Genomic DNA, 72089 nt, shown 5'->3' with positions numbered 1-72089 from the left:
ACGTCTCTGAGCACTGTATAGAAAGCTGTGCACTGTTCATCAGGTTTCATTTTCAATAGCTGAACTGAAAAAATTGAGTTAGATACTGCAAGTATTCACATCTAAGTTGGAAGGTTTCCTTGTGGTACACTGCTTCTGCTCTGTCCAAGAATCCCTTGTAATACATCAAAAATGGCTCTGAGTACTATGGGACTTAACATCTGAGGTAATCAGTCCCCTAGAACTTAGAACTACTTAAACCTAACTAACCTAAGGACATCACACACATCCATGCCCGAGGCAGGATTCGAACCTGCGACCGTAGCGGTCACGCGGTTCTAGACTGAAGCGCCTAGAACCAGTCGGCTTGCAATACCTCAGATCTCTTTGTAAAGTGCTATTTTTCATATACTGTCTCACAATTGTTTTCGTGTTTTTTAATTCTTTCGTTTATAAACTTTCTAAGAAGTAGTCTGTAAACGCAGTGGTAACTCCTTCCACGACTAAGTAGCTGTGGCTCGCATGGTTCCACGGAACCTGACAGACTAATAAATAAAATAAGTGCAAGTCCACCGTTTGATTTTGTATTATTTTTGTCACGTTTTTATACGTTTCCATATCTCCGAAAGCACCCTCCAACGCGTTCGACAAATATTGCTATAGTTTTTGACACTTAGGAGCTCCTAAAAGAAAGGTGTGTTGACAGGGTGGTATCTAAAAGACAGTAGCAGTTGTCTCTCGTTTCAAGAAGATAGCCCAAGACTGCACTTTCACATCCTGTCCTGACGTAACTCGATACAGAGCGTATTCAACTGCTGCCATGACCAGCACGTTCGACATATATCTGAATCACGAGAAAATGGTTCAAATGTATCTGAGCACTATGGGACTTAACTTCTGAGGTCATCAGTCCCCTAGAACTACTTAAACCTAATTAACCTAAGGACATCACACACATCCATGCCCGAGGCAGGATTCGAAGCTGCGGCCGTAGCGGTCGCGCGGTTCCAGACTGTAGCGCCTTGAACCGCTCAGCAAGACTCACGAGAAACAACCGGTAAAGGGCTCCAGAGAGATTAGCTCTCTAGCACATGTCACAGGCTAAAATTGATTTGAAGGAACATGAAATGATATATGTATCATTTAAATTCTGTTTGACTGGATGCCCAGCCACGTTAGAGGCGTTGTTGCTGCAAGAGGTTGCAGGTTTATGAACTAAATTTTGCAAAATGTGTATCTCCAAATCGCCTACAAATATAATCATGTGTTTTCCTACCTACGTGCATGTCTGACAGAATAGACACTGTTGATGATCCACAGCTGTATGAAATACTTCGAAATTAATTCGCTGATGCGAATTCCTTAACATAAGCCGTAGTAGGTATAGAACTACTACCCAAGAGTGATATATGCCAATTTGTGCCGGACCTGGACACGAACCCCAATTTCCCCCTTACCACGAGCGGTCACCTTAACCACTTCGGCTATCAGTGCTCGCTCCCCGGATCAGCATAAATTATTATTTGGCACTATTGTGTAGTAGCCGGCCCATGTGGCCGTGCGGTTAAAGGCGCTTCAGTCTGGAACCGCGTGACCGCTACGGTCGCAGGTTCGAATCCTGCCTCGGGCATGGATGTGTGTGATGTCCTTAGGTTAGTTAGGTTTAATTAGTTCTAAGTTCTAGGCGACTGATGACCTCAGAAGTTAAGTCGCATAGTGCTCAGAGCCATTTGAACCATTTGAACTATTGTGTAGTACATTTATACCTAATCCTGCTGAACTAAAGGAATTCGCAGTCAGCAAATTAATTTCGAAGTATTATGTACAACAGGTGTTCTTTAAGACATGTATAGAAGTATTACACGCAATGGTGGGCACACAACGATATCAACACTGGTATCGATTCATCTTTGTCTCATTCTTCCTGTTTGCGGGAATTCACATAATGTTGTGAGCGTTAGGTGATGAACTTAGTGGAGTACGGTATAAGGATGTAGACAGTGTGACACATGGAAGTTTGGCTATGTCCGGGAAGCGTGCACTGATAGCGGAAATGACGAAAGTTTGCTTCGAGGAGCCGTGTGGAGCGGACGTGCTGTTAACGTCCCGGCCGCGGAGCGCGCGCTCGATGTTTGTCTACTTGCTCCGGCCGTTTCGCGCATCCTAGCGTTTTCATTGATTCTGGTGGCCAACTCTTACAGAAAGTCGAAGCTGAAATTCAGTTTCTGGAGTGAATTTGCTCGACCAAACGCTCTGGAAGAATAAAGTTTTCTCATAGACGAAGTAAAGATCCCGAGTGACGAACTAGTTGGTATATAACTTTTCACAGTTATCAGTGTGGTATATGTCAAATTTCTCAATGACGCAAACTGCGACGGTATTCCTCGAGACTAAAAACGAGCTAAAATTCTGACTCTCGGATGGTAATGTGGGTGCTGTGGAGATCGACCATGCTGGGCTGGGATTGCGGACGATACGCATTAGTGAATTCCCTTTCGAAATTCCCGCGGACGAGGTGGTGTCTGCGCTTCGCCCTTACTGGATGGTGCATGGACACGTTGCAGGGAAGTGGGATCAATTCAGCACATACTCCGTCTGTAATGGCGTGCGTCAGGTCCTCATTACTTTAAATAAACACGTCCCGTCCTATTTATACGCTGGAGGATGCAGAGTCCTCATCATTTACGACGGACAGACGCAGACGCGTTCGGAATGCGGCGAAGAAGGCCACGTTCGGTCCGAATGCTTGCAGAGGACGATAGGCAACAGCCACCTGCAGACCGATCCCTTTCCGTTGCCGACATCCCTACCTGTGACACGTGTGGCAGCGCTAGACAACGATGTCGCCACTTTGCCGCGTCCGATGGGCCCGAGCGACTCTCCGCAGATGAAACACTACAGAGGAAGGAAGTGACTTCCACTACACTTTCCACTCCTGCCTCGATAGCTATGTCGACGGATGATGAAAATTCCGATGGAAGGATAAATGTTGACACTGTGGCAGTGTCACGGCAGTGTTTGTGCCAGACCGTCGGGACTCTTTGCCACCGTCTGACTTGGAAGCCCATTACGTAAACAACGATCGCTGAAGAAGTGCAAGAGGAGACGGAGGACGCTATCTGATGACCGCATGAAACAGTCGCAGGCAAATAGTGTTTCACTTCGCCCAAATCTAACGTGCTGACAGAATCCGTGGAGACACGCAACCCATCCCCTCACAGTGGACCGGTCACTGACGCCTCCGGCCGACCGTAGTGGCCGAGCGGTTCTAGGCGCTACAGTATTGAACCGCGTGACCTCTACGGTCACAGGTTCGAATCCTGCCTCGGGCATGGATGTGTTTAATGTCCTTAGGTTAGTTAGGTTTAAGTAGTTCTAGGGGACTGATGACCTCAGAAGTGCTCAGAGCCATTTGAACCATTCTGAATTGATGCCTCCCTGTCGAAAAGATTCAAATGGCTCTGAGCATTATGGGACTTAACATCTGTGGTCATCCGTCCCCTAGAACTTAGAACTACTTACACCTAACTAACCTCAGGACATCACAAACATCCGTGCCCGAGGCAGGATTCGAACCTGCGACCGGAGCGGTCGCGCGGTTCCGGACTGTAGCGCTTAGAACCGCTCGGCCACCCCGGCCGGCTGCCTCCCTGTCGAAAGTGACACAATCTGTCGTTCGCCGGGTTCATCAATGCTCCCCTGCCACTGCATCGTCAATGCCGAAGTTGAGCCCCTCAGAGGTGGTAACAGGTGATGCTGCCCGCCGCCTACCTCTGTGGGCGGATGAGAACGACGAAGATCCTGAGTCTGAAATTGTACCGGCACTTGAGGACCAGACGGCCCATAATTAATCCATTTCTGGTGAAGTGGAGGAAGACGCGCTCATGTACATCGAAAAAGATGTCGAATCACCACATCCGTTTGTTACAATGAGTGTCGCTGCGCTTGCCAACCTGCAGCACGCCTACCCGATTGGTTCCATCAACCTCAACACCATCGATTCGAAAGTGAAGCTCCAATTGCTGCGTGATATACTACGAGTGTCAGATGTGAACATTGCACTCCTGCAAGAACTTCTTTTGGGGACCTTTCTGGATTCTCAAGTTTATGCTTAGTTCATTACACCTGCTGATGATGCCGGTAGCGGTACAGCCATACTGATCATAGATGGCTTAGATGCTGACGAGGTGAGATATTTGCAGTCGGCCAGATGGCTGGCGATAAGGCGCACGGATTGTAAACATCTAAGCGTCTATGCACCTCTGGCGACTGGTCGCGTTTCTATTTGAGGTAGGCGTGCTTCTCTTCCTGCAAAACTACGATAACTGCATTCGTGGTATGGACTTAAACATCGTGCTTCATCCGAATGATCAATATCCCAGTTACACCGCATATCGTTAACTCCGACTCTTGGTGCAAGAATTACGTCTTCTCGTCACTTAGGAAAGAGAGCATTGCTTCTAACCACGATACACATACGTCACTAGTCACTCTGCGAATCGCCTCGATGTCATTTATATCTACCCTAATCTAGCGCCAGCAACGATGCTTGCAGAAAGATGGCTGTTTGCCTTTTCTGATCAGAGCGCATACATCTGAACCGCAGCACTGCCTCCCTCCATCAAAGAAATGGCTCTGAGCACTATGGGGCTTAACATCTGAGGTCATCAGCCCCCTAGAACTTAGAACAATTTAAACCTAACTAACCTAAGGACATCACACACGTCCATGTCCGAGGCAGGATTCGAACCTGCGACTGTAGCAGTCGCGTGGTTCCGGACTGAAGCGCCTAGAACCGCTCGGCCACCGTGGCCGGTCCTCCCTTCATCGTCAGAAGGTATGGGGCAGTAGTGGATGCTGTAATATGAATGTGGCGCACCTTCAGAAGCCGAGATATCGTCGACTCATAGTAGACACATGGACTACCTGCGATGATTGACTCCTGAGATATCTTTCTACTCTAAAATGGTTGCTCTAATGCGCGAAACCAGGACTACGGCACACGATGATGGAGTATAGTAGAGAACAGTTCCTTTGGTGTCGCCACACCACGGAATGTTATTTTACGCTTCACCGAGAGCTCGTGGCAAGCCCACTGTCCCCTGACCGACAGGCAGAGATTCGTCGCATCAAGGCGAGGATCATCTTACATACACGACGTCTACTAGAAGGTGTCGTGGTGCGAGCACTGTGTCAAGATCAGGTTAGCGGTGAACCTCTGTCTCTGCACCATATTCTTAGCGAACAGCAACGACGAACGATGATCCACGCTCTTGACATGCCAGATGGTCGCCATTTGACTGCACATGTAGACACTGTGAATACATTCGTTGACCGCTACCGACTGTTTAACCATGAGAAGCATTACGATTGTGCTGCTTTTGCTGGAATGTCATTGCCGACATCAGGTTCCCTCGACAGCCCGATAGTAGAATCTCTTATGGTGCCATTTACCCGAGCAGACACCGAGGAACCCATAGCAAAGGGTGCAAACAACAAGTCTTGTTCCGACGGTATCCCCTTGGAGTTCTTCTGGGCCTTTCAAGATTTTATGATTCTTAGACGGACGTCGATGTATCAGGAACTGATGACACCAGCTGTACCACTGCCTCCGTCCTTTGTTGAAGGCCTGATTATTCCGATCCCCAAGCCAAGAGGGGGACGAGGGATTGAGCATTACAGCACACTGAAGTTGTCCAACAGCAACTTTAACATCTTCACAAGGCTTCTGGCAGCGCGCCTTAAGGATGTTTTACTCCAAGTCCTTTCTACAGAACAAACGTCCATGCGAGGAGCTACTAATATTCAACGGCGCTTAGTGACTATCAGGAAGTGTTAACCCTCGCACTGGCTTGTCGCTTTCGATGTGCCCTGATCACGGTGGACTCTGACCATGCTGTTGACGGGGTGGACGACGATTTTCTTGCGGTGGTGATGGTCCACATAGCTTTCTACCTGGCCTTTATCAGTATCGTTCGGCAACTTCTCCTTGGAACATCATCCAAAGTGCTGTTTAATGGACATGTGGCCGGCCCCCTGTCGATTTCGTGATCGCTCCATCAGGGTTGTCCATTCTCTACCTTATACGCAGTTGCTCTCGAACCACTCATCAATGGATTATGGATTGAAACGTTGTCTGCTATGGATAAACATGCGGGGCCACGCATTTCATTGTAGGACATATTCAGAGGGTCTGGTCTTTCTGGCCTAATCGGCCAGTGAGATGAAGTCGACAGACGAATGAATCGCGCGATACAGGATGGGGGAGGATAGTTGTATAAACATGGATAGCTCTGGCGCAATGAACATTGGTTGAGGCTTCCGGGAGGGCACTGCAGCACCCCTGCCATCGACGGACATGCTTAAATGCCTGGGCATTCTCTTTACTCTCGATGGCCTTTCCGGTCAAATACTGGCAGCGAAAATTTCATCGACCACCAGGGTTCGAACGCGCTTACCTCCGCATCGGCAACAGAGGCCGATTAGAGTTTAATAAACCTTACTTAAATTCACTAAATGAGACTGACGCATGGTTAGTTTCGGTCGTTATATATTTAAAAAAAAACAGCGGCAAACACCCTTAGACGCTGTCCTACACATATGCACTACTGGCCATTAAAATTGCTACACCAAGAAGAAATGCAGATGATAAACGGGTATTCACTGGACAAATATATTATACTAGAACTGACATGTGATTACATTTTCACGCAATTTGGGTGCATAGATCCTCAGAAATCAGTACCCAGAACAACCACCTCTGCCCACAATAACGGCCTTGATACGCCTGGGCACTGAATCAAACAGAACTTGGGTGGCGTGTACGGGTACACCTGGCCATGCAGCTTCAAAACGAGACCACAGTTCATCAAGAGTAGTGACTGGCGTAGTGTGACGAGCCAGTTGCTCGACCACCATTGACCAGACATTTTCAATTCGTGAGAGATCGGGGGAATGTGCTGGCCATGGCAGCAGTCAAACATTTTCTGTATCCAGAAAGGCCCGTACAGGACCTGCAACATGCGGTCGTGCATTATCCTGCTGAAATGTAGGGTTTCGCAGGGATCGAATGAAGGGTAAAGCCACGGGTCGTAACACATCTGAAATGTAACGTCCACTGTTCAAAGTGCCGTCACTGCGAACAAGAGGTGACCGAGACGTGTAACCAATGGCACCCCATACCATCACGCCGGGTGATACGCCAGTATGGCGATGACGAATACACGCTTCCAATGTGCGTTCACCGCGATGTCGCCAAACACGGATGCGACCATCATGATGCTGTAAACAGAACCTGGATTCGTCCGAAAAAAATGACGTTTTGCCATTCGTGCACCCAGGTTCGACGTTGATTGCACCATCGCAGGTTCTCCTGTCTATGATGCAGCGTCAAGGGTAACCGCAGCCATGGTCTCCGAGCTGATACTCCATGGTACTGCAAACGTCGTTGAAGTGCTCGTGCAGATGGTTGTTGTCTTGCAAACGTCCCCATCTGTTGACTCAGGGATCGAGACGTGGCTGCATGACCCGTTACAGCCATGCGGATAAGATGCCTGTCATCTCGACTGCTAGTGATACAACGCCGTTGGGATCCAGCGCGGCGTTCCGTATTACCCTCCTTGAACCCACCGATTCCATATTTTGCTAACAGTCATTGGATCTCGACCAACGCGAGCAGCAATGTCGCGATACGATAAATCGCAATCGCGATAGGCTACAATCGGACCTTTATCGAAGTCGGAAACGTGATGGTAAGCATTTCTCCTGCTTACACGAGGCATAACAACTACGTTTCACCAGGCAACGCCGGTCAACTGCTGTTTGTGTATGAGAAATCGGTTGGAAACTTTCCCCATGTCAGCACGTTGTAGGTGTCGCCACCGGTGCCAACCTTGTGTGAATGCTCTGAAAAGCTAATCATTTGCATATCACAGCATCTTCTTCGTCGGTTAAATTTCGCGTCTGTAGCACGTCATCTTCGTGGTGTAGCAATTTTAATGGCCAGTAGTGTAGTTTCCATACTTCTTTATGTAGAGAAAGAAGAAGCCGCAGACAACCGACGATCACAGGCACTGCGCCGCCGCCCTGTTTGCCAGGCAGTTTCGTACAGGCACGTCAATTGAGACCCCGCCACACAGTTTCCTGCGGCATATCAATTGTGAGACAGAAACTTGAATGGGAACATGAGATACCATTTTAAATGTTTAACAAACGGGTTAAATTTTTATTTGTCTTCTGCTCATAGAGTGGTACTAGGCTAAGCGCAAATTGAGACGCGTGTAGCACGTGTGACGTGACACGACACCTACAGCGCGACACGCACGTTCCGCGCGTGTCCAACGCATATTGAGACGCGTACACAAACGATAACACGCGCCGGTTGGCGACGCTCTGCGCTGACAGGAACGAAGTGCGCGCAGACTGTAATCTTTCTCAAACGATTTTACAGAAACTATTCAGTAAAAATATTTCATTTTTACCTTGCTTGTAGCGTTATATGTCAGCTTCGTGGCGAAGTGCCCATAATCTCGCTAATGGTTATACTTACAGTGGTATACACATTTTAGTAAGACGCTAGGCAAAATTCGAAAAGTTTGCAATGAAAAATAGGGGTCTCTATGACTTTGCACTTGGTACGTATTACACCATATGTTGTTGCGTATGAAATTTAGCTAACGTTGAATTTTCCTTTAGACTTGGGAGGAAGTTTCCATCTGCCTCCCATCTCGAGAAAATGGATCCTATGTAGCGCGCTCACTCCCGATCTGACGCCCGCGAGAATGAAATATTCACAACATCTCTCATATCTCCTAAACCGCTCGAGACATCGAAACGAGAGTTTGGCGTATGATATTACACAAGGAGGAGAGTATTTTACCAGTTCGTAAACACACGGAACTTTCTTATCTATGGCGATATACCAGTAGTTATACTTTCCTTTTTTTTCACTCCAGTCACTGTAATTTTTAAGTGTTATCGACAGCTAATGAAACAAGAATTTCCTAGTGCGAAAATAAACATGAAATTTCTTCTCTTATGTTACTAGAAACCGACAGTATGAGGTTTTTTGTAAGCTATTGAGCTCTTTGATTGCCAATTACTTGTTTAATGAGGCACTGGATTTCGGAATTCTGTCGCAATAGTTGCTGTGAGATGAGTTTGTGCAAATTACGCTGTGTTTTGGCAAAGGAAATACAATTACATCTGTCAACAAGAGAAATGTGGCCGTTACCCATAAATGGTAATGTTTCTTCGCATGAAAAAAGGTTAACAATTCACCAAAAAAGAAATTCCTAATTCTGTTGGAATTTTGGTTGAATCCCCGTAAGCCATCGTATTTTTAACACTGAACGACTGTAATGGAAACTTACCAAAGGATTTTATTCCTTCTCCTGATCTCAGCAGTATTAAAATAATGACGACCATTCCCTTCAGGTGGAATGATAGGCACATGCCAGATGCTGGTTACTCACCTACGGCTTGCCAAACTGACAATATGTTATTTGCGAATAAAATAGTTGTTACTGAGAGAAATAAATAATTGATCTGTCACACAACACGATAGCCAGTGCATTGTGAGCAGCTGAGAATATTGAGCGCCAAATGAATGCTGAAGCTAGCAATGTGTGCCTTGTGAGGGGGAATTCGGGAAAGACTGTCATTTAAGTAGATCTGTCTTTGTCAGCAATACATTTCAACAAATTAAATATATCTAATCACTACAATCTTTGAGGATACTGCTACTTTCGTAATAATGAAGACCATTTTTTTTCATTTGTTTAGCCTGATGTATAATTAGTTTATTAATGTTGATAATGTGTATGCAACAATTGAAATCCTTTTTCTCAACACGGCGAACCAATTAGAACATTGTTATTTGTGACTGCTTTTCGACTGTTTCTAGCTTGCAATGGAAATGTGATGTCCACATGTACAGTCGTCGACAAAACGCATATTATTTTGCTAATTCGTAATGATCTGGGGTACTTTGTATTACTAAAACAGTTCTGTTATCTCGATAAGCTGAAATTCATTTTTATTAGTACAGTTCATACAAATTAGCGTTTGTTCTTTCATTTATATCTTATATTTACGTGTTGTGTTTAACACACTAACGCTACGGTCGCAGGTTCGAATCCTGCCTCGGACATGGATATGTGTGATGTCCTTATGTTAGTTAGGTTTAAGTAGTTCTAAGTTCTAGGGGACTGATGACCTCAGATGTTAAGTCCCATAGTGCTCAGAGCCATTTGAACCATTTTAACACACTAATCAGCTTTAATATAGTCTTACACATGATTGAAAACAGTCTGACATAGTTCGGATGGTTTTTCAAATTCACACCTGTTCATAGTATGTTGGTAGCACTTCGTCTCCTTGCCTGTTATGCTGTGTAGCAGACTTTAAAGCTGTGCGGATCAGCATAACGAAAAGGCGAGGGGTCTCGCTCGTTTTGTCCACGTCTGTACATAGTATAATGTCTCTTATTACATCCATATCCAAGTAACGATAGTGGAACTTCTGTACTTCATTCCTTGGACGCTTTTCACCAGATGCACAAACTGGTCATATCTGTGGAAATTACGCCTTTTCAATGGCTCTGAGCACTATGGAACTTAACTGCTGTGGTCATGAGTCCCCTAGAACTTAGAACTACTTAAACCTAACTAACCTAAGGACATCACACACATCCATGCCCGAGGCAAGATTCGAACCTGCGACCGTAGCGGTCGCGTGGTTCCAGACTGTAGCGCCTAGAACCGCTCGGCCACTCCGGCCGGCTCTACGCCTTTTCGACTATTTGCAACAGATCGTAGAGATACGTCAGCATAACAGGCAACAAGTAGATAACCTTGTTTTACTTTCCTGCCTTGCTTCTAAATCAAGTGATTTTATAATATTCCTTACTTCCTTATTCACTACCTTGACGATGAATCGTCTGTCCCTTTTTACGATCTGAACACATTGTGGAGATAATCCCATTGGCTAATGGCTCACCAGTTACTGAACTGTGTATTGTTCTTAACAAAAGAATGAAGAAAACAAAAAAAACTGTACAGATATATGCAACTCAAAACTATTATGTACTAATGAAAAGAGGTGGAGCGCTTAGGCGGCGAAAAACGAAACACTACTCAGTGATAATAAAATTCAGCCGGCCGGAGTGGCCGTGTGGTTCTAGGCGCTACAGTCTGGAGCCGAGCGACCGCTACGGTCGCAGGTTCGAATCCTGCCTTGGGCATGGATGTGTATGATGTCCTTAGGTTAGTTAGGTTTAATTAGTTCTAAGTTCTAGGCGACTGATGACCTCAGAAATTAAGTCGCATAGTGCTCAGAGCCATTTGAACCAATAAAATTCAGTACACAGTAAGGCCGTAGTTTTCGGATGGGCAATACTTCCGCTGCCCATATGCGCCATGCCGAAGTGAACATACAGCAGGACTGCTTTCCCGCTCCCCGCCTCACCCCTCCCGCAGTACTCGTGTGGTGTACGGCGCGAGAAACTGTGCCACAACCACAACGCCGCGCGACGTGGCGCAGGGCCGTGTCGCGTCCCAGTCGCGTCGCGTCGCAATTTGTTGCGGTACCATTTGAACCTGTGAAGTTACAAAAATGCATGCTGCGCTTTGTCGCTCTATACGCGTCTCAATGTGAGCCTAGCCTAACAGATGACTATACTTAAGCTCATATTCGATGTTACAAGTAGACATTTGAACAAGATTGTCTTTATAATGCGCTTCCACAAATCGTTAGTTTGGTGTGTAATTTGTATCATAGCTGCTGATAGGTACGAGGCGCGCACACGGTGGCGTTGTCAGCACTGAAAGAAGAACCAGAAAACATTTCCCCTTCCCATGCCCCCACTCACCGAGCGACATTGTGGCCATCGGCCAACGTCTCGTCGACAGACTTTGTGTGTCTGGGAAAATAATCCGATTTGATCCATTTGACCAGGGTTTTCTAAGTCGTCCCGAGTCGGCAAGTTAAACAAGTTAAGTGATGGCTGGGTGCCTGGAACCTGTAGCGCCGAGACACCTGGATCGGCGCTTATATTTTCGGTAGACTTGGACAGCCAGCAGTATTGTTGCTAGTGTGGCGTTTGACTCATTAATGAGTTCACTTGGAGGTCGATTGTCAATAACGCTGGTCACAACACTTTCGCATTGATTCGTGCACGAGTTGTCATTGCATTAATTGTCAATTGTCGTGGGTGCGAGTGTTGGCTGTCATTCTTTTTAAAAAAAGTAGTCTGTTCGACGCGATGAACAGTGTGAAGGAGCTGCGTGGTGCACAAAATTGAAAACATACTATCGAATGAAAACAGAAAGATGCAGTTCATAGATCACTTATTTCATTTCTGTAAGAAAAGTATGTTCTCATTGGTTTCGTTGTTGTTGTTCTAAGATGAAAACGGCTATTGTGTTTCCTTAACACGTACCCGCTTCCCATCCGAAACGCTACATCACGTTTTCCTTTCTACAACAGAAACATAGCAGCAAACAGAAAGATGACATTTGTGTGTGTTGTCCTTGATGAGTTTCTTTTAAATGCTTCCATTACTGATTACCTTTTATGTGATATGTAACCTTTATTTTGTAGGGCAACAAAAAATGTTGAAAACTTAAAACGTCCTAAGTTGAAAACAAACGACTAGAAAGGAAATGGAGTGGTGGAAAACTCACTTGCCCAAGGCGCTGCTATCTGCAATTTTGGGTCTGGTAACAAGTCATACTCCTCTCGATCGTAAGAAAAAAATCATTCACATCTTTTACGCAAAAGTGATGTGTACTAGAATTGATATTTCATGCCTAATGTCATAACTAAACAACGTGTGCAGTATTGAAAATCTTTAGTTTTGAATGTTTAGTTTTGAAGACGCAGATGATGACATAATAAGCCGAAATCTGGTTAGTAATGGTTCAAATGGCTCTAAGCACTATGGGTCTTAACATCTGAGGTCATCAGTCCCCTAGCGTAGAACTACTTAAACCTAACTAACCTAAGGACATCACACACATCCATGCCCGAGGCAGAATTCGCACCTGCGACCGTAGCAGCAGCGCAGTTCCGGACTGAAGCGCCTAGAACACCTCGGCCACAGCGGCCGGCTGGTTAGTAATACACAGGATTATCAGAAACAGTCGTAAAAGCTTCTAAGGGTGCTACAGCGTAGGTTATGATGAGAAATAGTTGTTAAGAAATAACCCAATACGTTTAGCTGTTTCCGAGTAAATTAGTATTGAAGTTTGCCGACAAGACGGTTCAGTGCGTAAATTTAAGCAGCCCGCCAGAGAAGGTGTCACCAAACGTGTTCTCCGTTTGGTTTCCTAAAATCGAGAAAGAGAGCAAAACAAAAATTGCATATGTGGCGACAGTGAAGCTCGAACCAGAGCCAGAGAATGAGTAGTATAGTGCGTTATCACTTACGCTATGTGAACAACTGACACCAATTGTATATGGCGGTCCGCTTGAATTTGTGCGTTCAGCGGCCTGATTGGCTAATTTCAGTGCTAATCAACTCTGAAACAGCGGACCATAATGATTTTTTTTCTCTGAATACTTGTTTATCTGCGAAACCTACTCTGTATCACCCCGACAAGCTTTCCAGTCTGTTTGTGACCACCCTGTATGAATATTAACCGAACAAAATGTAGTTTCTGTGCTCTACGCTTTTAAATATAAAACTAATTTAGCGAAAAGCACAGGAAAAACTACAAACATGCAAAGATGATGAAGACCTTGAAACAATTTGTTACCCAAAATTCTAGATACTAAAGACTAGAAAATCGAGTTTCCCAGTCCAAATATTTAGGAATAACTATCCGAGTGGCCTGCAAAGAGTGGTTAAGAGATTAGTTGTCACAAAATGGAAATAACCTTCAGACATCGAAAGACATCTCCAACAAAAAATGCATCTCAAAATAGAAGCCGCGTGGTGTAGCCACGCGGTCTAGGGCGCCTTGTCACGGTCCGCGGGGCTCCTTCCGCCGGAGATTCTAGTGCTCCTTCGGGCATGGGTGTGTGTTTTGTCCATAGCGTAAGTTAGTTATGTTAGATTAGTAAGTGTGTAAGCTTAGAGACTGATGACCTCAGCAGTTTGGTCCCCTAAGATCTTACCAGAAATTTACAATTCAAAATACAAAACGCTTGAGCTTAAAATAACACACTGATTATACCGAGTTAATTTACGGGGCTGAGACACTATTTAAACAAGAAGAAATACACTGAAGAAACCCAAAACAGAACAAAAAGTAATTAGGAAAATTTTAGGCCCCAGTTATACTGAAGAAGAAACATACAGACTAAGAGCAAATAAGGAAACAGAAAAGTATACCAACATTTATTCGGTGATGAAAAACGCAGGCAAAAATTCTATGAGCATATCGAAAGAGTGGAAGCCAATCAGATTAACTTGACAAGTTGTGAAATTCTACGAAACTCTGAGTATAGCTCTACAACTGAAACAATAAAACCGATCAGAGAAGTGAAGCAAGACCTGAAGGAAGAACAACATTTGATATACCACATAGAAAATGTTCTAGGCAGGAAATTCACTACTGAACATTAAGCCCACTAGAAAAACATAAGAATACCGGAAGAACTCTCCCCTGAATAGTGATAAAGAATCAGTTCTGAGAGCCGGTCGCTGTGGCCGAGCGGTTCTAGGCGCTTCAGGCCGGAACCGCACTGCTGCTACGGTCGCTGGTTCGAATTCTGCCTGGATGGATGTGTGTGATATCCTTAGGTTAGTCAGGTTTACGTAGTTCTAAGTCTAGGGGCCTGATGACCTCAGATGTTAAGTCCCATAGTGCTTAGAGTCATTTGAACCATTTTTCAGTTCTGAGAGAGTGAAAGTAATATGGGCATAAAGAAAACTAAAACGAAATTCTGAAAATGCTCTTTTTTGTTCATGATGTAGTAAGGCCCAAATGCGAATAATAATAATAATAAATTGAAATCGATAGGGCACAAATAATGAATCTGTTTCCCTGTCGTTAGTACTACTGTCGTTGACAAAATATGTGCTGAGCCTAAGCACCGAAGGTCTAAGAATCCTTGGTAAGGCCACTGCGGCTAACTCGCCTTTGGCTGGAAATGGGGTAATGTGAAGCCCCATGCTCGCCACGTCTGACTCGTGCCGAATGAAGCCATTTCGCGGCTCACTAGAGGAACTAATCACCGCGACGAGCCGTAACCTGAGCAGCTCCATCAAGTGCCAGCTCAAAGGATATTCACTCAATTACGAAGTGGAGTAATTTCATGGCGACAAATATGTCGACGCTTCAGATCAAAAGTCCTTGATTTCTACAGTAAGAATCTCCGCATTACGCTCCAAAATATGCCGTTCTTGAGAGATGAGACTGAAGCACCTCCCGACGAGATCCTGGTATAAAACATTTGCGGTTTTATTTGCCGATTAGTGTATGGTCACGACGTATCAACGAAATCCTCCAATGTCTTCGTCAGTAGCAACTGACTGTCGTCGTTGCTGCTGTGTTGACCATTTATAGACCGTAGATGCCTTGTGTCTGGCTGGAGTACGTCATTCTTACGTCATGCTGCCAGAGACTGTGTAAATGGCAACCCCCGGCGGCGCTAGCGCTATGATAGGAACGTTAACAATTCAGCGCATTCCTCTATGTCTTCTCAGTGGCGTAGCTCGCTTCCACGCAACACCAAGATTATAGCCGCTGTCCCGGTTGAAGTTGTTCTCCCATATTCTGATTTCTACTTCTTCTTTTATGACAGAATCTCAGTATCTAAAACCGTATAAGGAGGAAGGGGAATTGAGATTAAGACGTGAGTGATTGCAGACAAATGAAAAGCGTTTCAGCCCTCACGGCCTTTATAGTTGTTACCAATCACTCCTGACCCGCACAGACAAATGCACGTGTTAGCACACCGCTTCCAGGATTCTGCCAGGGGCGCCAGCCCCGGATGGAACCTGACCATCGGATTAACGATGTGAGACGGAATGCTGGTCAACATGGATGTGGTTTTTAGGTGGTTTCCCGCATCCGACTGGGTGAATACTGGGTTGTTAACCACTTGAGTTACACGGTTCGCAAAAATTTCGAAAACGCTCGCACAATTTCTCGGATAACACTAGACCCCGACAGTTGTGTTATGGGAAACAGTTGGCGACACCGTCTACCATTAACACTGTCATATCTAATGCCTAAGGTGCTGTGCCAACTCCGTGAAAGTATCCGATAAGAGAAAAAAAATTACCGATCACTACTATAATGTTGCGTTAATCTACGACAATAGTGTAGACCACAGTCAAACAACCTTGTGGTTGTTACAGTGGGGCCATAGTAGACCTACATCTACTGTTGTCGACTGATTTTAGAAGAAAAAATTAGTCATTTAGTATTGCTGGCTGGGAGACGTCGAGGGGCTACTTGGCCGTCTCAGCGGAAAGACTTTTCGTGCTTTAAGCGTAATAACCCCTTCCACGTGATGCAAAACAGATGTGTCGTAAGCAGATCTGTTGAGTCTAGGTGAACAGCAGAACCTAGTGTGGGACAATGTTTGTGTGGCGTGATGATGAGGGAAGGGAATGGGTGAAATCCGGTGCTGCACTTCTTCCGAGTACCATCAAGCGGGCCATCGAACCTAATGTCACCATCTGACTGTAGGGTCATCAACAACAGTGAAACATGCCCTCACTTCATGAGATATTGTGGAGATGTACATAATCCGGACACCGGTGTGGATCCTAGTGTTCAATATCTTACAGCCACCAATGTTCTCACATTGATGGCCAAATACTAGTGGTGGAAATTTTTTCCACTAGGATTCGAACTGACTATCTGGAGGCCAAACACCATGCGCAGGCTACGGAAGTCTGATGTTTAAGTGAGAAGCATCTGTATGGCCGTGGATGAGAGTCTCTACCGTTCAGGACAGTGATCAAGACTCGGTCGCATATACACTGACGGAAAAAGAATCTCAACACCAACAAGGAGTTGGGAGAAGCTTGGTAGGCGTGTTTCAACCACTGCAAGTTGCTATCTATTCAAATTACGCGCCAGTAGTGTAAGAGATGACACAGCTGAACGACGGCTGCAGAGATGTGTACGGGCGAATAGACGTGCAAATGTTGAGCAACCTTGTTATGTCTGCCATAGACGGCCACTGCCAGGCAGACTACACTCACAACACCCTTGTATACCATGTAACATACACAAGCACTTGGAGGCGCAACCAAGAGGAAAATAATTCTTCAAAGCAAACAGAACTTGCTAGAGACTAATGTGAACCTTTTTCACTGGTGAATACTCAGTACTGTAGAACACTCAGTATAATGTCGTTTATTGCAACTAAACTACACTTCTCGAACGATCACTATATACACACAAAAACAAATAACTTGTAAACGACCATTCATCAAGAGTGTCGGTCAGGTCCGTCGGTTGGGCCTAGCTCGGCGAGGAACTGGCTGTACTGCTGCTGCGCTGGCCTTATAAAGCCGGCAGAGTACTACAACTTTCCCTGTATCTGTGAGGCGACCTCTGCAGAAAAAGGTTCGCATTAGTCTCTACCAAGTTCTGTTTGTTTTGAAGAATTGTTTTCCTTTTGGTTGCGCCTGCAAGTGCCTGTGTATGTTATATGGTACACAGGAGTGTCGTGAGTGTAGTCGGCCTGGCAGGGGCCGTCTGTGGCAGACGTAACAAACCTGACTGCTGTTCATCGGCGACAAAGGCTAGAATTTGTACACCAGTACTGCAACTGAACGTCCACTGAATACTGTAACTGGACAGGGGGCCTTTTCAGATAAATCACGTTTTATGTTCCATGAGACAGATGGCTGTTGGCGCGAACAGCGTGAAACAGCTGATAGCAGAGCGTCCAGGAGGGAGGAGGGAGCGTTGAAGTCTGGTGTGCCGATTTTCGGCACGATTGTGTTCCGGCCGCGATTGTCAAGGTCGATATTGGCCTCGCCAGAGATACTGGGGCGCCCAGTTGGCAGCGAGTGGACCTCTGGCGATGAGGAGTGGATGATTGGACAGTAGCGAGCGAGAAGGACAGAACGGCAGAGTGTCGGGGCCCGGATGGTTCGAATTGTGCATTTAATAATTTTGGCACTCTGTGGTTGTGGACTAATGGTGAAACCGAGACGCTTGGTCATTCAACGCTGCTGTGGAATGATAAGCCGTGGGCTCTGCAATTGTATGGACGCAATTACGGAGAGCTGTGGTCGATGTCGTTTATGGGTGTTTTGCCACGGCAGATAAACAAGACAGCGTGGGCCCAACCTGAAGACACTGTGCTGTAGCATGTTCGCCCACAATAAGGATGTCATGATATTGGAGAAGAAAATAGTGCAATACGGCACATGTATTAACCTTCAGTGACTTCTGAGGCGTTAGTTTGCTTAACTGTGTGGAGATTGAGCAGTAACTGCCACTTTTCAAAGGAATTGAAGAGAGTGTAAAAGTGTGGCCAATGCCAGATGGGCGTTGTCATAAAGTTATTATATTTCTTATTTTTGAACACAATTTTGTTATCAGGATTAATCGTTGGATAGATTTGAAATTCAGTTCTGCGCTGTAGTTTAGATGGTTATACATCCTGGAATTTAATACAACTGCTAACAGTGAGTTTTTACACGTTTTTATATCTGCCTGTTAAATGAAAGTTAATTTTGAGGTTTGAAAGGTACCTTTCTACCATTACGATTCTGTAAGTTTTAATTTGGAAGTGATATTGTTTGCTACTGTTATTGCTTGAGAATTTATTACCCAAAGGTATAGTTATTTAATCAGTCTTTTGTGAAGTGTTTTAAAACTTGTAGTTTTTGGTGAACTATTACTAATAAATTATGTAAATTAGTAATGTTGTGTAAGCAATTAAAGACACCCATCTCCATTAGCCAATCAAACATGGCCCGTTGGGAACGGGCTTTGATGTAACATTAGGGAACTAGAGGTTATTTGATAAGTTGTGGCAACGCTAATTCTGTTTGTAGTTATTGTTGAAGTGTCTAGTCGCCCTTAAATTAAATAATAATTCTGCACACTGGGGAATGTTTTCGTGGCAGTGGCATTCCCTGGGTGATCTCGTTATTCCTGAAGGCACCCTGGATCAATGCAAGTCTGCATCCATCCTTGCGAATCATGTCCACCCCCACGCACAGTTTTTTTCCTCAGTACGACAGCATCAATCAGCAGGACAATGCAACGCGTCACTCAGCTCGCAGTGTATGTGCGTGGTTTGAAGAGCACCAGGATGAGTTTACCATACTCCCCTGACCATCAGATACCCCGAATTTAAACCCATTCGAGAATCTGTCGGACGACCTCGCTCGGGCCGAATGCGACATGGGTCTTCAAGCGAGGACACTACCACAGCTGTCCACAGCACTGGAGTCAGCATGGCTCCACATTCCTGCCGCTACCTTGCAGAACCTTACTTAATCTCTTCCAGCAAGTCTCACAGTGCTTCACTCTGCAAATGTGGTTATTCAAGCTTTCGGGACTGGACAGAGTGTTTTTTAAGGAAATCGGCCTCGGATATGACCCTGCTACAGTCAACAATATTATTATAAATTGTCTTTCGCTGAAGTACTGACTCTTCAAACGACATCTTAAAAATTATCCTTCATCATCAGGTTACACGTCATGGAACATCTCCAATAGAAATCTCTGTGTTGAAAATTCGCCATCAAAACTGCAAATTCTGTTACGATACAACACCCACTCTCTCGACTGTTACCTACTTGCTTTCCCGCGCTCAACTCAATGATCCACCCTACGGAAACCAGAGGGTGAGAGGGTGTGTTTCGGTTATGTGTTCAGCATGCAAAGATGTTTAAAATGGCAACGTTCGAATAAACTGATAATTTTCATTTTATTTGCGTTGAAAGGTGCCCCAAGTGCTAACATATCAAACAAACTGCGATTGACTACTGTTACGCCTTCGCCAAGGTAGCCCCTGCGGGCCGGCAACACATCTAACACCACACAGGATCGAAGTTGTCTATGCCCAAGGCGCAAGCAATGGTAAACATCGGCTGTTTTGGAAACAAACATTTTGCGTACTACTTCCTGCAGAGAGAGTTCGAGATGGCCTGCAGGAATTACTACTACACCAACATCTGATTGACTGGCCAATACTATTTAAAGGCTAGAACCAGCACCGGACGTCAGTTCACGCCGAATACCGAACTCAAGAACGTCTCCACCGTAGATTACGTTTTCGCCATCGGAATAGGGCTTGGAATTTAGTGTATGTGTGTTACTACGGACTCATGTGGGAAACTTAGAAGTCATCTTTTGTTGCCTCAAGTAGGAAATTCTTACTCGCTTTGTGATTGTGACTTTTCGTTGTTATACAGCCATTCCCGTGTAGACTCACATAAATAAAAGTTGCGTTGTAAAAACTTTCAACTTGTCAGTTACAACACCTACCATTCTCCTTAATGTATAAATCTTTCACTGCAGGTCTTTGTCTTTCATGTGCTGAACCACCAGAATTTGTACAGATGGAATTTCAATTTCAAAAGTGACATTTTTCCCGTGGACTCTGTAGTGAAACAAGCGCTGTATCGTCTGAGAGAGACAGAGGCAAGCGAGTGTACTGGGACATACCCTGTTCACCGTTAGTAGCGCCACGTCACCACAACGCTTCTGTGTGTAGCACACATGTATTGCACCATAAATTAAGAATGGAATTAAAAGTTAAGGTTGATTTTCCAAACTTTGTCAGTATGTCCAGTAGTATATAAATGTTTGAACTGTCAAATCCCAGATTGATCAGATGAATATTTTTCTCTAAATACTTCGTTTTAAGAAAAAAACAAGTTGCGCTTAATAATAAAGGTAGGAACCCAAAAACTGGTCATAATGTGCAGATGTTTGTCAAAATTAGCTGGTACAAGTCCCAACGCGATTAAAGCAATATTTTGGTCACAATCTAAGTTTTTAATAAAAATTGAAGGCGCTAAATATTAGACTTCAAAATATGAAAATGTCACCATGTCCTCATTGGGTTCTTATCATATGTGAGCAGTGACACCAAAGGAATGAATTTGGAGTTGACTGGTCAGAAGAAGAGCAATAAATAACGGGGTAGATTTAGCAGATGAGATGAAAGGAATAAAATATAAGTAGATAGAGATGAGAAAAGCATAGATGTGAGAGAAATATTGGATCCCTCTTGGATAAAAGGAAAATTGATAGGATAAACCGAGACGGAAGCTATGCTGAGGATAAAAAATAAGGCTTTGAACTCCTCCTGATGGCAAAGCTTTTAAATGAAATGTAGATTACGGGGTAGTTTGTTCCACAAGTGTTTGGCTGGAATGGGGAAAGACGTCGAGAAAGATTTAATGTTATACAACGGTGCAACCAAGATGCTGAGCGTATCCAACCTGCTATTGCAGGTATTGACTGATAACAGCTATTTAATATGAGAGCAGGGGTATTGAGGACGCCAGTGAAATAAATGTATCTAATCAGAAATTTTTAGTCTAACTAGTCCATAAACCATCCAAAATCTGTGCTTTGCCATCCTTGCAATCAGCCTTGTCCTCGCTACTGACACAGTATGAGCACGTTATCTTTATGGGATATACAAATACAGACCTAAAATTAATACCTCACTCCATAGAGGATTTACGAAAACTATTTCATTCTAACGATACGAGTAATTTTACCACTGGATTCAGTACATCACACAGTCACAGCAATATGTAACTGCAACGAAGAGAACAACCATACGTCATCAGAAAAAAATACTTTTAGACACCAAGTTCTCCATCATACACAGACTGAAAAGTCAGTTGCGCCTCTGTCGTCAAGAAACAGCATGTTCCAGTTTGCGTTTGTATACAGCTCTGTGACCAAACGCTACTGACACGCCTATCTAAATGCTAAATGGCGCACAGAACTTCACAGTGTTCTTTGCAAGGCCGCAAAGAACTCGCATAATTAATATTCATGGCGAATACGGTACGACACCTGCCACAGTGTCCGTGGAGCAGGCTAGAAAGTACGTGACGCTTCCAGTCTGATTACAGTTGTAACTTCTTTTCACACACTGGAACCGGGGGCACCCAGTACCCTTATCAGCTTACGATAAGGCTATACACGGCGCGCAGAATAAAACTGACCCGGAAAATTTTCCATGCGCCTTAAGAGAGGCAATCCAACTCACCTCTGATGTAAGTTAGGTTGTCTATCTTAAGGAGCATGAAATAGCATAGCAAAAAAATCGAAGCAGTCAGAAGAGGAGCAGGAAACGAAATGAAACTTCCGATTTGAGAGAGTATATCGTGTTATTTTAATGATTACAAAATCGAATAAGATTTAGGAAGAACTTGGGCATACGAGCTGACTTATCACTATGGCCGGCCGCTGTAGCTGAGCAGTTCTAGGCGCTTCAGTCCGGAACCGCGATGCTGCTACGGTAGCAGTTTCGAATCCTGCCACGGGCGTGGATGTGTGTGATGTCCTTAAGTTAGTTAGGTTTAAGTAGTTCAAAGTATAGTGGAATGATGACCTCAGATTTTAAGTCCCATAGTGCTTAGAACCATTTGAACCATTTTTTATGAGCATGACGTTGCACTCCCTTCTGGCTTAGATGCGTGTACTGATTCATTTGGGAAGCCGTTGCATCCTTTCCTGACGCACGTTAGACCACAACTGTTGTAACTGGTCCTTATATCCTACATACTAGCACTGGGAAGGAGTTTACGACCGCGTTGGTCCCACATATGTTCCATTGGGCACATATCTCAAGACCTTTACGGCCACGGAAGTATCTCAGTATCACGCAGGCAATTTATAAAGAACATACCATGTGTGGACGACCATTGTCCTCATGAAATATGGCTTTGCAGCTCTGGAGAATGAGATATAATAAATGAAGATGTAGGATGTGCGTGACGTATAGTAATGCCGTCACAGTTCCCTGAATCAGTACCAGCCGTGTCCTGGAGTCGTACTCAATGCCTCCCCATACCATGACGCCAACATTGGCACGGCTGTACCTTTCCAAAACGTTGGAAGAATAGCTGCAATAGTCGTTGACGATGGTCATCCATGCTATTGCAGACTCGAGATTCATTGCTGAACACAATGCGAGGCATTTCATCAGCAGTTCGTGCTTCCGAGGCACGGCACACTTCAGACGCAGCCGTTTGTGTTATGGTGTTAACGTCAGTCTTCTAAAAGAGTGGTTATTGTTTAGTGCGGCTGCTGCTTGCCTGAGAACAATGGTGCTGAATGGCACAGAATGTTGCAGTAAGTTTATTACGCGTTCTCGGATGGCAGACGCAGACTTTAAGGGGTTACTATGTGCTTGGTGCACAATACGAAGGCCCTTCTTAGTGGCGGTCAACCGGAATCTTGACAAGTATGCCTGCCCTCAGGTTCCCATACAGCCAAATGTTAGGCCAATGTCTCATACGAAAGCCCTACAAGTCTGGATACTGCACGATTCGACTAGTCGGTCAAGTGGAGACCCACAATGAGGCTCCCTTAAAACTCTGTCAGGTGCTAATAACGCTGTCTCATAAGAGCAAACGGCATCTCCGTTTCTTCAAGTGGTTAGCCAACATCTGACGGGGTACACGCCCCCTTATACGGTGATGTGACAAAAGTCATGGGATATCTCCTCATATCGTGCCAGGCTTCCTTTTGCCTTGCGTGGTGTAGCATCTCGACGTGGCATAGACTGAACAAGTCGTTGGAAGTCGCCTGCAGAAATCTTGAGCCATGCTGCCTCTCTAGCCATCCACGATTACAAAAGCGTTGCTGGTGCAGGAGTTTATGCACGAACTGACATTTAGATTATGTCCTATTAATGCTCGAAGTCTGGGTGGCCAAATTATTCGTTCTAACTGTCCAGGATGTTCTTCAAACAAATCACTAACACTTATGGCCTGGTGACATAGCACACTGCCATCCATAAAAGTTTCATCATCCTTTGGGATCATGAAACCCATCAAATTTTGCAAATGGTTTCCAAGTAGCCGAACATAACCAGAGGACCCGGCCCATTCCACGTAAACACAGCCCACACTCTTATGGAGCCACCATCAGTTTGCATAGTGTCTCGTCGACAACTTGGCTCCATGGCTTCGTGGGGTCTGTGCCACACTCGAACCTTACCATCCTCTCTTACCGATTTAAATCGAAGCTCATCTGACAAGGACATGGTTTTCGAGTCATCTGGGGTCCAACCGATACGGTCACGACCCCAGGGGAGACCCTGCAGATGATATGCTGTTAGCAAGGGCACTCGGGTCGGTAGTTTACTGCCATAGCCAATTAAAGCCACATTTCGCCGTAACGGCTACTTCCATCGTACGTCCCACATTTATTTCTGCGGTTATTTCACGCAATATTGCCTGTCTGTTATCTCTCACAACTCTACGCGAACTCTGCTGCTCTCGGTCGTTTAGTGAAAACTGTCGGCCACTGCGATTTCCGTGTTGAGAGGTTATGATTGAAATTTGGTAATCTTGGCACACTCTTGGCACTGTAGATATCAGAATACTGAATTCCATAACGATTTCCAAAATGAAATGTCCCATGCGTCTAGCTCGAACTATCATTCCGTTCTGAAAGTACGTTAATTTCCGTCGAGCGGCCACAATCGTGTAAGAAACTTTTTTACATGAATATAAATAACAACTCCGCCAATGCATTGCCCTTATATTGCGTAAGCGATACTACCGCCATCTGTATATGTGCAAATCGCTATGACTTGTCGTCTTAGTGTATATGGTCATAGTGAAGATAATATTAAGTGACGGACCTTCGGCTGTAAATGGTTTCATTATCCAGAGAGACCGTTGAAACTATAAAAAATTGAGAGCACGTAAATTAGAACAATGTATTTTTATATTATCACTCGATATGGAAAACAATTATACGACAAGAAATTAATCTGAGAGTGTCTCCTTAAACAGAAGATTTCATACTCCCGTGAAGGGTAACTTTTCGGCATTGATCTTCATTCCAGAACGTACAAAGTTACAATTTCGATTTGCAAAAGTCTGTTGTGTAGGTGTTTCTGCTTGTCTACATCAAGCAGTAAGAAGTGTATGGTACGTAATTGCAAGAATATCTTGATAACAAATCGGATAAGTATTTGGGGGTGATAGTGAGAGATTACTTGAAATGGATCACTAATAATCGGTTTTAGGTAAGGTGAATGGAAGAGTAAGGTTTCTTGGAAGAGTTCTGCGAAAGTTCAATACATCTATAAATGAATGTGTAACTGAAATACTCTGGTAAATTAAATGGAAATTCTTGAAAAAAACACATCGTTGTTATTCGTTGCACCTGTAACGAATAACAACGTAACTTAAATACTCTGGTAAATTAAATGGGAATTCTTGAAAGAAACACAACGTTGTTATTCGTTGCACCTGTAAAAGAATGTGAAACTGAAACACTCTGGGAAATTAAATGGGAATCATTGGGAGAAACACAGTGTAGTTGTTCGTAAAACCCTGTTGGGCAAATTGAAAGAAACTTTATTCGGAATTGGTTGTGCGACCATTATGTTGCAGCTAGCGTATATCTCGCGTAGGAATCTGAGAGTAAGATAAGAGATGAGGGCGCGTACACAGCTACATAATACACGAACTGAATAGGAAATAAAATCGATAATTTGGGAACGGTGTAACCATCGCCATCCACTGTACAGTGATTGCGGAGTATCTGTTCCTAGTAAGTGCACGAACTTAGGTCTGGAGTGTTGTGCGTTGTTTACAAGAAAATACTATAACAATTTTGTTGTATCTCTAGATACAAATGATATTGTTCCCTGTGTAGTAGGCTGTGACAACATTGAGCCCAAGTAATAACAATGGGAATTCCAAAGTATCACAGTGATATATTTCGTATCTGTCGGACAAAGCGATGGCGTAAAAATTTCAATGTTCACGTTTTTTCTGCAAAAGATAAAGATGGTGATGTCAAGATATAAATGGGATGAAAACAACATGAAGGAAGCTGTAGGAAGAGTCAGATTTCTTGAAATGACAGCCAGGGAAGTAAGTAAGAAATATTTAGTTCCAAAAAGTACATTAACTTTGCTGGAAAACAAAGAGGTGGGCACTGAACCTCATACAGCAAATAACAAATTCCTACCGAAAACGTTCAGTGACGAGCAGGAATGAATACTGTGCCATCATGTTAAAAATTTAGATAGCCCGTTTATGCCTTTCAGTAAATGTGAATACTAAAATGTATGGTATTAATGTGCAGAGCAACTAAAAATAGAGCATCGGTTCAATAAAACAAAAAAGAAAGCACGTAATGTGATATTTTGAGAAGAAATATAGATTTAAGCGTGAGGACAGCTGACTCCACTAGATTGCAGTGAGCAGCAGGATTCAGAGAGGAATACGCTGACAGCTTGTTTCACAGACTACGTGAGCTAATGACCAAATCCAAGTGTATAATCATTTAAGGTTCTATTAAAACATTTTTGTAGCAGGAATAGCTTCCTCACGAGTTACTACTTCATATCCGACACAACCCTCCAAAAATTCAAACGACCGAAGTGCTAAGGGCGGAAAGAATAAAAAAAAAATCGACGAACTTATATTGTTGTGACATCGAATTTTGTAATTATATTAAATACCCTATCACAATATTATTTACTGCGAAGAATGTTTCCGTACAATCTTAAAAAACATAATTTAGAAAAAGCTTACGTGTCCGATGCAATCCGACCTTCCCCTACATGTAAATTTTACGCGTAACTTAATATCTCAAGTTTCATCTTTCGGTTTCTGCCAAATTTTTGTGTTGAAATAGGATGAGTTGGGTACTCGGCCCCGTACAATGCCACTTGCGTCGAACGCGGAACAGCCTGTATAAACCGAATAGAGGCACGGAAGAACCGAGCTGATTCACGCTTATTGCTGCGGTCTACAGTCCAAGGACTGGTTTGATGCAGTCCCCCAGCCAACTTGGTAGGCTCACGTTGATATTGCACGGGTGCCTACTGTTATTAGCGCTTGAATGCGCAGCGTTGCTCCTCCCGATTGTCAGGTCGCGAAACAGTGTTATCCATGTAACACAATACTTGATTTGGCTGCTTTCATCAGTGAATCATGTACCCAAAACGTTCATTCGGATTCCAGTGAACCACGAACACCTGAATTCGCTGTTTATTGTACGCGTGATTGCCAATTCTTCTTAATTCGCGGAGTGAAACAGGTAATTATTGAGCTCAGCAATCAGATTCATATTGTAGGCGATGCGTGGCAGGACAATGCTGGTTCCCTGAATTCCGCATTGTACGAGGTGAGCCTGACAACTTGGACAAAAGCCGTGGCAACTGCAGTTCACATACGGATTGTAAATCATCAAAGTATGTGAAAAGCAGCACGAACTTCATATGAAACACCTGCAATTTTATCACAGACTGCAACTACAAATTAAACAACTACCGTAAAATAACATCAGTATCATCTGCACAAGAGAGAGAGCGAATAACTGAGATCGTGCCGAATACAAGTAGGCAGTTACACTGACGAAAGTGGGAAGAAATAACGTAACCAAACTGATAGTCCAGTATTTCTAGAGCTGTGAAATACGTTGACTAAAATTTCATCCTGATGTGATCTTACTTTCAGTGCAGAAAAAAATACATTCCTACAGATGAAGAATGTGTGAATACGTGCTGGCTGTCAGTTGTGTCTACCGTTACTGGAACTTTTCACGGGAAATGAACATGCAAAAATTTTTGTGTGAAATATTTAAGCGGTTACGTCGTGTGGTAAATTCAAAAAAAAAAAAAAAAAAAAAAGAAAAGGTTCAAATGGCCCTGAGCACTATGGGACTTAACGTCTGAGGTCATCAGTCCCCTAGAACGTAGAACTACTTAAACCTAACTAACCTAAAGACATCACACACATCCATGCCCGAGGCAGGATTCGAACCTGCGACCGTAGCGGTCGCGCGTTTCCAAACTGTAGCGCCTAGAACCGCTCGGATACTCCGGCCGACCGTGTGGTAAATTGTTTTACACTTGGAGCTTAAGATGTGAATTCGAGACTCTTTCGTGTTGAGCAGAAGTAAATTTATGGAAGCAGATGTTAACTTACACGATTCGTGTGAATACCCATTGTTAATGTGGCTAGCAGCACGCGGAATAATTTAAAGGCGACCTTACTATATTTATAATCAGAATCGTACCGAACGAACGTGAAGAAACTGTGCCTTCTCTGGAATAAACGGACTTTGATTTATGAATTATATCTGAGTGTATAATAAGGACACGGTTTGGGGTGATCTTTTCATAAACTAACTCAAAGGACGTTATCCTTTAGTACGGAGAATCATTGTCGTCATTCGTTATTAACTTTGTGTACAGGTAATTACAGCCACGTCGTGGGCAACAGGCCTTTGCCTGGCATTATCTGTTTGTAAGTTGTCTCTTTTCGAAAGATATGACAGCTTACAAATTAAATGACCTGTAGTATTTCGAGAAAGGAGGCCGACCTTACACTAGTCACGATTGTCCCGTGATCATGAGGCCAGTTTAATAGGGCGAAATACTCAGTTATCATACTTCTAGTTGTTTAATAAACTACATTTTATTCGTATAATACCACTAACAACGAGAAGAGGACTAACGTGGAAAGGTGTGCTCGCGTGCACGATTACATAGAAGGGGAGAAACGAATTACATTGGCGACTCACGTGGCGTGGATAGCAGCCAATGGTTGCATCAGATGCTAGTATGTATCGAGAATAATGGTTGCATACGATTTTTCAAGGATAATCCCTTATTTTTTTTAAAAAAAATGTCCTTCTGTCACTTTGTACTCTCTGGGGACACAGAGGCGTTCAGGATTTTCCTCTTGTGTACTGTGTCTCGATTTTTTTATCTTCAAACTAAGCATCTTACCTTGCATGGTGTTTTTTTCTTTTCAGAACACTCGACAGACTTCCTTTTCGTTTTCATCAGTTATTGCGTGAGTTCGACGAATGTTTTGACTAGATTCATTCTTTCGCTAAATTGTGCTGCGTTAACCTTCGAGATCAGTACACGGTATCAATTTAATGGAAAACTGTTAGGTTTCTCACACCCATAAGCAACTTGAGTGTTCGGACTTCGATGGTCATTTGCAGCAGCATATTTTCGTGTGTTCGTAGCATGTCACGCTTTACAGTTTAATATGTAGTTGGTTCTAGTGCTTGCCGCTATGTTTTTCGTAAATGTTACTGTAATATTTCCTACGTTAGTCTTGGAGAAAATGGGCAAAGGAAACAGTAAGTTACTACAGTTCGCCCCACAAGAGAGTCTACGAGTGTTTAATGTACAGTTTGTGGTGAAAAATTTAGCAATGAATACGGAGAAGAAAAACCTAGTTACTACTAACCTGAGGTCAATCAAACGTAAATTAGCTGTTCAAACTGACTGAAAACTGAGAACTGCCTATCAGTGAAATCAGTTACAGACATGCGAAAACAGTTTGTAATGCAAGTAGCTATATTCTCGTATCACACTGTGATGCACAACCACTTCATTTGGTTGATGGATTCCGCCGCTAACACGTTTAACGCGCTAACTGCCGCGAGGCGTCAGCGGACCGTGGACCGCCAGAGGTCTGTGTGCTGGCCCGGGGCCACACGCTCTACTCTGTTTAGTACGGCATATCATAAAGTTGCAAAGCACTAAATTCAAAACATTGAACAACACACTATACCCGATCTCCTGTACACTGGTCTCAACTCAGTCAAGGCATACAGATTAATGAGTAGTATTCCACTAGAATTTTAGAACATGTTTTTTGCTCGCGTATCATGTCATGATACCCCCCCATGAACCATGGACCTTGCCGTTGGTGGGGAGGCTTGCGTGCCTCAGCGATACAGATAGCCGTACCGTAGGTGCAACCACAACGGAGGGGTATCTGTTGAGAGGCCAGACAAACGTGTGGTTCCTGAAGAGGGGCAGCAGCCTTTTCAGTAGGTGCAAGGGCAACAGTCTGGATGATTGACTGATCTGGCCTTGTAACAATAACCAAAACGGCCTTGCTGTGCTGGTACTGCGAACGGCTGAAAGCAAGGGGAAACTACAGCCGTAATTTTTCCCGAGGGCATGCAGCTTTACTGTATGATTACATGATGATGGCGTCCTCTTGGGTAAAATATTCCGGAGGTAAAATAGTCCCCCATTCGGATCTCCGGGCGGGGACTACTCAAGAGGATGTCGTTATCAGGAGAAAGAAAACTGGCGTTCTACGGATCGGAGCGTGGAATGTCAGATCCCTTAATCGGGCAGGTAGGTTAGAAAATTTAAAAAGGGAAATGGATAGGTTGAAGTTAGATATAGTGGGAATTAGTGAAGTTCGGTGGCAGGAGGAACAAGACTTCTGGTCAGGTGACTACAGGGTTATAAACACAAAATCAAATAGGGGTAATGCAGGAGTAGGTTTAATAATGAATAGGAAAATAGGAATGCGGGTAAGCTACTACAAACAGCATAGTGAACGCATTATTGTGGCCAAGATAGATACGAAGCCCACACCTACTACAGTAGTACAAGTTTATATGCCAACTAGCTCTGCAGATGACGAAGAAATTGAAGAAATGTATGATGAAATAAAAGAAATTATTCAGATTGTGAAGGGAGACGAAAATTTAATAGTCATGGGTGACTGGAATTCGAGTGTAGGAAAAGGGAGAGAAGGAAACATAGTAGGTGAATATGGATTGGGGGACAGAAATGAAAGAGGAAGCCGCCTGGTAGAATTTTGCACAGAGCACAACATAATCATAACTAACACTTGGTTTAAAAATCATGAAAGAAGGTTGTATACATGGAAGAACCCTGGAGATACTAAAAGGTATCAGATAGATTACATAATGGTAAGACAGAGATTTAGGAACCAGGTTTTAAATTGTAAGACATTTCCAGGGGCAGATGTGGACTCTGACCACAATCTATTGGTTATGACCTGTAGATTAAAACTGAAGAAACTGCAAAAAGGTGGGAATTTAAGGAGATGGGACCTGGATAAACTAAAAGAACCAGAGGTTGTACAGATATTCAGGGAGAGCATAAGGGAGCAATTGACAGGAATGGGGGAAATAAATACAGTAGAAGAAGAATGGGTAGCTTTGAGGGATGAAGTAGTGAAGGCAGCAGAGGATCAAGTAGGTAAAAAGACGAGGGCTAGTAGAAATCCTTGGGTAACAGAAGAAATATTGAATTTAATTGATGAAAGGAGAAAATATAAAAATGCAGTAAGTGAAACAGGCAAAAAGGAATACAAACGTCTCAAAAATGAGATCGACAGGAAGTGCAAAATGGCTAAGCAGGGATGGCTAGAGGACAAATGTAAGGATGTAGAGGCCTATCTCACTAGGGGTAAGATAGATACCGCCTACAGGAAAATTAAAGAGACCTTTGGAGATAAGAGAACGACTTGTATGAATATCAAGAGCTCAGATGGAAACCCAGTTCTAAGCAAAGAAGGAAAAGCAGAAAGGTGGAAGGAGTATATAGAGGGTCTATACAAGGGCAATGTACTTGAGGACAATATTATGGAAATGGAAGAGGATGTAGATGAAGATGAAATGGGAGATATGATACTGCGTGAAGAGTTTGACAGAGCACTGAAGGACCTGAGTCGAAACAAGGCCCCCGGAGTAGACAATATCCCATTGGAACTACTGACGGCCGTGGGAGAGCCAGTCCTGACAAAACTCTACCATCTGGTGAGCAAGATGTATGAAACAGGCGAAATACCCTCAGACTTCAAGAAGAATATAATAATTCCAATCCCAAAGAAAGCAGGTGTTGACAGATGTGAAAATTACCGAACTATCAGCTTAATAAGTCACAGCTGCAAAATACTAACACGAATTCTTTACAGACGAATGGAAAAACTAGTAGAAGCCAACCTCGGGGAAGATCAGTTTGGATTCCGTAGAAACACTGGAACACGTGAGGCAATACTGACCTTACGACTTATCTTAGAAGAAAGATTAAGGAAAGGCAAACGTACGTTTCTAGCATTTGTAGACTTAGAGAAAGCTTTTGACAATGTTGACTGGAATACTCTCTTTCAAATTCTGAAGGTGGCAGGGGTAAAATACAGGGAGCGAAAGGCTATTTACAATGTGTACAGAAACCAGATGGCAGTTATAAGAGTCGAGGGACATGAAAGGGAAGCAGTGGTTGGGAAGGGAGTAAGACAGGGTTGTAGCCTCTCCCCGATGTTGTTCAATCTGTATATTGAGCAAGCAGTAAAGGAAACAAAAGAAAAATTTGGAGTAGGTATTAAAATTCATGGAGAAGAAATAAAAACTTTGAGGTTCGCCGATGACATTGTAATTCTGTCAGAGACAGCAAAGGACTTGGAAGAGCAGTTGAATGGAATGGACAGTGTCTTGAAAGGAGGATATAAGATGAACATCAACAAAAGCAAAACAAGGATAATGGAATGTAGTCTAATTAAGTCGGGTGATGCTGAGGGAATTAGATTAGGAAATGAGGCACTTAAAGTAGTAAAGGAGTTTTGCTATTTGGAGAGCAAAATAACTGATGATGGTCGAAGTAGAGAGGATATAAAATGTAGGCTGGCAATGGCAAGGAAAGCGTTTCTGAAGAAGAGAAATTTGTTAACATCCAGTATTGATTTAAGTGTCAGGAAGTCATTTCTGAAAGTATTCGTATGGAGTGTAGCCATGTATGGAAGTGAAACATGGACGATAAATAGTTTGGACAAGAAGAGAATAGAAGCTTTCGAAATGTGGTGCTACAGAAGAATGCTGAAGATTAGATGGGTAGATCACATAACTAATGAGGAAGTATTGAATAGGATTGGGGAGAAGAGAAGTTTGTGGCACAACTTGACCAGAAGAAGGGATTGGTTGGTAGGACATGTTCTGAGGCATCAAGGGATCACCAATTTAGTATTGGAGGGCAGCGTGGAGGGTAAAAATCGTAGAGGGAGACCAAGAGATGAATACACTAAGCAGATTCAGAAGGATGTAGGTTGCAGTAGGTACTGGGAGATGAAAAAGCTTGCACAGGATAGAGTAGCATGGAGAGCTGCATCAAACCAGTCTCAGGACTGAAGACCACAACAACAACAACAACAACAACAACAACATCATGTCATCTCTGGAAACCCAGAAACTACTCTGTAGGAATGGACATGGATTCCGGAAACAGCGATCCTGTGAGACCCAACTCGCTTTATTTGTTCATGAGACCCAGAAAATATTAGATACAGGCTCCCAGGTAGATGCCATTTTCCTTCACTTCCGGAAGGCGTTCGATGCAGTTCCGCACTGTCGCCTGATAAAGTAAGAGCCTACGGAATATCAGACCAGTTGTGTCGCTGGATTGAAGAGTTTTTAGCAAACAGAACACAGCATGTTGTTCTCAATGGAGAGACGTCTACAGACGTTAAAGTAACCTCTGGCGTGCCACAGGGGAGTGTTATGGGACCATTGCTTTTCGCAATATATATAAATGACCGAGTAGATAGTGTCGGAAGTTCCATGCGGCTTTTCGCGGATGATGCTGTAGTATACAGAGAAGTTGCAGCATTAGAAAGAGAGTTGCAACTGACCCTAAACATAGACAAATGTAATGTGTTGTGAATACATAGAAAGATGAATCCTTTATTGTATGATTATATGATAGCAGAACAAACACTGGTAGCAGTTACTTCTGTAAAATATCTGGGAGTATGCGTACGGAACGATTTGAAGTGGAATGATCATATAAAATTAATTGTTGGTAAGGCGGGTGCCAGGTTGAGATTCATTGGGAGAGTCCTTAGAAAATGTAGTCCATCAACAAAGGAGGTGGCTTACAAAACACTCGTTCGACCTATACTTGAGTATTGCTCATCAGTGTGGGATCTGTACCAGGTCGGGTTGACAGAGGAGATACAGAAGATCCAAAAAGGAGCGGCGCGTTTCGTCACAGCGTTATTTGGTAACCTTGATAGCGCTATGGAGATATTTAGCAAACTCAAGTGGCGGACTCTGCAAGAGAGGCGCTCTGCATCGTGGTGTAGCTTGCTGTCCAGGTTTCGAGAGGGTGCATTTCTGGATGAGGTATCGAATATATTGCTGCTCCCTACTTATACGTCCAGAGGCAATCAGGAATGTAAAATTAGAGAGATTCGAGCGCGCACGAAGGCTTTCCGGCAGTCGTTCTTCCCGCGAACCATACGCGACTGGAACAGGAAAGGGAGGTAATGATAGTGGCACGTAAAGTGCCCTCCGCCACACACCGTTGGTTGGCTTGCGGAGTATAAATGTAGATGTAGATGTATACAGAATTATTCAGCCGCCCCTACCGATGTCGTTTTATGCAACCCGCAAAGCTGACCTTCTAAAACCACGCGGGAGGTTTTCATATTCTCTCGTTTACTGTGTGTAAACTATTAGACCCACATAAAAAATGGACATGACGTTTTCGTAGGAAATTTAATGTGGTTAAATATTGTACTGAGAGACGTTTCCGGTAGAGCCGTAGCCTTGGAGTTATTCAAGAAAAACGTACAAAACTGCCCTTCAAATGCAACCCCTCTCCAACACATAGCCCCCACGGATCAGGATATCTCCTATGTTGTTCGTAGCACTCCTTCCTACCACTATATCAAACGTTGCGACTGCACGAATTATTGCCCACATTCGACCTTTTTCAATCTTCATTGACTAGCGTAATTACGCCACTGGCTTAATGGAGCACTTAAAAACTGTAAAATTGACGTTTCTTTAAATTTTACCTACCAATTTTTTGAATGTTAACAGCATAAAATAAATAATTGCATCGTCGTATTTGTCAAGCCTATCGAAATTACTGTGCTTGTGCGGGTTAAGTTTTGATCGAATTGTCAGCATCATTAGTTTTAGCGTAACTTTTACAAAAATCGTTTTTCTTTCATTGTCCTCAGTAGCACGTTCAAATTAATAAAGTTAAAGAAATACAAAATTTACCTACATTAAATTTCCTATAAATAGTTCGTGTTCAGTTTTTCTGTAGAACTAATAGTTTGACCGTCGCGAGAAAAACAATATGAAAATATCGCGTGTAGTTTTTGTAGGTCAAGCCGGCCGAAGTGGCCGTGCGGTTAAAGGCGCTGCAGTCTGGAACCGCAAGACCGCTACGGTCGCAGGTTCGAATCCTGCCTCGGGCATGGATGTTTGTGATGTCCTTAGGTTAGTTAGGTTTAACTAGTTCTAAGTTCTAGGGGACTAATGACCTCAGCAGTTGAGTCCCATAGTGCTCAGAGCCATTTGAACCACTTTTTTTTTTTTTTTTTTTGTAGGTCAAATATACACTACTGGCCATTAAAATTGCTACACCACGAAGATAACGTGCTACAGACGCGAAATTTAACCGACAGGAAGAAAAAGTTGCGATATGCAAATGATTGGCTTTTCAGAGCATTCACACAAGGTTGGCGCCGGTGGCGACACCGACAACGTGCTGAGATAAGGATGGTTTCCAACCGATTTCTCATACACAAACAGCAGTTGACCGGCGTTGCCTGGTGAAACGTTGTTGTGATGGCTCGTGTAAGGAGGGGAAATGCGTACCATCACGTTTCCGACTTTGATAAAGGTCGGATTGTAGCCTATCACGATTGCGGTTTATCGTATCGCGACATTGCTGCTCGCGTTGGTCGAGATCCAATGACAGTTAGCAAAATATGGAATCGGTGGGTACAGGAGGGTAGTATGGAACGCCGTGCTGGATCCGTGACAGGCATCTTATCAACATGGCTGTAACGGATCGTGAAACCACGTCTCGATCCCTGAGTCAACAGATTGGGAAGTTTGCAAGACAACAACCATCTGCACGAACAGTTCGACGACGTTTGCAGCAGCATCGACAATCAGCTCGGAGACCATAGCTGCGGTTACCCTTGATGCTGCATCACAGACAGGACCGCCTGCGATGGTGTACTCAACGACGAACCTGGGTGCACGAATGGCAAAATGTCATTTTTTCGGATGAATCCAGGTTATGTTTACAGCATCACGATGGTCGCATCCGTGTTTGGCGACATCTCGGTGAACGCACATTGGAAGCGTGTATTCGTCATCGCCATACTGGCGTTTCACCCGACGTGATGGTATGGGGTGCCATTGGTTACACGTCTCGGTCACCTCTTGTTCGCATTGACGGCACTTTGAACAGTGGACGTTACATTTCAGATGTGTTACGACCCGTGGCTCTAGCCTTCATTCGATCCCTGCGAAACCCTACATTTCAGCAGGATAATGCACGACCGCATGTTGCAGGTCCTGTACGGGCCTTTCTGGATACAGCAAATGTTCGACCGCTGCCCTGGCCAGCACATTCTCCAGATCTCTCGCCAATTGAAAACGTCAAGCCATCCAAGCTCTGTTTGACTCAATGCCCAGGCGTATCAAGGCCTTTATTACGGCCAGAGGTGGTTGTTATGGGTACTGATTTCTCAGGATCTATGCACCCAAATTGCATGAAAATGTAATCACATGTCAGTTCTAGTATAATATATTTGTCCAATGAATACCAGTTTATCATCTGCATTTCCTCGTGGTGTAGCGATTTTAATGACCAGTACTGTAACATAACGGGCTGCATAAACCGACATCGGCAGGGGCAGCTACATCCCCTATACGCTGTGGCCGCCGGCGGACACACGGCGTCAGCTGTGAACCTCTACTGTGCCCGCCGGTAGTCTACGAGTTAAAACACTATTTAGACAGAAGCTTTGATGCTCTCTAATCCAACTTTTATCAGTTCTCACGAATGACATTGGGCCATTTGCTACGTGACCCCTCATTCATGATCTTGGATTAGCACAATTTATTTCAGTCACTATCGATTCTCCCAGACAGGCGGATTTCACGCCGATACGTTTACTGGTTGTCTGTCCAGATGGGGGTATTGTAGTTCTCTTAAAAACTTGCGTCATCAATGTGAGTGCAAAATTCGTAATATTTGCATTGATTTCTAAGTTTTAAGCCCAATAATGTTGTTAGCCGACTATTTTGTCCAAATAAATCAGTGGTATGTCTATATGACTGTAAATTCAATTTTCTTGGTTTTTACCCATCTGTCCCGGATATGTTGTGCAGTATTCTGGAAGTGTCTTCAGCTAAATAACAATAACATCTGAAATTAATGTGAAGCCGTATTTTGCATATAAAATATGGTTTCAGACAATAATGGAAAATAGAATCGACTGGAAAAGCAGGCGACTTGTAAAGTCATCATAGGTCAATCAAAAAGCGTCAGTTAGAGTGAGAGAAGAAAGTTCCAACTGGACTGAATTAGGAAAAGAAGTAAGATTAAGCTGATGGCTGTCTCCTTCACTTACCAGTCTGTGCTTAGAAAGTGGGGCTGAACACTGACCACTAGATTACAAAGTAGTAAAAGCTCGGGGCAAGAAGAATGTGATGACTTAAGTCTGCTGACGATATGGCACTTCCATCAACGAAGCACAGTTGTAGAAAATAGTGTAGATCACCGGAGATAATGAAAAGAGATTCTTCTTTTTCTTCTTCCTTCTTCAAATGTTGGCATGTGCCTCTTACGCCACCTTATCCCGTGTCTCTTTTTTCTCCCGGTAATTTTCATTTGATCCCTCCTCCTCTTTCTTGATCTATCTCTTGATCTTTTCTATACTGAGCGAAAATGCATTATTATTTTGACCATTACGTTGTAATTCCCTCTTGTGAGATGATCTCTCTATTTATTTCTACACTCCATGATCTGTTCATTTATGCTTTAAAGTCCTGACTCTTACCATATTGTTGTATTCCCTATCATATCAGATAATCCATCACCAGCTGCTCTTTCTGAAAACCTCATTTCCACAGCTTGCTTTCTCTGTCAAAATATAGAGGGTACCGTTAGTGTCTTTTTAGAACTTTATTAGGGTTTCTTCCCTCATATTTTTATTCAGTGCTCTGTACAAGATCCCATTAATGTAACTGTATCTTCCAGCCTTTTTCAGCATGTGCTTTTCATTTGTGAGAGAGATGGTGTTTCCCAAAGAGGTTAACTAATTCACTCTTTCAATACAACGAAAACAAAAGTATTTGCACTAGGAGGAAAGAGAAGAGTAAAGATTATGCTGAATTGAGGAACATTAGAACATGGGCAAAGCTTTAAATACGTATGAAACTCTGGTTCCACAGAGAATCCTGCAATCGGTAATCTGAAATGTGTATTAACAGAGGTGGACTATTAGTTGCACGCGAACAGCACTGAAATACCTCCTGAGAAGTCTCCGGTTATTATTTTTTCACGACATTGTAGATTCATAACTAAGTGCACGTAAGAAATACTCATTACACTTCAAATTGTAAGCCAGTTTCTTGGTAATTTGGCTCGGTTCCAGACTCGGCTGGATGCCTCACATCAGCTCCAATATTAACCAGAGTCTGTTAAAATGTACAAAAGCACGTACCTCTCATTCTACGAGGCTGTGCTGGAAAGCAATGCCTCCAAACATTTTTATGTGAAAAATGGTAAAGCTTTGTAAATATAACAAACGTTATCACCATTCTACATCTTTTTTCTTCATGTCTACATATTTAGTTCTCAGCAGTCACACTGGTGACGAAAACATTTCTGCCAATGAGAAATCAGTTTGTTGATACAGTCGCTGGCGAATGTTTGATTTTGTTGACGGAGCAGCTACCTCGCCTTTGTTTGCACCGCCTCACACTATCAAAGTGAAGTCCTCGAAGGTGTTCTTTAAGTCTTGGAAACACAAGAAAGTCGGATGAAGCCCAGTCGTGGACTTTATGGAGGATGATCGATGACAGTCAGCCTAAGGCGTCGGATTCTTGCTGATGTTGCAGCGCTCGTTTATGGTCTAGCATTGTCATGCTGAAAGAGAGGGTGCTCCAAGTGCTCGGTTACAACACGCTGTTTCTCATGCACCGACATTTTTACACTACACACCGTCATGTTACAAGCTACAATTCTCAGCCCTCTAACGGCAGAGGGCTGTAAAAACGAAGACATGAAGAATAAAGACGTAGATGGTTGAATGGGTTTGTTTTATTTAAAAAGCTTTGAGAGATTTCAGATAAAAATTCGGGGGCATTACTTTCCAGCGCGACCTTGTACTAAGTACGGTAATACGTAAATAGCATATCTGTAAATCAGATACATAAAAAACTCTGTATTTGGACTTATGTTGGAGCGATGAGATCAACTCCCACAAACGCGCTGTTAGTATAGACACTGGTGACAATGACTTGTCAACAGATATGTACTGGAAATGACAGCGCTAATCCGCATTCACTCATTACAAAAGCTCAAATGCTACATACTCTTCTGTATAACAGAATATTTTATATCGAATCTCTAATTTTTTCAGAAGTTTCCAGACGGTGAAAAATCTATCCAATAGCATCATAACATCGAGAAGATCGCCGATGTATGAATGGTCTTTTCGCCTCTGCTACTTGGAATTTAGTGTAAACAGTGGGAGAAACCGGAAGTTCCGTGAAAAACTAAGCGAAGCTCTCCATATATATGTACTGGAGGTTCAATAATCGCATAAGAAGGTAAGGCTGGATGCGCTTATTTATGTCCGATAACAGATCATTACAATCAATAAAAGCTCCCCTCATCAGTCTCTTCTTATACAGTGGAGGCAGTAGCAGTGTAAAGACCATCAAGTACTTTTCCGTTCAGAAAGGCGAAAAACTGATAGTTATTACTAATTCGAAAAGCATTCTCAGTATCATAGAAAAAACAGTAGCAAATCTGTTATCGACATAGTCCACGAAGTAACAGAATGCTCTAAGAGAAATAAATGTATTAATTTGCTTTGGATGAAAGGTAACGAAGGCGCTCTATACAATGAAACAGTAGACCAGTTGGTCAAAGAAGCTGCTTAGTTTCATATCCAGTTGCCATTCACGGATTTTCGTTAAGGAAATATGGAAACCAAGTCACAGTAGGAAAATGAATGAGAAACATAAAAAGGAATAAAGAAAAGTGACAGAGATGTGTTCAACGCTACATACCTATCTTTTCCTGGTTTCATAATAAGTCAGAACACCGCAAAGTTATCTCTGCAATCACTCGGATAAGGTTCAATCATGGCAGCTTCCCTGCCCATTTATATCGCTTGAAACTAACAGATTCATACATTTATGATAGCAATAATTCATACGCTGGAATAATAAATATTTAATATTCGCTTTTCCTTCCTTTCAGCAACACAGAACAGTTCTTACCAGAATTGAGAAATCTTAGGAAATTTGGAAATTTGTAGTAAGTTCCTATGGGACCAAACTGCTGAGATCATCGGTTCCTAGGCTTGTACACTACTTAATCTAACTTAATCTAACTTATGCTAAGGACAACACACATACGCATGCCCGTGGGAGGACTCGAACCTCCGACGGAGGGAGCCGCGCGAACCGTGACAAGGCGTCTTAAGACCGCGCGGCTACCCCGCGGCTACCATTCCCTAAAAGAATTACTGGTCTTCTAATATACAGGATGATTCGAAAGTAGCTGTACACACATCATGGGTGTAATGTATGCATCAAAATAAAACTAAAATGTTTCATAAAGTTTTGTCTGAAATTGTTTACTTCCGAGCTATGATACATAATGTCATTTGTCGTAGGCATTACATCATGCGTGTGAAGAACATCCTGGGAGTGGTAGATGAAGATCCGACCATAAGTACTCGCCGTGTAAGGGCCGCTATAGGGATTCTTCAATCAACTGTATGGCGTCTGCTACAGAGACAGCAATTCTACCCTTTTCACATGTAGAAGGTACAGGAGCTGACAATTATAGAGGACCCTAGCCGTCGGCATCTCCGTCATTGGTTACTCGAGCACCATGCTGCTGGACCACTGTTCGGTCTTCCGGTACCGTTTACAGATGAGAGCCTCTTTACCCTTGCGGAGATCGTGAACGGTCATAACATGCAGGTGTGAGTGTATGAGAATCCTCACCTAACTGCAGTAATAGGATACCAAAATCGTTTTGCAATGAACATTTTGTGTGATATGTTGGATAACGACTTACTCGGACCGCATGTTATAGAACGGTGCCTAATTGGAGTGTGTATCGACTGCTTTTGGAACATGAATTGGGTGGTCTGCTTCATGATGTCCCACTCGCTACACGAACCAGATTATGGGTTACGCACGATGTGGCCCCTGCACATTTCTTCGCGAGGCAAGAGAGTATTTGTCTATGTTGCTTATTCTGATAAGTGGATAGCTCTTACAGTTGCTTGGCCTACCTAACCTCCGAGTCTTAAACCCCTGGACTTCTACGTTACGAAAATGGTTCAAATGGCTCTGAGCACTATGGGAATTACATCTGAGGTCATCAGTCCCCTAGAACTTAGAACTACTTAAACCTAACTAACCTAAGGACATCACACACATCCATGCCCGAGGCAGGATTCGAACCAGCGACCGTAGCAGTCGCGCGGTTCCGGACTGAAGCGCCTAGAACCGCTCGGCCACCACGGCCGGCTCTACGTTACGGACCATCAAAAGGAGCTCGTGTATGGTGTTTCAATTGATAATATTGCACATCTACAACAGAATATTGAAAACTGCTGTTCAACTGTTCAAAAAGAGACGGAACCTGCAACATTCCGAGAGCGGTAAGGCGTCGAGCACGTTACTGTCGTCGTCTACATGGACATCGTTTTGAACATGTTCTGGGGTAAATGTACAGTACACAGTTGTCTTGAATTTTGGGTCTCTTCGTGTCGTTTTTTTCTGAGAAGAATTAAATTTTTGTTTCATTTGTTATCCCTAATCTACTGCATAACTCTGTAATAAAGCAATTACAGCCTGCAGGTGTGGTCGAGCGGTTCTAGTCACTACAGTCTGGAGCCGCGTGACCGCTACGGTTCGAATCCTGCCTCGGGCTTGGATGTGTGTGATGTCCTTAGGTTAGTTAGGTTTAAGTAGTTCTAAGTTCTAGGGGACTGATAACCTCAGATGTTAAGTCCCATAGTGCTCAGAGCCATTTGAACCATTTTTGAAAGCAATTACATATTAAACGTTACCCTTATTTTGATGCATACATTACACCCACAAAGAGTGTACAGTTGCTTTTGAATCACCCTGTAGAATGATAATCCTGTTATTAGATAACCGCTAAGATGTATTCGGGTTAACAAGTTTAAAATCTGACCAAACACCTGAAGAGTACTCGCAATAACCATTCAAAAGTTTTAATTATAAATATTATATATCTCAAAGAGTCATAATTTTACTAACATGCTTATAAACAATATTTGTTAAGACATAAAGGAATCTCAGGCATTGGTTGCGAGCAGCCATTGATTGAAATGAATGAGGAAGTTTAAAATTTGTGCCGGTCTGGGATTCGAACCCCAGTCTCCTACTTACAAGGCAGATGTTCTGACCACTATACCATCCGTACACAATGGTCATTGCAACTGCACCAACTGTCCTAGCTTCAGGCAAATGGCGGGATGGTTCCTTTGAAAGGGCACGGCCGACTTCCTTCCCCATCCTTCCCTACCCCAATAGGACCGATGACCTCGGTGTTTGGTCCCCTCCCCCGAATCAACCAACCAACCAACAGTCCTACCACGCCTCCCGTCAGACCTAAATTCTCAGCCTAACCACACATTAATAATATAGTGACCCTGGCCCATTATCCTCATTACTCGCGGCATTTCGATGATTCCGATAAGGGCTATTACCTGGTGTGCACTTGCTGTGAAGAGATCTTTGGCCGTCTCGCCTTATGTCGGACGTGTCCGAAAGAGCATACCCCCCCCCCCCCCCCGCCCCCCCCCCCCCCCACACACACCACACCACACACACATACATATAACTGTTGTAATTATTGATGGCTGTATACTCTGTTTATCGCTAAATGGCGTACTCGTGCTGATGGATAAATAAAAACAATAAAAATCAAAAAAGGACATTAGTGCCCGAGATACGTGTAGGAAGTGCGCCATTCGCAATCTCCGACTTAACCGATTTACTGGATCCGCAGATCCAAGGCAAAGGGTATCCCTCCACTCTGTCTACCTTCTTAATTCTTGCTCACTGTAAACAGCAGCTGGCACTGACAGACTGCTCTACAACTACTGTGGTACCGTTTTATTCTCAGAAGTTCACCGGACTAAATATTAATTTCTCCGTTCAGAGTACAATGGTCACCTTGGAGCAAAGTACGAAGTACAGGACTGGTGCCAGGTGATAGTGCGATCCTGCACCATAGACGTAAGTCATTATAGTGACGTAGTGTATTCCTATTGTCGCTGAAACACGGAGCAGCTAACATCGCAGCGAGTACAGGCGCGTATACTTTTTCTCGTGTACCAAGAGTGTGCGGACTTAGGTGTTCTTCCCTAGCTCGTCATCGCAGCTAACACATCTCTTACAAAGAACGTCAAAGCAAAATTCACTGGGAGATAACTCTTTTCCAGGTATTTAGCCAAATATAGATGAACGATGACAAATAGTGATACCTATACCGAAACTGCTGTCTCCTCCGGCAGCTACGGAACACAGCCTACATAGAAGAGCGCCGGGCTGCCTAGTACTCAGGTGCAACTGAGGCTAGCTTCTAATAGAGGGCGCACAAGGCAAGGCCTATTTTATGTATCCGCCAATTGTTCAGAAGTGGATATCCATCCGCCACACGTGGGTGCAAGCAAGCACATGGCTTCTCTCAGTCAGTATCAGCCCAATATCGACAGTACTCCAAGACAGTATCAAGACCATGTCTACAACCGCTGCCAAGGAGAGCCAAACTGGGCATCCTACTAGTGACCGTAATTGTCCTTCACTGGATTTCAGGACTAGACCACACTTCCGGAAGCTTTATATCTACACAAAGTACGAACTCTGGAAATATATGCAAAATAAAATACACTTATGTCATGTCTTTCTGTACGACTATCACGACACTTATACGTCGATTATTCCAGCAAAATAAAAGGGACATGAGCGGTTTTCACCTACCACATGCCCGCAAGGAAAGTCGGCCAAGCAAGGAAGAGTGGTCAAACTATAGAATATACTTGGATCAAATTTCATTCCGGTATTAAATAAAAAGAAAAAAACAGATCGACTAATTAGGAGCGGAAGACAGATGGACATAAAATACCTATCACAGATTACTTCCTGTAAATTAAAACAAGTTGGAGGAAGAATGGAATAAAAGTCAAAAAATAAGACGTGAAACTATGTAAGTTAAACCTTCACAGAGGTTCAAAAAACTGGTTCAAATGGCTCTGAGCACTATAGGACTTAACATCTATGGTCATCAGTCCCCTAGAACTTAGAACTACTTAAGCCTAACTAACCTAAGGACAGCACACAACACCCAGCCATCACGAGGCAGAGAAAATCCCTGACCCCCCGGGAATCGAACCCGGGAACCCGGGCGTGGGAAGCGAGAACGGTACCACACGACCACGAGATGCGGGCACACAGAGGTTCTCTCGCAAAACTTACAGATCAAGCACTTCTGGCAGAAAGAATTTTACGGAGACATGACTTAGCCACAGCCTGGGAGTTGTTTCCAGAAAGAAATTTTCATCCCGCAACGGAGTAAAGGTGTGAGGTGGCTCGTGAGTCGTGCTTGGATAGCTCAGCTCAAGTCCTCAGGTCCTGATGGATTTCCGTTGGAATTTTACCGTGACTTTGTGAGCATTATGACATCGATGTGGTTATGCGTGTTTAATGTCCTTCTGCGGCAAGAAGTTCCAGTTCCCGTAGAATTCACGGAAGGGCTCGAAATCCCGACACCCAAGCCACGTGGCGGCAAACGACCATGTGATCATCGCCCTTGAACCTTCTTAATAGCGACTACAAGATCTTTATGGGTGTACTGGGCAGTCGTATCAAAACGTCGTTTGCGGATCGAATAAATGCCGATCACACGTGTCTTGGCGGCATCAGTAATATCCACACAGCCTTGGGAGACTATCGTGACGACGTTGCCCTCGCCGCTACATGCCGCCTCCGGGGGCACAGGTTTCTATAGATTCCAATCAGGCCTTTGATGGAGTGGATCACGTGTACCTCGCGGTGGTTCAAAAATGGTTCAAATGGCTCTAAGTACTATGGGACTTAACATCTGAGGTCATCAGTCCCCTAGACTTAGAACTACTTAAACATAACTAACCTAAGGACATCGCACACATCCATGACCGAGGCAGGATTCGAACCTGCGACCGTAGCGGTCGCGCAGTTCCAGACTGAAGCGCCTAGAACCGATCGGCCACACCGGGCGGCCCCGTTTCCGAGATACTCGTTCACAGGTTCTGAGAGATAATAATCTGCCCTTTGTCTAAGTCGCTTATCTCATTGGATTTCCCAGTTTGCTGCCCACATCTTCGCTAGGGTGATCTCCCTGTCCGTGTCAGCTCCGCTTACATACTTTCGTTACCTCGTCAAGTGCCCGCAACGCCACCAAATGATATCCAACGTCGCGGTGGGAAGTGGTCATAATGTTTTGGCTTATCAGTGTATATGCTGAATGTGCAGATTGTAATCTCACAGCAAATGTCTGTCACTATAACAGCTGTTGAAGCGTACCAATCAACATCCTTACAAAATGGTGCCTGTACTGGATATACCCACCACTGAGTGTTTTAGCTGGATGTGGCATACCTGCAACAATTTATGGAGTCTCCTACTCTGCGAATAAGGGCTACTATGAATCCTAAGGGCGGTGCTACATGGTATCAGCTTGATGTCTACGGCAGGTGACTAATGTTTTGTCTGGTGTGCGTATGTGTGTACAGGAATAGTTAGCATTTCCTTTATTTCGTTTTTAAAGCCCGTTTTAAACGAGCGATTTTCTGATCGATATCGACTCCTAGAAGAGCATACACCTTTCGTGCCTGTGTATAAATAAGCAACCACCCAAGTCGCCAGTGTGTTTATGACGTCAATGATCTATGAATTATGCCGAGTTCGGTGTTCTAAATTTTCGAGTAACCTGCACACTACGCATGCCTGTGGCAGCGTCTGATAACGTCTGAAGTTAATCTGTTCTGGCTGAGCTCACTCGTGTTATAGAAATGTGTTTCGGGCTTTCCTGTCATCTTAATCTTTGTTGCTTTCTTCTTTTTTTTGTATTCGCGACACACTGAAAGTGACGCAAAGAGTTCCTACTAGAGGAAAAATATCTGCAGCCAAAAATGTATTTATGTATTTACGTTTTACACAGAAAAAGCGTACACTGTGAATAAATAAGGAAGAATATACATAAACGTGTGTTAATGAAAATTATTTTGACTGTGAAAAAGTCGGAATTAGTTGAAGAGAAATGTAATTTTCGGTACCATTTGGCGCTTAGTGCCGGCCGAAGTGGCCGTGCGGTTAAAGGCGCTGCAGTCTGGAACCGCAAGACCGCTACGGTGCCGGCCGAAGTGGCCGTGCGGTTAAAGGCGCTGCAGTCTGGAACCGCAAGACCGCTACGGTCGCAGGTTCGAATCCTGCCTCGGGCATGGATGTTTGTGATGTCCTTAGGTTAGTTAGGTTTAACTAGTTCTAAGTTCTAGGGGACTAATGACCTCAGCAGTTGAGTCCCATAGTGCTCAGAGCCATTTGAACCATTTGAACCGCTACGGTCGCAGGTTCGAATCCTGCCTCGGGCATGGAGGATGTTTGTGATGTCCTTAGGTTAGTTAGGTTTAACTAGTTCTAAGTTCTAGGGGACTAATGACCTCAGCAGTTGAATCCCATAGTGCTCAGAGCCATTTGAACCATTTGGCGCTTAGTAAAATAAGAAGACACTAAAGATTAAGCAAAAAGGTACTATTTACTGTGTTCTAGATACTGTTTGACGTGTTTTCAATTTATATTTTCTCGAGCACATTAATGTATATGTTCTGAAATGGTTGGACGACACTTTTCCTATTCTTTCTGTTCTCACGAGTGTAGAGAACGTAACACACAACTTTTGAAAAGACCTTCCATTGTGAATTCTGCGTTATTCATTAATAGACCGTTATCATTGATTGTTTCTAAATTTTATTACTATACTTAAAATTTATCGCAAAAACGTTAGTTAATGCCGCGCAGGGTCTAAGGTGCCTTGTCACGGTCCGTCCGGCTGCCCCCGTCGGAGGTTCGAGTCCTCCCTCGGCATGGGTGTGTTTGTTGTCCACAGCGTAAGTTAGATTAAGTAGTACGTAGGCTTAGGGACCAATCACCTCAGCAGTTTGGTCCCATAAGACCTTACCACAAATTTCCAAAAAAACAAAAAAGGTTACTCCTTTACAACCTCTCTTCCGCCGTTCAGATACCAACCTGCACAACAGGCAGCTCATAACATACGCAAATTTGGCCCTGACGTATAAACGAAAATGATCACTCGAAACAGACAAGACTCAGTATATCTATATCTGCATCTGTATCTACAACTACATACATACTCCGGAAACCACCGTACGGTGCATAGCGGAGGGTTCCTTGTACCACCAATAGTCATTTCCTTTCCTGTTGTTCCTCTCTCAAATAGAGCGATAAAGAAAAGACTGCTTAAAGGTCCCCGTACGACCTCTAATTTCACTTATCTTCGTTGTCCTACGCGAAATATCCGTTGGCGGCAGTAGAATCCTCAGCAGTCGGTCGCACATACCTGTTCTCCCAACTTTCTCAACAACATTTCACGAAAAGGACGCCCACTTCCTCCAGTAATACCAATTTGCGTTCAAGTATTATCTCCGCACCACTCACATGCTGAATGAACCTATCGGCAGCATATCTAGTAGCACACTTCTGAATTGCTTCGATGTCTTCCTTTTATCTCACCAGGTGGGGGATTCCACACATTCGAGCAGTATTCAAGAATGGTTCGCACTAATGTTCTATATGCTGTCTCCTTTATGGATGAGCCACAGTTTCCCAACGACCTCCCAATAAAACGAAGTAGATCATTCGCCTTCCCTACTGCCAATCTGATGTGTTCATTCCATCCCATATCGCTTTGCAACGTTACGCTTAAATATTTAATCGAAGTGACTGTGTCAAACTGCACTCTACTAATGGTGTATTCGAAAGTTACAGGACTATTTTTCCTACTTATCAACATCAACTTACATTTTTCTACATTTAGAGCAAGTTTCCATTCGTCATAGCAACTAGAAATTTTGTTTAAGTCATTTTGTACATTCCTACAGTCACTCAACAACACCTTCTCGTACACCACAGCGTCATCAGAATACAACTGTAAATTGCTGTTCACCCTATCCGACAGGTCATTTATGAATGGAGAGAGCATTACACTTTCTTGGAGCACTTCTGAAAATACTCTTGTCTTTGTTGATCACTCGCCGTCGAGAACCACGTACTGGGCTCTATTACTTAAAAACAGTACTGGAATAAAAAGCTAAGGGCGCTGCAGTAGACTGACTTGTATCGAGTATTCAATTGCGATAACAAAGTCGGTCGTGTAAAAGGGGCTTAACGGATGAACGAACGGGACAGGTTATCACGGCAGTAGGTGCTGCAGCAGACATTTTAATAATTCAGCCGTTGCAGGATTCTGCACTTGACACTATGTCACGAGGTCGAAACAGGAAGTTGCCAGTCGATATGAGGAAATGGCAATAGCGCAGATGCAGCGACTCCCAGGAGCGCCCGCGAGCTCTGCTTAGCCGTAGCGCGCAGGTCGCTGCATTGTCGTGCCGCCGGAATTCAGCCGATTTGCGCTCAAAGCGAGCGGATTTCCGCGCCGGCGCCGGCGCCAGCGTTTAACTGGCTGCTGGCAGTCACAAGCACAGCCCTGCTACCTACCGTCACACAATAACGCCACATTTTCGTTCCCTCACTGGCTGAGGCCGCTGTGTGTGGGTGTGGGGTGGTGGGTGGGGGAGTGCTCCTCACAGGCGCTCGTCTACGGCTTTAGCAGCGCCCTTACCGATGTGACGAGTGAGGTCGAAACGCCTAACAAGCTCACCTTATGGACTGGCGCCTCTTCAATATTCTTCATTCTTACAGCAATTCAAGTTCAGTGCAAGGCCATCAAGTTCCTAAAGCAGTTCTCAAACACGCTCCAAATAACATTTTGAAAAGTATAAAGCAGGCTGCATGTGTAGACTTATTGTTTTCAAATAATAAGGTCGCTTGGTCGATTCATGCTAGAAGGAACTTTTTCTTATTTTTACACAATCAGATCAAAAGTATCCGGCCACCCTGTTTAATGCGGAATTGATCACTAGATGTCACGATAGGCGAACCCACCAACTATAAAAGTAGGAAGGCAGTACTGTTTTGTCAGGAGAGAAGCAGTAACAACAGAAAGAATCTTTCGGGAGATCACAGTTACTCTCAATGTGGTCAAGTCGAAGGGTGTCAACTCACAAGGCAAACTCCCCATCGTTTCCCCCTCAGATTTAGGGATACTATGGTCCAGTAGATATCCCGTCAAAAACTGATCGCAGATCAAGCATGAAAACAGGAAGAAGGTGTATTGAACTGTGAAAAAGAGCAAAATACAAATAGTCAACGGTCCAAGAACAACAAGTACAATGAAGCGCAGCCTAAAAGAGCAACGGCGTCGTGGGTAAGTGGTCACGGTGGTGGACTAGCAAGCAGGTGAGCCGTGTTCAAAACCAGCTCGTGCCATTTTTTTCTTTTTTTCACAGCATTATGGACTGTCCGTCCGGTCATTGAAATGTTTGTTCGCTTTCTGTAGTCTTGGCAGTTGTTATTCTATACACTGATTGTACGAGGAGGAGTCAATTGAAAACCTTAAATTTGTGCCGGCCGGAGTGGCCGAGCGGTTCAAGGCGCTTCAGTCTGGAACCGCGCGACCGCTACGGTCGCAGGTTCGAATCCTGCCTCGGGCATGGATGTGTGTGATGTCCTTAGGTTAGTTAGGTTTAAGTAGTTCTAAGTTCTAGGGGACTGATGGCCTCAGAAGTTAAGTCCCATAGTGCTCAGAGCCATTTGAACCTTAAATTTGTAATAATAAATCGAAATTTCGCGCCATTAGCCTTTAAGTTACTACAAACAGCGTGCAGAGTGGCCTGTAGGTGGCAGCATAGTGCAGATGCACACATACCGTCGCAGTATCACTATAACGATGGCCGCCACACTTGCGACTTGCGCCAGGCAAGAACAGCGTTCTGTTATTCAGTTTTTGCGAAGTGAAGGTGTGAAACCTATTGAAATTCATCGACGAATGAAGGTTCAGTACGGTGATGCATGTTTGTCACAGCAGCAAGTCTACGAATGGAGTAGGAAGTTCACAAATGGTGTGACTTCAGTGGAAGATGCTCCTCGTCCAGGTCAGGCACAACGAGTTGTAACTCCACAGAACATTGCAGCAGTTGAAGCCATAGTGAAGGAAAACTGCCGAGTGACACTGAATGACGGAATGGGAGGAAAGAAGTTCCGTTCTGATGAAGAGGTACGCCACGCAGTGCATGAGTGGTTGCGCAGACTATCAAAATACACTCCTGGAAATTGAAATAAGAACACCGTGAATTCATTGTCCCAGGAAGGGGAAACTTTATTGACACATTCCTGGGGTCAGATACATCACATGATCACACTGACAGAACCACAGGCACATAGACACAGGCAACAGAGCATGCACAATGTCGGCACTAGTACAGTGTATATCCACCTTTCGCAGCAATGCAGGCTGCTATTCTCCCATGGAGACGATCGTAGAGATGCTGGATGTAGTCCTGTGGAACGGCTTGCCATGCCATTTCCACCTGGCGCCTCAGTTGGACCAGCGTTCGTGCTGGACGTGCAGACCGCGTGAGACGCCGCTTCATCCAGTCCCAAACATGCTCAATGGGGGACAGATCCGGAGATCTTGCTGGCCAGGGTAGTTGACTTACACCTTCTAGAGCACGTTGGGTGGCACGGGATACATGCGGACGTGCATTGTCCTGTTGGAACAGCAAGTTCCCTTGCCGTTCTAGGAATGGTAGAACGATGGGTTCGATGACGGTTTGGATGTACCGTGCACTATTCAGTGTCCCCTCGACGATCACCAGTGGTGTACGGCCAGTGTAGGAGATCGCTCCCCACACCATGATGCCGGGTGTTGGCCCTGTGTGCCTCGGTCGTATGCAGTCCTGATTGTGGCGCTCACCTGCACGGCGCCAAACACGCATACGACCATCATTGGCACCAAGGCAGAAGCGACTCTCATCGCTGAAGACGACACGTCTCCATTCGTCCCTCCATTCACGCCTGTCGCGACACCACTGGAGGCGGGCTGCACGATGTTGGGGCGTGAGCGGAAGACGGCCTAACGGTGTGCGGGACCGTAGCCCAGCTTCATGGAGACGGTTGCGAATGGTCCTCGCCGATACCCCAGGAGCAACAGTGTCCCTAATTTGCTGGGAAGTGGCGGTGCGGTCCCCTACGGCACTGTGTAGGATCCTACGGTCTTGGCGTGCATCCGTGCGTCGCTGCGGTCCGGTCCCAGGTCGACGGGCACGTGCACCTTCCGCCGACCACTGGCGACAACATCGATGTACTGTGGAGACCTCACGCCCCACGTGTTGAGCAATTCGGCGGTACGTCCACCCGGCCTCCCGCATGCCCACTATACGCCCTCGCTCAAAGTCCGTCAACTGCACATACGGTTCACGTCCACGCTGTCGCAGCATGCTACCAGTGTTAAAGACTGCGATGGAGCTCCGTATGCCACGGCAAACTGGCTGACACTGACGGCGGCGGTGCACAAATGCTGCGCAGCTAGCGCCATTCGACGGTCAACACCGCGGTTCCTGGTGTGTCCGCTGTGCCGTGCGTGTGATCATTGCTTGTACAGCCCTCTCGCAGTGTCCGGAGCAAGTACGGTGGGTCTGACACACCGGTGTCAATGTGTTCTTTTTTCCATTTCCAGGAGTGTATTTTTTTCTAAAGGAATTTATGCACTTTGTAAGCGCTGGAGGACTTGCATTGAGCATGGGGAAGATTATGTTGAAAAGTGATAAAGCTTTGTACCACTTCTGCACAATAAATAATATTTAAAAAAACATTTAAGGTTATCATTTGACTCACCCTCGTAGAATATGAGTCACGCGGAAAGAGTACGTTACAGTCACAAGTAAATGTCATGAACAGTGAGAGCAGGCGAGAAACCACATAGAAATAAAAACAACCAATAAACGGATGTGAACTATGTTACAACAAAGGAATTCAAGGGTCAAGACTTCCAAAACGGAACGCAGCTTCAAAAACGTTAAAAACATATGTTTTGACATAGCACGCATAAACGATGATTGTGAAACTGTTGCGTTCATTTGTTGCAGCTTATGTGACAAACTATTATGTTTTCATCATTTCCTTGGGAGTGATCACATTCACATTCATACGAACACCTATATAGGGCAAGGAGACATAGTACACTCACTTACTTACCAGTAGTACAAATTAGGTCTGTCGATAAGAGATTACTATCACATGACACACCTATCACTAATGCGTTGCATGACACACCAGAAAACATTTCTGTTGACTTGTCGGCTTGTCATCAGAAGTTTGCGGTTCCCATTCGCAAGCCACTGCCTTCCGGTTGGTGACAGAGTAGTAGTGCAGAATCAACTGTCATTACAGGTCCCTAACTCATACCTCGCTGTTGCAAACGGACGTGACACCACGAAAAAGACACAAATTTGAATAAAGCGAACAGTGAATAAAAAAATGGCACTAGGGAGGTCTGAAGTCCTTTAGCCCGCCTGGCATTCCAGCCACTTACACTTAACCACGACGCTACTTTTGTTCGCCCTTGCTCTATACTGCGCTTCTTGTTCTTGGACCGTCCACTGTTTCCATTCTCCTGTTTTATCACAGCCCAGTACACCTTCTCCCTGTTTTCACACTTGTTCTGTGTTCAGTTTTTGCCGCGCTGTCCACTATGCCCTCTTATCACTACATCTGAGGAGAGCGGAGGGGGGGGGGGGGGGGTGCAACGGGGAGATTTCCTGGTCAATACCAAATCCATCGAGGAAATTTCAACACTAATACAGCTTCCCAATTCAACCGATGGAAATATCATTTTGAAGTGAAACCGTTAACGAACAACAGCAGCTAAACCAAAGCCAGAGAGACCTCGTGTATTGGCGGAAAGGAACAGCTGAGCATTACGGTGGGCGCCCGTAAAAATAAAAATAAATAAAGAAATAAACAATAATTAAAACGCATGAAATCCGCGGAAGAAGCTACTCATGAGTTCCAAAGTCTTACTAGCACTCCAGCTAGCACAGTGTGTGCAGGGAGTTAAAACCTTCTTGTAAAGTCATCAGGTGATCAAAACGACTTGCAAAATGATTTAGATAAGATATCTGTATGGTGCGAAAAGTGGCGATTAACCCTGAATAAGGAAAAGTGGGAAGTTATTCACATGATTACTAAAAAAAATCAGCTAAATTTCGATTACGCGATATGTCACACAAATCTGAAGGCTGTAAATTCAACTAAATACTTAGGGTTGGGTTGGATTGGGTTGTTTAGGGAAGGAGACCAGACAGCGAGGTCATCGGTCTCATCGGATTAGGGAAGGATGGGGAAGGAAGTCGGCCGTGCCCTTTCAGAGGAACCATCTCGGCATTTGCCTGGAGTGATTTAGGGAAATCACGGGAAACCTAAATCAGGATGGCCGGACGCGGGATTGAACCGTCGTCCTCCCGAATGCGAATTACAATCACAAATAACCTAAATTGGAACGATCACATAGCTAATATTGTGGGTAGAACAAACCAAAGACTCGATTCCCTTGCAGAACACTTAGAAAGTGCAACAGGTCTACCAAAGAGACTGCTTACACTACGCTTGTCCGCCCTATTCTGAAGTACTGCTGTGCGGTGTGGGATCCGTATCAGGTGGGACTGACGGATGACATCGAAAAAGTACAAAGAAGGGCAGCCCGTTTTGTATTATCTCGAAATAGGGGAGATAGTGTGACAGACATGATACGTGGAGTGGCAATCATTAAAACAAAGGCTTTTTCGTTGCGACGTGATCTTCTCATGAAATTACAATCACTAGTTTTCTCCTCCGATTGCGAAAACATTCTGTTGGCACCCACCTACATAGGAAGAAATGGTCATCATGATAAAATAAGAGAAATCTGGGCTCGCACAGAAAAATTTAAGTGCTCATTTTTCCTGGGTGCCGTTCGAGAGTCGAACGGTGGAGAGACAGCTTGAAGGTGGTTCATTGAACCCTCTGCCAGGCATTTTATTGTGAATAGCAGAGTAATCACGTAGATGTAGATGAAAACGTAAGGGGTGCAATTGCAGTTGCTGATAAGCGACACATTGCTGTGGTTAGTGCCAGGTGACGCTTCAGGTGGCGTCACGTGCGACGCCACTGGAGTGTGGATGACAGGAAACTAGTGATTTATTATTATTATTTATTATTTATTTATTTAACCTGATCAGATTAGGGCCATCAGGCCCTCTCTTACATCGGACCAGTGTTTCACACATGCAGCATTTCACACATCGCAGTTACATCATGACAATACTTTAAATAAGAAAATTAGATTACTCTAGTCACAATATGAATAAAGAGTAATGACTAAGACCTAATAAAGTAAGTACTGGCAGTATTTTTACAACAGGTACTATACATACAAATTATGATAAAAGTAATAATATTAACAGTAAAAAAATCAAATAATAATGATAAACATGAGAAAAATTGGCAACAGTAACGAAAATTTGAGCAGATGTACATTAATATCTTGGTGTGTAAAGTAGATGTTTACTAGTATAGCGAGTTTCGGGGGAGGGAGACTTAAGGAGGGGGAAAGAGGGAAGTAATGCGGTGAAGTGCATTCGTGTACAGAGGAAGGCATTACTGTTGCTTAAGTAGATACGTCATTAACTGTTTTTTGAAGCCGGACATGTTTTTAAGTTCTCTAACATAACAAAGGAGGTTACTCCAGAGTCGGGTTCCCGCTACTGTAAAGGACTTGGAGAAGGTGACTGAGCGATGCCGTGGAACACAGAGGGTTTTATTGTGATGGGAACGTGTGTTTCTGTCATGTTGTTCCGACATAAGCGTTAAGGACGAGGAGAGATATGAGCGACAGTGTACATTTATAAGGCAGTAGATGAGAATGTGTCTATGGAAATCTCTGCGTTTGTCTGCACGCAGCCAGGACAATTTTGCATATGCTGGTGAAATGTGATCAAAAAGTCGAACCAGTTCCAGACGTAGCGAGTTTTCCTGAGAGAGGCCTTGTAGGATAATATCGCTGTAGTCAATGACTGGGAGTATAAGCGTTTGTACTAATTCCTCTTTCAGATCGAAAGGGAAGAGCTTTTGTAGGACATGAAGGGATGCTGATGCTTTTTTGCACACTGCAGTTACGTCCTGTGTCCAATTTAGATTTTCATCTATTATTACTCCCAACCTCTTTGCTGAGGGAGAGAAGTTAATATTTGTTCCATTTAGGATAAGAGATGGTACGGATTCCCGATGTTTTGGGCTAATGAGCTTAGAGTGACCAACAAGTACCGCTTGGGTTTTAGATGGGTTTAATTTTAGCCCTATGTCCTGTGCCCATTTTGATAGTGCATCGAGATCAGTATTGAAGTTTTCAATAGCTTTCTTAAGATTGTTTGGTTTCGCACTTAGATACAACTGAAGGTCATCAGCATACATATGATGTTTGCAATAAGTCAGAACCGATGACACATCATTGACACACAGAAAGAAGAGTATGGGACCCAGTACTGAGCCTTGGGGAACGCCTGACACTACCTGCCGCCATTGTGATTTTATATTCCCGGACAGGACGCGTTGCTGACGAGACGTCATGTATGAGCGAAACCATTGCACTGCACTTGGTGAGAAATTTAGACCGCTAAGTTTGGCTAGTAAGATGTCGAAGTCGACAGTATCAAATGCTTTGCTGATATCTAAGAAGCAAATGATAGTCGCTTCTTGTCTGTCCATGGCAAGTTTCAGGTCATCTGTCACCTTTATCGGTGCGGATGTTGTGCCTCGATGTTTACGGAAACCTGATTGGTATTCGTCTAGTAGGTTGTTAGTAGTTAGGTAGTTGGTAAGCTGGTCAAGGACTATATATTTGATTTGGTGCAATGGATCACGCAGTGCCCCGTGGCAGTGCTTCATTTTAAAATTTATAGCTCCAGAACGCACATCTTCAACCATTCCTTCCAGCCATTAACAAAAAAGTTTTGATTTTTGAAAACTTACAACGAGAAATCATTTCTTTGCAAAATGCTGTTCTGATATTCCCGTCTTTAAAACGTAATTTCTTAAAATCGAAACAACATATGATAGATACTAGGATGAATTTGATTCGAACAGTTTCCATTGGAGTGTAATATTGTAGATTTCGCAGCAACCACGCGTCGTGTTTCGCGCCAGACGCTCTTCACACAGAGATCACTGGTACCATGCAGTATGAGACTGTGACAAAGTCGGAGAAATACTACTCTGCATTGAAACATGAAAAAAAAAGATCCGATGACTGAACATTAAACGCTGAGCGACAAAACATATTTTCGTATCTATACTTAATATAAATTAAACATACTCACTTTTGCTTTTCTGAGAATGATGAATTCGGAGCTACATGACAAACTCTCAATTGCATGTTACACACCGCCGCACTATCTTACAATGGAAAACGGGCCAGCGGGCAGAGAACTCACGGACAAAACGAAGATTCCCGTCATCGACGAGCAAGCCGGAAGTAGCAGCGATCCAGCAACCAACATTACAACAGTGCATAAAACGTTCTCGGGTTTCCAGCTGCGCCAAAGTGGTTAGAATCCCACAAGCTCGCAACCAAGCATTCGTTGACCATTTCCAAGTAGAATTTCAAGTGTCATTCCACTTGACATTGGCAAAGCAGTGGTTACGTAACCATGTACAATAGTATATTGTTTTTGTGCCACATACGCACATAAGCAAGCTGTATTCCTATCGACGTATACCAGTGATATATTGTAACTTAAAATGAAGCTGGAAGCCTAAGATACGAGCTTGAAAATTACCAAACGTCGAAACTGGCCAATTGCATCGATAATAAAAAATAATGCAGCCTACCTGGGCCATGCTTTCATTCACAAAATTTTATCATATGTTAATTCTTAAATTAGAACTCCACAACCGATTGTTTACGAAGCACATTACCAGTGATTTCTAAACAACCACTTAGAAAACGTATTTCCTTTCGTGAACAGTTCAACTCCCCGCAGAGTCTCTCTCAATTCCTCGAGTCCTTCAAATTTCCTTGATACTTCCCTGACTTTTCCCGTAAATTTAATTTACCTGAGAGTTCCAGGTTTTCCAGACAAACTGTCAGCCTATTCCTGTATTAATGATTGCCTGTCCTACTCTCTTACTCTCTTCCCGAGATATTTATTGATGAAAAAAAACTGTCTCGCTGTATTTCTCGACTGCTAGTTCAATAACTTTCCCCAACAGGGTGTGCAATGCAACGTATCCTCATCTACATAGCTACCTTGCAAATCACACTTAAGTGTCTGACAGAGGGTTCATCGAACGACCATCACAATAATTCTGCCATTCCACTCTCGAGCAGCGCACGGAAAGAGCTAACACCTATATCGTCCGTTCGAGCTCTGATTTGGCTTATTTTAGTAAGATGATCGTTTCTCCCTACGTAGGTCGGCGTCAACAAAATATTTTTGCATTCGGAGGAGGAAGTTGTTGATTGGATTTTCGTGAGAAGATTCCACATCAACTGTTTTAATGATGTCAACCCGAATCCTGTTATGTCCGTGACACTCTCTCCCCTGTTTCTCTACAATAAAAACCGTGCTGCTCTTCTTTGAACTTCCTTGATGTAATCCATTAATCCTATCTGGTAAAGATCTCACACCGCGCAGCAGTACTCCGAAACAGGACAGAAAACCATAGTGTAGGCAGTCTCTTTAATAGATCTGTTGCATCTTCTACGTGTTCTGCCAATAAATTGCGTCTTTGGCTCGCCTATCCACAACATTTTCTATATGTTCTTTCCAACTTAAGTTATTCGTAAGTGTAATTCCTAGGTATTTAGTTCAATTTACGGCCTTTATATTTGATTGAATTATCGGGTAACCCAAGTTTATCGGATTTCTTTTAGCACTCATGTGGACAACCTCACACTGTTCATTTAGGTTCAATTGCTAATTTTCGCACCATATAGATATCTTATCTAAATCGTTGTGCAATTGGTTTTGATCTTCTGATGACTTTACTAGACGATAAACGACAGCATCATTTGCAAGACGGCTGCTCAGATTGTCTCCTAAATCGTTTACGTAGATAAGTAACTACAGAGGGCCTATAACACAACCTTATAGAATGCTGGAAATCACTTCTGTTTTACTCGATGACTTTCCGCGAATTAGTACAGACTACATCGACTTCTTAAGGCCTTTGGAAAGAATTTAATCTTAGTATCCGCCATCTGGAACAAAGGAAGAATAGAACGGAGAAACTGCTGAACGATCTCACTATTCTGAAGGCATGCAACGACCATGACATCGTACCAAAATTGCTTTGTGTTCGTCCAATTGTCAGAATTACAAAAACAAGTGAGATATATAAACGTGCAGCAATTTAGTCATCCTTACGAGGAATGCTGCAAGGTCGGTCCAATGGTGAGTTTTAATAGTGGACTTGATTTCAAAATGACGAGGCCTAAAGCCCAAAAGAATTTTATTCAAATATGTACCAACCGCTTTCGTGACGTAGTAACTTTGACTTGCAAGGTACCGCGAAAGACAACAAATTAAATAAAAATGAATAATAAGAATTCCGTGGCATCCCTTCTTATAAATAAGAGTAACGTGTGCTTTCTTCATACTCTGACTCACGTAGATACGTGGCAAGGCTCATTATCTTACTGAAGGAAGGGAAGACGAGCAATAACCACGTCTGGCCGTTGCACGTTATCTCAGAGGATGGACGCGTAACCAAAGCGGTCGAGGGCGCATTCCGTATGGACTACTGGTTCCAAGGTATGCCGCCGAGACACTTCCACAGGGTGACGCAGTCGCATCCGCCTAGCGTGTTTCTTCACATATTTCATGTTCCGCTGGCACCATCCTGTGACTCACCGGAGAAGACCACTCGTGCCTTATCAGCTGCAGTTCAGTTTCGATGGCCTTCTGCCGATGCTTTCTCCTTACCATTTGTCTTCTTCAGATCCCCATACGCAGTAGCGCTCGTTTAACTGTAATAGTAGCGAGAAATCCGGGTTCTTCTGGACTATTTGAACGCCACTGCCTTGCTTGTACAACATCTACAGCCATATTCTGGAAACACCTGAAAAGCATGGCAGGGACTGATTCCCACTGTGCCACGTTAGGGTTCCTACCCGTTCCATTCACATATGAAGCGCAGAAAAAGTGCTTAGATGCCTCTGTGTTCGCTGTAATTGGTCTGATCGTTTACTCTCGGTGCCCACCTGCTTAGCAGAGTGGTAACGCGCTTGCCTACGATGCAGCGGACCCGGGTTTGATTCCCGGGTGGGTTGGAGATTTTTTCTCCGCTCGTGGGCTGGATGTTGTATTTATCCTCATCTCGTCATCATCGATACACAAGTCGCAAAAGGTGGCCTAAAATAAGACTTGCAACTCGGCGGCCGAATTTCCCCGGATGGGGCCTCCCGGCCATCAAAGCCTCACGATCATTTCATTTTCATTCACGGTAACTACATGTGTGACACGTAGCGTGCTGTAGTATATTCCATCATTCCTCGCATAATACTGGTCGTTAAAACTTCGTAAGTCTGTTTTCGCATGATAAATGACCCGTGAACACTCGTGGCATTATTCTAGAACGGGTCGCGCAAGTGTTTTGTACGCTATTGCCTTTGTAGACCGATTTCATTTTCCCCGTATCCTATCAGTGAACTGGCGTCTGCCACTATTTTATATAGAGCTGAGCTCCTTTGATCATTCAAGTACATATTTCTAAAAACTGTCAAGCTTCTCGTTGTGACTCACTGATACTGTAGCCATATGATTCTAAGGATTTGCGTTTTGTGAAGTGAACAATTTTATATTTATGAACATTTACAGAAAGTGGCAATCTTCGCACTATTTTTAAATCCAGCCAAGATCAGACTGATTATTCTTGCAGCTGTTTTTAGACAGTACTTCATTACAGATGGCTACATCAACTGCAAAATGCCTGAGGTTACTATTTATATCGTCTTACAGGTCATTAATATATAACATGAACAGCACGGGACCCAATACACATCGCTGGAGGATGCCTTATGTTACTTCTTCATCTGTAGATGACACTCCATCCAAGAAAACATGCTGCGTGGTCCCTACCAAGAAATCCTCGATAACTTCACAAATTTTGTATGATACGTCACGTGATCGTACAACCTGACTGGCTTTCAGGACTTCGTGTGAGAATAGGGTGAGTTGAGTTTCGCATGACCGATATTATCGGAATCCATACTTGTTCGCGTTGGGGAGATCATGCTGTGCGAAACACCTTATTACGTTTGAGCTCAGAATATATTCTAAATTTCTACGACTCTTCTTGTGGGTGGGTGCAGTCTACTAGGCACAGTTTTTTGTTCGAGGGATCTGCGGTACATCGTCGTTCAAAAATGGCCTAACTAAGCCGAAAATTCTGCACACGACCTGCTTTGTTCAAATGGCTCTGAGCACTATGGGACTTAACATCTGAGGTCATCAGTCCCCTAGAACTTAGAACTACTTAAACCTAACTAACCTAAGGACATCACACACATCCATGCCCGAGGCAGGAATCGAACCTGCGACTGTAGCAGTCTCGCGGTTCCGGACTGCGCGCCTAGAACCGCGAGACCACCGCGACCGGCACCTAAGGACATCACACACACCCATGCCCGAGGCAGGATTCGAACCTGCGACCGTAGCGGTCGCGCGGTTCCAGACTGTAGAGCCTAGAACCGCTCGGCCACCGCGGCCGGAACGACCTGCTTCGTTAGTGAGGTCACCTTCAAACTGTAACCAATTTCAGTCCATGGGCGTCAACTTTCTACTACTGAAAACAATATATCATGCCATATTGCACGAGGCTCCGGAGAAGATACAACGCATATACAGTACCCACCAGCGCAAAAAGTTTTCAGAATAGCTTACTAAAATATACAGGAATTTTAAGATGGTGGTTTCAGTGCTTCAGACAGTCTACACAGCCTATCTCCACTTGAGTATATAGCACAAAACGTTCTTTAAACCACGTGAAACTGTCAGTAAAGTCCTGCTTTGGGATGTTGTTCAACTCGTGCCTCACAAAGGTTCGACAGTCTGTTACGTCGTCAAAGTGTTGATCCTTGATGTGGATTCCTGCAATTGGTCGTTTTCGGGGAGATTCATATTGATAGCATCAAGTCTTGTCACCCTCTATGATTCTTCCCAGTCCTCTTCCCAGTCGTCTTTCTGCTTTTCAATGAGTTCGCAACAGACATCTACGTGTCGTTGCTTTTGTTCGAGAGTCATGGTATGCGGGACAGTCTTTGCACACTCACACACACACACACACACACACACACACACACACACACACACACACACACAGTTATCTTCTTCAAAACATTCTTGAGAATGTCTTGAACACTTGACTTAGACATTTTGCCCATTGCGATTTGCGACACAACGTTGACACATTACTGTCGTGTGTCCACTATTTAATAATGCCTTCTTGCAACAGATTGACAGAATGCATATCTGCTGTTTACAGCGGTTATTGCGCTGGCGTCGCTTACACAATAGGAATGGAATCATTCTCAGCACTTTCCACCAAGGAAAATCGCCAAACCGCAGTACGTTTTGAGAAGTTATTTTATTTAGATAACCAGTTTCCGCATCTCAATAATGTCATCTTCAGGCCCCATATGCACTTCATGCACAGTCAGATGTATCGATACAAGCATACTGAAGCCATCATTATATGAATACCGTGAATTCGTTATTATAGAGTTTCCATTTAAGATTTGACAACAACTTTTAGCACAGGCAGTGTAAACTGCTCGTCCACTACTTTTTTGACAGAGTTTCTTGACACTAAGTCGATAAACAGTCGCGCACTGTTATGCCAAGACAAATATTTCCCTAGTGATGTGGGCAAAATCGATTCTTCGAGTCTATGTCTTACGTGCCGAATATGCGCAGTTGAAATCCTTCTGATCAGTAAATTTTCCAGGAACATAAAAAAAGATATTTTGATAAAAGCTGTTCTGCTACCCTAGAGCTTACAGGGGGAACATAGAACGATTTTTCTCATCCTTCAAACGACTTGTATATACGTAAATTTAACAAATGCTGCTCTGGTATGATGGGCTTGTTAAGCGTTTTTGAGGAGGTTGGGGTTGGGTTGCTTGGAGAAAAGATCAAACAGCGAGATCATCGGTCTCATCGGATTAGGGAAGGATGGGAAAGGAAGTCGGCCTTGCAATTTCAAAGGAACTATCCCAGCATTTTTGTTGAGCCTTTTAGGGAATTCACGGAAAACCTAAATAGGATTACCGGACCAGGGATTGAACCATCGTCCTCCAGAATGCGAGTCCCGTGTGCTAACCACTGCGCCACCTCACTCGGTCGTGTTTTTGAAAAATCGAGGTTCAAAGTCTTTGTACCCTGATGGGCGCCAGCCACGTAGAATCGGGTTTAGCGGGACCGGTTAAGGCGGAACACTAAGAGCAGTGTTTCAGTCCCGTAATATTTTGTCAATCTTCTACCAAAAGCTTGTATCGCTACAACGAATCTGTTTCTTCGGATAATACGAGGGTCGCTCCAAAAGAAATGCACACTATTTTTGTAAAAATACAGTTTTCATTTTGCATGTGTAAAAGTTTTAGTGTGTAGACACATTCTTCCCGCTTGTTTTGAAACTTAGTTGAACCTGTTCCGTGAGTGGCGCCGTCACGGCATGTCTTCAAGATGGCTGCTACAGTTGACGTTCGTCAGAAGCAACGCGCTGTCGCATAATTTCTGTGCTGTGAAAACGAGACGGTGGGAAACATCCACAAGAGGTTGAAAAAGGTGTATGGAGATGCTGCTGTCGATCGCAGTACAGTTAGTCGGTGGGCAAGCAGGTTACGTGATGAAAGCGGGCACGGAAATATTGAGAATAGTCCTCGCAGCGGCAGGCCTCGTACTGCACACACTCCAGACAATGTGCAGAGTGTTAACGAAATGGTGACTGCTGACAGACGCATCACAGTGAACGAATTGTCACGCTCCGTTGGGATAGGGGAAGGAAATGTTTGCAGAATACTGACAGTGTTGGCGTTAAAAAAGGTTTGTGCCGGGTTGGTTCCCATGATATTGACAGTGGCTCACAAAGAATCAAGAAAAACGGTATGCAGCGAACTTTTGGAACAGTACGAGAATGGTGGAGATGAATTTTTTGGAAGAATTGTGACAGGTGATGAAACATGGCTCCATCATTTTTCACCAGAGACGAAGAGGCAATCAGTAGAGTGGCATCATACAAATTCACCCAAGAAAAAAGACTCAAAACCACACCTTCTGCTGGAAAAGTTATGGCTACGGTGTCTTTCGATTCCGAAGGTCTCTTGCTTGTGGACATCATGCCAGGTGGAACCACCATAAATTCTGATGCATATGTGACGACACTGAAAAAACTTCAAGCTCGACTGAGTCGTGTGCGACCGCATCGGCAAAAGCAGGATGTTTTGCTGTTACACGACAATGCATGGCCAAATGTCAATCAAAAAACCATGGAAGCGATCACATAACTCGGATGGACAACACTGAAACATCTGCCTTACAGTCCTGACCTGGCTCTATGTGACTATCATCTCTTTGGGATACTGAAAGACTCTCTTCGTGGGACAAAGTTTGAAGATGATGACGCCCTTGTGCGCGCTGCCAAACAGTGGCTCCAACAGGTTGGTCCAGAATTTTACCGTGCGGGTATATAGGCGCTGGTTCCAAGATTGCGTTAGGCAGTTCTGAGGGACGGAAATTATGTGGAGAAATGAAAATATTGTTCCTAAAGGATGTATCTACACACTGTAAAACTTTCAAACATGTAGAATAAAAGATGGATTTTTTAAAAAAATAGTATGCATTTCTTTTGGAGTGACCCTCGTAATAAGAATTATTATTATTATTATTATTATTACAGTAGTAATTAATTGACGAAGTATAATCGAGGTATAAAAAGGTATCATGTTGAAATGCACACACATTTATCGATAAATTCACGCTAGTACCACATACATAAAGTACATTAAAATGTAGATATATTTCAGAAGTACTTCACTGCGATACGCGCCGGAATGCATCGATAAAAGAATGTTCATTGCATCACGATTATTATTATACCTCAGTTATAGCTCACCACGAGTGTGCCACAACTATTATCACAACCATCATCATCACCATTATTATTATTGTCCATTTTCGAAGAAACGTGATTCGTTATAGCGATGCAACAAATTAACAAAGAATGACGCGACTCGAACGCAGTACGAGCAGCCTTATAGTCTGCAGCTTAATTTGTTTACGCTAACGCCGAAGCTCGACAGCTGACACTCTTGTATCATATTCAACGGACTGGTCAGAATTTGAATCTCAATTTTCGACAGTGCATGAGAACTATATACTACTAGAACGGTGTTTGTTATATCTAAGTATGTGCTTAAATAATACGACAGATGAACAGAATCATAGACCTATTGGATATATTCTCTTGTTATTTACGTTCAGATCTCAGGTAAGATCGCACTGGGTTTATACTCGTATACACAGTCTAGCCTCACGTTAGCCATGTTCCGCACGGCGCAGCAGTATAGAGTGCCTAGCCAGCAGCGGGGTGCTCCGCTCTGCAGTAGGACCCGCCATCCCCATTCATGTTACTGCCTGAGGCGAGCAAGCCGTCCCGCAGTGTTCGCGATGTACCTATACACGTGCGAGCAATACGCTCGTGAGGAACGAGCCGCTCGCAGGATAAAGTGGTGCGTTGAGCTTAGGCGTGAGCGTTCTGTGACATACACATTCCTCGAAGAATGTACATACTTAGGCCTGCCGAAGGTATACTGGGACACAGACACTACGGCGCAGAGCAGTGTTGTTTTCTGCGACTCCTCCTGTCTAATGGGGCAGCGTAAGTTAGAGCGCAGATAGCCCTCTTCCCCCAAGTACCTGCGTCGGGCTGCGCTGATGTTGAGGCAGCGACACAGCTTGCTGTCTCCTGCATCGCAGTGGATTCATTCGATAACTGTTTTCCGCAAAATCGGAAGAACTGATAGAAGTATTCCACAAAGAAAGGAGACAATATGATTCTATGAAGAAAACACTGAAAGACTCAATATGTCGAAATAGAGCTGAATAAATATGGAAGTTAAAGTAACCATACCGAAAATATTTAACTTTTAGCACTACCTTTTCTGAAACAGAACATTAAATTAATCCAGAATTAAATAATACTTAACGGAGCAAATTAATTTTATTCTGAACTTTCCTGACTCTTGTGGAGTACCATGACATGCCCCTACAGGGCCGCTATAGTAATTTTTGAAGTTGCTTCCTATGATGAAGTATGTGTAATTTAGCTCGAGGACTGCAGAGTGAAACAGAACAAATTTCGAAAAGCATACGCAATTAACGAGATGACACCTGCAGAAACTGAAAGAACCAGAGGGTGTTGAGAGTTTTAGGGGCAGCATTAGGCAATGACTGAATGAAACGTAAGAGAGGAATACAATAGAAGACGAGAGAGTAGCTTTGAGAGATTAAAAAAAATGAAGGGGCATATGATCAAATTGGTAAAATGACAAGGTGTATTAGAAATCCTCGGATAACGCAGAAGGTATTTAATTTAAATGGTAAAAAGAGAAAACATAAACCCAGACGAAAAGAAATACAGATGTCCAAAAATGAGACATATAGAAAATGTTTAATCAGGCTGGAGGAGAAATGCAAGACTGTAGAAACGTGCATAAATAGAGAAAAGACAGATGCCGCCTATAGGAACATGGATGATATGTGGTGTGTAAGATATATAAGATAGCCGAAATACTATCAGACGTCGACATGAATGTAATAATTTCATTTACAAAGAATTCAGGTGATGATGGGTGGGAATACTACAGAACTATGAGTTTAATAAAGGATTTACATAAGAATGCAAAAACTGGTAGCAGCCAACCTCGGGGAAGATCAGTTTGGGTTCCGGAGAAATGTAGGAATATGAGAATACTGACTCTATGACGTATCACAGAAGATAGATTAAACAAAGGCGAAACTACTACTGTAGCATTTGCAGATTTAGAGAAAGCTTTTGACGACACTGACTAGAATATATTCTTCGGCATTCTCCTGTCAGTATGAATAAAATACTGGGACCTAAAGGTTATTTAGATCCTGTATTGAAACTTGACTGCAGTTGAGAGAGACGGAGGATATGAGAGAAAAGCGGCAATTAAGAAGGAAGTGAGATAGGATTGTAGCCTATCCACAATATTATTAAATCTGTTCATCAGGCAGGCAATAAAGGGAACTAAAGGTAAACTTGTAAAGGACAGCAAAGTTCAGGGAGAAGAAAAAGCTTCGAGCTTTGCCGATGACGTTGTAATTCGTCAGAGACGGCAATGGATTTGGATGAGAATTACACTGAGGAACTATCAGAAAATCCTATAAACTGTTTACATCCATTGCAGAAAACGAGTGCTAGAGCTACGACGCATGGTCGCACAACAAGAAACAACTTTAGTTTAACAGCCTCGTAGGAGCCATATCACGGCAGGCTCCATGGATCATGAAAGACCGTTGCCAAGTTTATGTACCATGCCACTGTCAATTTTATTTTTCTGTTAATTTTCTTCAGCAGTATTAAGGTTAATTTATTGGCTCCAGAATTAAATCAGAAAGAAATACAACTGTTCTAACTGAAGTAAATTCGTATCCTTATCATTCGAGTAAATTCTTTCCTTAGCTGTCCTTTCCCATTTTGAGTCTTTGAGAATTTCTTCCGTATAATTAATTGACGGACATCACAAAGAACAGGTTTTTTTTTTTTTTTTTTTTTTTTTTTTTTTACGCAGCAGTTCTGTCAGTACTTTCGACGTCGACGTTGTGGCAACAACCCGTAAAGTGAATGCACTGCGCAGCGAGACGTGTATAACCTGGTCAGGCGGTTGGCCTATGCGGCTATGTACACTGCCCCATTAGAATGCATGCTCCACAGAAACCAATGCTGTTCTAGGCTACGCTGTCTGCGTCGCGTTATAACGCCATTCGAAATGCCACAACTCACACTTGGGACGTCAACGCCTCAAAGAGAACATACTTGCAAGTAACCCAATTGAAAGCGATAAGACTGCTTCTGCGAAGTATATTCAATAACGGCCTCGTAAACGGGCTGCTTAGCGTCTCGAGAAATTTTTCTAATACAACAGCTCTGCGCTCGGCTACTATTGCACGTGCAGCACAAATGATGCCTCTGACGTAAGAATCATTTCATCTGTCACGTTCAAACCAGAGTTCTCTTTCTGCTGTTTCATCTTCTACTATGTACAATGTTGGCAGCCAAATTTACATGCTCTTTTTCATAATATCTTATTAAGAGTTGTTAATTATAGACAAAGAACAATGAGATTTTCGTGAAAACGTTTTCTAGCTTTGTAGTCATAAATTACTGTACTTTTTCGAGCAATGGGTGACAACTACAGAGACAATTAGGAAGTCACTAACATCTAGACCTGCATCTGTACATCTACACCTATACTCTGCAAACCACCATGAGGTGCATGCAGATGGTACGTCCCATTCTACCAGTTAGCAGGATTTCTTCCTGTTCTTTCCACGTACGGAGCGTGGGAAGAATCATGGATTGAATGCCTCTGTGCCTGTAGTAATCAGTCTAATCTTATCCTCATGAACTTTGTATGAGCGATACGTAGGGGGTTGTAGTGTACCCCTACAGTAATCATTTAAAGCCGATTCTTGAATCTTTGTTAATAGACTTTCTCGGGATAGTTTACGTCTGTCTTCAAGAGTCTGCCATTTCAGTTCCTTCAGCATTTCTGTGACACTCTCCCATGGATTAAACAAACCTGTGGCCATTCGTGCTGCCATTCTCTGCATACGTTTAATATCCCCTGTTAGTTCTATCTGGTATGGGTCCTACACACTTGAGCAATAATGTAGGACGGGTCGCACGAGTGATTTGTAAGCAGTCTCTTTTGTGGACCGATTCCACTTCCCCAGTATTCTACCAATAAACCGAGGTCTACCTCCTGCTTTACCCACATCTGAACCTATGTGATCATGCCATTTCGTATCTCCACATATTGTTACATCCAGGTACTTGTATGAGTTGGCCGATTCCAGCAGTGACTGATATTATAGTCACAGGATACAACATTTTTTCCGTTTTGTGAAGTACAAAATTTTACATTTCTGAACATTTAGAGCAAGCTGCCAACTTCTGCGCCATGTTAAAATCATATGAAGCCACATTTTGGTGTGCGACGGAGGGTACTTCGTGTAACACAGTCGTCCCTCACTTTTCTGTTCCAGTCGCGGATTGCACACGGGAAGAATGACTGTTTGTGCTCCTCCATACGTAGAAGAAAGCAATATACTGGTTGATTATTCAAGGAACTTACGGTCTCTGAATTTTAACAGTAAGCTAATCAGCTATGCACAACGCATTTCTTGTAGCCCCTGTCACTGTAGATAGGTGAGCATCTCTGCACGTTTTCACGCTTACTCAAGTACTTGTGACGAAACGCACTGTGCTCCTTTAGATATTTTTTATTTCCTCTACCAGTCCTATCTGGTAAGGATCCTGGACTGAGGAGCAATAGTCAAGTATCGGACGAAGGGCCGGCCGCGGTGGTCCAGCGGTTCTAGGCGCTCAGTCCGGAACCGCGTGACTGCTACGGTCGCAGGTTCGAATCCTGCCTTGGGCATGGATGTGTGTGGTGTCCTTAGGTTAGGTAGGTTTAAGCAGTTCTAAGTTCTAGGGGACTGATGACCACAGATGTTAAGTCCCATATTGCTCAGAGCCATTTGAACCATTTTTTTCGGACGAAGGTTTTGAGAGTTGCCGGCCGCTGTGGAAGAGCGGTTCTAGGCGCTTCAGTCCGGAACCGCGCTGCTGCTACGGTCTCAGGTTCGAATCCTGCCTCGGGCATGGATGTGTGTGATGTCCTTAGGTTAGTTAGGTTTATGCAGTTCTAAGTCCAGGGGACTGATGACCTCAGATGTTAAGCCCCATAGTGGTTAGAGCCATTTGAACCATTTTTGAGAGTTACTTTTTTCGTGGATGGACAACACTTCCTGAATATTCTTCCTGCGAATCCCAGTCTGGCATCTGCCTTTCTTTCGATTCGTTTTGCGTGGTCGTTGAAGTTTAAATCGTTCCGTTTACGTGCCCCAAGATATTTACTGTGCGTTACTGTTTCCAGTGATAGCTCATCACTTGTCCAAGCAATTAATAACGACCCTTCTGTCTATTTATTCCCAATACGATGCATTTCTGTACGCTGACGGTCAGCTGCCAATCCCTGCACTAAGAGCCCGTTTTCTGAAGATCTTCCCCCACTTCGATACAGTTTTCCAGCTTTGCGATCTCTCTCTATTTACAAAAGCATCATCCTACAACAGTGTCGTGGAGCTTACAACGTTATTCACTAGTTCATTTACATGTATAGCGAACAGTAATGTCCTATAACACATCATCGCATCAACAAGGTACTTTTACGTCTGAAGATTTCTCTCCGTTATAAATGGTTCAAATGGCTCTGAGCACTATGGGACTTAACATCTGGGGTCATCAGTCCCCTAGAACTTAGAACTACTGAAACCTAACTAACCTAAGGATATCACACTCATCCATGTCCGAGGTAGGATTCGAACCTGCGACCGTAGCAGCAGCGCGGTTCCCGACTGAAGCGCCTAGAACCGCTCGGCCACAACGGCCGGCTCTCTCCGTTAGAATGATTTGTTGTGGTCAATTTGATAGGAACTCTGCCGGCCGAAGTGGCCGTGCGGTTAAAGGCGCTGCAGTCTGGAACCGCAAGACCGCTACGGTCGCAGGTTCGAATCCTGCCTCGGGCATGGATGTTTGTGATGTCCTTAGGTTAGTTAGGTTTAACTAGTTCTAAGTTCTAGGGGACTAATGACCTCAGCAGCTGAGTCCCATAGTGCTCAGAGCCATTTGAACCATTTGATAGGAACTCTGCAATCCAATCACAAAGCTTTTCAGAGATTCCGGTGTCTTGTATTTTCCTAAGTAGGCGACAGTGCAGAACTGTGTCAAACGCCTTATGGAAGTCAAGAAACACAGTATCAACTGGGCTTCGGCATTTACTTCCTTCTGAGTCTCATGCACGAACACAGCGAGCTGCGTTTCACACGATCGCTGTTTGTTGAATCTATATTGATTTCTACAGAAGAAGTTTTCGGTCTCATGAAAGGTCATAATATGCGAGCACAATACATGCTATACTGATATCAACAATATAGGCCTATAGTTGTCTCTATCTATTCGGCGATCCTTTATAGATTTACAGAGCTATGTGCCAATCTATGCACATAGTTCGGAATTGTTGACGAAAGAGGAGCGGTTCGACCACTTGAAAAAAGGCGGTATACACGCGACGGATTTCATTGAGAATTGTGAAAGAGTTTTACCCAGATCATGGACTAATGAGAGAAAAATTAATGCGATTATTGATGTGTTGGCTGGTGATGCCAAGCGTTGGGGCTTAAACCTCAACATTACGGACCTGACTTTTGACGAATTTAAAAATTTGTTTCTGGCTGAATACTGGTCAGAGCAAAAACAGCAAAGTGTCTGGCGCGAATTTGTCGTATCGAGGCCTTTCGATGCGAATTCGCGCGGTTCGATGAAGGAGTTTTGTCAGGGCTGGATCCGCAAGTTGGAATATTTGCGTGATCGCCGCACGGAATCCGAAATAGTCTGGGAACTCTACATGAAGCTTCCAGATGATACAAAACGCTACGTAGGGAGCAATTACAGAACAATAAATGATTTCCTGGAAAGGGTGGAGGACGAGGACAATTGGCGCAATAATCGCGACAGTGGTAGAGGCCGTGGTAACAACAACGGGTACCACAGCAACCACAACAACGATAACCATGGGAATAATGCATACCGCAACCATGGCAGCAATAACAATAATGGTTCGGACCGTAATAACAAACGGTACAGTGCAAATAATAACAGGAATGACGGAAACCAGTATCATACTAACGTGATAGGGGCTCCACAGAATAGTAATAACGCCAGAGGGTGTGATCAGCTGCCTCAGCAGCATCCGAGGAGCGTATCTGCTGGGACGAGACAGGGAAACCATTAGCCGCGCCGGTGAGGGGCCGACCGGGCGTGGAGAAATTTTGGCGGCCCAATAACAGTAGAAAACTCAGGTGTCGTCGTTATGAAAATTCCGTATGGAATAATCAACGGCGGGAGAGTGTGCCAGTGTTAAGAGAAAGGAGTGCGCCCACAAGTAGTAGATCAGCTGTATACACGGCAGTAGAAGGTACATTCACTGTCAGTGAGAACAATTTAAGTAGTGTTCCGGAAATCGATTATAAGGTGCCAGCTGTAATACCCACAGCGGAACTGGAGATTGAGTTTAAGAATGATTCGCAATTGTTGAGAGAAAATCAGATGTCGGATAAAACGTCCGTCATCGAGCGAGGGGATGCAGAGAGGGATGAGGTCTGGTTAAGGCAGTTCGGTCGCTTATAGGACGAACTAAGAGATTATAGGGGCCTGTACGGAAGAAGTATTTATGGAGAGCGCGGGCAGAATTTGCCGCGTCTCGTCCCACAGGAAGATAGTATTTGTGAAGTGATGGAAAGTTCTGGCCGTAACCGGCAGACTTTACCAGAAATAGTTGATGTTAATGGGGAGCACGAGCAAGATTCGTCGTGTTTCGTCCCGCAGGAGTTAGATGTTGAAGTAGTAACGGAAAGTTCTGGCCCTAACCGGCAGACTTTACCGAAAGTTATAGTGGTAGAAGTAGCCGACCCATCCGACGCAAACCTCCAGTTTAAACATTGCGAGAGTATTAAGGAGAAAGATTACGAAAATTTTAGTGATAGCCGGACACAATTGGTAGAAAAGCACATAGATTACAGCGTGTATGAGGTTAGAGCTGACATTATA

This window comes from Schistocerca serialis, chromosome 3, assembly GCF_023864345.2.
Source record: "Schistocerca serialis cubense isolate TAMUIC-IGC-003099 chromosome 3, iqSchSeri2.2, whole genome shotgun sequence".
Classification (NCBI taxonomy): Eukaryota; Metazoa; Arthropoda; class Insecta; order Orthoptera; family Acrididae; genus Schistocerca; species Schistocerca serialis.
Note: the sequence above shows the minus strand (reverse complement) of the source record.